We start from the raw sequence: 72,089 nt of genomic DNA, 5'->3' as shown, positions 1-72,089 counted from the left end.
TTCACACCAGGCTCAGATTCTTGGGCATGCAATATGTGCAGCTTCAAAGGGTCCTGTGCTTGGTTTAATGTTCTGCTGTTGCTGTCTTAAAATTCTTGATGCTTTTTAAACAAGGAGCTTGCATTTCCATTTTTTACTGGGCCTCAAAAATTATGTAGCCGTTCTTGTTACACACAACACAAACACACTACACATTTGCACATACACTGTCTTAGTTATCTTGGAAGGCCATAAAAAATTACCATAGACTGAGTGGCTTACACAACAAACACTTGTTTCTCATGGTTCTGGAGATGGGAAAGTCCAGGTTAAAGGTACCAGAATATTTGGTGTCTGGTGAAAGCCCTTTTCCTGGTTTGTATGTGGCTAACTTCTTACTGTATTGTCCCATGGTGGAAAGAGCAGTCATCTCTTTAGGTTTCTTTTTGTAAGGCACGAATCTCAATTATTAAGTGGAGTCCTTATGACCCAATTACTTTCCAAGTGCCTCAAATTATCATTGCATTTGGGGGTTAGACCTTAAATATATGGATTTTTTGAGAACACAAACATTCCATAGCACATATAAAAATGATATAGGCTATTGTGTTTATGACATGAAGCTCAACATTGATTAAATTAAATTGAGCTCAATCTGTGTTGCTCTAAACCCTATACTGTAGATTGACAAATGAATATTTCAAACAAATAAATGACTTTCAAACCCACATTCTTTTTTTTTAATATTTATTTTTATTTGTTTATTTACAGCATAACAGTGTTCATTGTTTTGGCATCACACCCAGTGCTCCATGCAGTACGTGCCCTCCCTATTACCCACCACCTGGTTCCTCAACCTCCCACCCCCCCACCTCCCTGCCGCCCCTTCATAACACTCTGGTTGTTTTTCAGAGTCCATAGTCTCTCATGGTTCATCTCCCCTTCCAGTTTCCCTCAACTCCCTCTCCTCTCCATCTCCCCATGTCCTCCATGTTATTTGTTATGCTCCACAAATAAGTGAGACCATATGATACTTGACTCTCTCTGCTTGACTTATTTCGCTCAGCATAATTTCTTCCAGTCCCGTCCATGTTGCTACAAAAGTTGGGTATTCGTCCTTTCTGATGGAGGGATAATACTCCATTGTGTATATGGACCACATCTTCCTTATCCATTCATCCGTTGAAGGGCATCTTGGTTCTTTCCACAGTTTGGCGACCGTAGCCATTGCTGCAATAAACATTGGGGTACAAATGGCCCTTCTTTTCACTACATCTGTACCTTTGGGGTAAATACCCAGCAGTGCAATTGCAGGGTCATACGGAAGCTCTATTTTTAATTTCTTCAGGAATCTCCACACTGTTCTCCAAAGTGGCTGCACCAACTTGCATTCCCACCAACAGTGGAAGAGGGTTCCCCTTTCTCCACATCCTCTCCAACACACGTTGTTTCCTGTCTTGCTAATTTTGGCCATTCTAACTGGTGTTAGGTGGTATCTCAATGTGGTTTTAATTTGAATCTCCCTGATGGCTAGTGATGATGAACATTTTTTCATGTGTCTGATAGCCATTTGTATGTCTTCATTGGAGTAGTGTCTGTTCATATCTTCTGCCCATTTTTTGATATGATTATCTGTTTTGTGTGTGTTGAGTTTGAGAAGTTCTTTATAGATCCTGGATATCAACCTTTTGTCTGTACTGTCATTTGCAAATATCTTCTCCCATTCCGTGGGTTGCCTCTTTGTTTTGTTGACTGTTTCCTTTGCTGTGCAGAAGCTTTTGATCTTGATGAAGTCCCAAAAGTTCATTTTTGCTTTTGTTTCCTTGGCCTTTGGAGACATATCTTGAAAGAAGTTGCTGTGGCTGATATCGAAGAGGTTACTGCCTATGTTCTCCTCTAGGATTCTGATAGATTCCTGTCTCACGTTGAGGTCTTTTATCCATTTTGAGTTTATCTTTGTGTACGGTGTAAGAGAATGGTCGAGTTTCATTCTTCTACATATCGCTGTCCAGTTTTCCCAGCACCATTTATTGAAGAGACTGTCTTTTTTCCATTGAATATTTTTTCCTGTTTTGTCAAAGATTATTTGACCATAGAGTTGAGGGTCCATATCTGGGATCTCCACTCTGTTCCACTGGTCTATGTGTCTGTTTTTATGCCAGTACCACGCTGTCTTGGTGATCACAGCTTTGTAGTAAAGCTTGAAATCGGGTAACGTGATGCCGCCAGTTTTGTTTTTGTTTTTCAACATTTCCTTAGCAATTCGGGGTCTCTTCTGGCTCCATACAAATTTTAGGATTATTTGCTCCAGCTCTTTGAAAAATGTCGGTGGAATTTTGATCGGAATGGCATTAAAAGTATAGATTGCTCTAGGCAGTATAGACATTTTAACAATGTTTATTCTTCCAATCCAAGAGCATGGAACAGTCTTCCATCTTTTTGTGTCTTCTTCAATTTTTTCATGAGGGTTCTGTAGTTCCTCGAGTACAGGTCCTTTACTTCTTTGGTTAGGTTTATGCCCAGTTATCTTATGGTTCTTGGTGCTATAGTAAATGGAATCGATTCTCTAATTTCCCTTTCTGTATTTTCATTGTTGGTGTATAAGAAAGCCACTGATTTCTGTACATTGACTTTGTATCCTGCCACGTTACTGAATTGCTGTATGAGTTCTAGTAGTTTGGGGGTGGAGTCTTTGGGGTTTTCCATATAAAGAATCATGTCATCTGTGAAGAGAGAGAGTTTGACTTCTTCCTTGCCAATTTGGATACCTTTTATTTCTCTTTGTTGTCTGATTGCCATTGCTAGAACTTCTAATACTATGTTGAACAAGAGTGGTGAGAGTGGGCATCCTTGTCGTGTTCCTGATCTCAACGGGAAGGCTACAAGCTTTTTCCCATTGAAGATGATATTTGCTGTGGGTCTTTCATAGATAGATTTTATGAAGTTCAGGAATGTTCCCTCTATCCCTATACTTTGAAGCGTTTTCATCAGGAACGGATGCTGCATTTTGTCAAATGCCTTTTCTGCATCAATTGAGAGGACCATGTGGTTCTTCTCTCTTCTCTTATTGATGTGTTCTATCACACTGATTGATTTGCGAATGTTGAACCAACCTTGCAACCCAGGGATGAATCCCACCTGGTCATGGTGGATAATCTTTTTAATGTGCTGCTGGATCCTGTTTGCTAGGATCTTGTTGAGAATCTTTGCATCCATATTCATCAGTGATATTGGTCTGAAATTCTCCTTTTTGGTAGGGTCTTTGCCTGGTTTGGGGATCAGGGTAATGCTGGCTTCATAAAAAGAGTCTGGAAGTTTTCCTTCTGCTTCAATTTTTTGGAACAGCTTCAGGAGAATTGGTGTTATTTCTTCTTTGAAAGTTTGGTAGAATTCCCCAGGGAATCCGTCAGGTCCTGGGCTCTTGTTTTTTGGGAGGTTTTTGATCACTGCTTCAATCTCGTTACTAGATATCGGTCTATTCAGGTTGTCAATTTCTTCCTGGTTCAATTTTGGGAGTTTGTAGCTTTCCAGGAATGCATCCATTTCATCTAGGTTGCTTAGCTTATTGGCATATAACTGTTGGTAATAATTTCTGATGATTGTTTCTATTTCCTTGGTGTTAGTTGTGATCTCTCCCTTTTCATTCATAATTTTATTAATTTGGGCTTTCTCTCTTTTCTTTTGGATTAGTGTGGCCAATGGTTTATCGATCTTATTGATTCTTTCAAAAAACCAGCTTCTAGTTTCATTGATACGTTCTCCTGTATCTCTCGTTTCTACCTCATTGATCTCTGCTCTAATCTTGATTATTTCCCTTCTTGCATGTGGAGTTGGTTTGATTTGTTGTTGATTCTCCAGTTCTTTAAGGTGTAGAGACAGCTGGTGTATTCTGGATTTTTCAATGTTTTTGAGGGAGGCTTGGATGGCTATGTATTTCCCCCTTAGAACCGCCTTTGCTGTATCCCATAGGTTTTGGACCGAGGTGTCTTCATTCTCATTGGTTTCCATGAATTGTTTAAGTTCGTCTTTGATCTCCTGGTTGATCCAAGCATTCTTAAGCAAGGTGGTCTTTAGCTTCAAGGTGTTTGAGTTCCTTCTGAACTTTTCCTTGTGATTGAGCTCCAGTTTCAAAGCATTGTGATCGGAGAATATGCAGGGAATAATGTCAGTCTTTTGGTATTGGTTGAGTCCTGCTTTGTGACCCAGTATGTGGTCTATTCTGGAGAAGGTTCCATGTGCACTTGAGAAGAATGAATATTCTGTTGTTTTAGGGTGGAATGTTCTGTATACGTCGATGAGGTCCATCTGGTCCAATGTTTCATTCAATGCTCTTATTTCTTTATTAATTTTCTGCTTCGATGATCTGTCTATTTCTGAGAGAGGCGTATTAAGATCTCCTTCTATTATTGTATTCATATCAATATGACTCTTTATCTTGATTAATAGTTTTCTTATGTAATTGGGTGCTCCCATATTGGGGGCATAGATATTCACAATTGTTAGATCGTCTTGGCAGATAGTCCCTTTAAGAATTATGTAGTGTCCTTCTGTATCTCTGACTACAGTCTTTAGTTTAAAATCTAATTTATCTGATATGAGAATCACTACTCCGGCCTTCTTTTGAGGCCCATTGACATGAAAGATGCTTTTGCATCCCTTCACTTTCAGTCTGGGTGTATCCTTAGGTTCAAAATGGGTCTCTTGTAGACAACATATGGATGGGTCCTGTCGTTTTATCCAATCTGCAACCCTGTGTCGTTTTATGGGCGCATTTAGGCCATTCACATTGAGAGTGATTATTGAGAGATAGGTTTTTATTGACATCGTGTTGCCTTTGAAGTCTTTCTGTCTGTAGATTGTTTCTATATTTCTGTTCAATGATATTCTTAGGATTTTTCCTCTCTTATAGGACCCCCCTTAATATTTCCTGCAGTTCAAACCCACATTCTTATTGTTGCTCAAAAAAAAAAAAAAAAAAAAGGAAAGTAAAGAAAGATGGCTGGCTGGTCAACTTGATTTGGTACAACTTACTCATAGGTAAGTGAACTGAGCCCAAATTCAGTTAACATTATAAGTGAACCCATTCAGCTTTTACATATGGTTTTAATGTCCATATCAAGGCACTGCTTAAAATACCTTTGATTTTTACTCTAAGTCAAATGATAAAAAACCTTCTCCTTTATTCTATGTTCTCATGATAATTCAGTCAATTCAAAATTTATTAAAAAAAAATTTCCTGTATTTTTAATGAGAGCTCCTTTTGCCTCTACAGAGAAGTACAAACAAAAATTATTTACTTTGCATTTGTATATTATATTCAGTTATACTGATATTGTTACATAAGTGCCAAGACTGAGATGTTGTCAAGCAAGTTTCTGTGTTTTTTGTTTTTCTATTGTCTCTACTACTGTTTTGGGGCACTTATTCGGCATCTAAAATATATGACCCCAGTTTTTCTCTTTACAATTTCCCTAAAAAGTTCTGTTGAGTTGAAGAGGCGGGTGCATACTCACACTTTAAGGAAATGAACCTCAAAGCATAATCCTGCTGTAACTTGTGTGATATAAGTACCCTGCAGAAAGAGTCTATACTGTTATGATAGTATCTGGCCACCATCTTCCTTCTACAGTTACAAGACAGATCAGGCATCTTTTTTTTTTTTTTTTTTTTTTTGTGACTCTAATACCTTATGGGTTTGGGCTATAATAGAAAGAAAAGAAAGAAAGGTAAAGCTAGTCTGGCTCTCAGCAATTCAAATTACTCTACTAATTTGATGGTGTGTGTTACCAAAAAGGATAAAAAGTTACTGTCCGCTGTTTTAAGCCCGACTCATAAAGTATAAAATTTCCCTGAAGCTTACCTAAGCCAAGCCCTTTTTTTCTGCATAATATTATTTTGTGCAGTCACTTCCCATTTTTTGTCCTGTTATCATAACAAAATAACCATAATGTTCTTTTGGGGGAACTTTCAGCATGCGATGCTGTATTTTATTAAAAGCAAGACAAACCCAAAAGCCCTGCAAAAATCCCAATGACCATCTCTTCTAAAAGATCATCTATTATTATTATTAATTATTATTTTACAAATTAGTTCTGCTTCCAGGCAAGATAGACTAATAAAACTGGACTTATCTATCTTCTATCCCCTTCTCTCTCTCACACACACACCCACAGAGAGAAAGAGAGAGGGACAGAAAGAGACAGAGACAGAATAAAAAAACAATGATTTATAAGACACTGGAGGTCCATCAATAAAAGAGAATGAGTTCTCCCCTCCCCACCAGGGTGGGAAAGAAATGAAGTAATTGCCCCAGGCTACTGTCCAGAAATTGTTCCTAGGCCAAAGAATAATGATAAGTAATTTAGGAGGACAATCTTTAAGATTCTCAAGCTAAGCTCATTGATTTGAGTAGCCATAGAGGTAAATTTAAAATTCTTAGGACAGAGTATTATGGAGAAAAGTGGAGAGAGAACCCAAGAGTCACAGAAGGCTTGAGCATATTTATAAGTACTTATTTGTGAGGAAACTACCCACACCCAGGGAAAGAACCCCCTGAACAGATTAAAGAGTTCTCAGCATTCACACAAAGCTGGGAATAGTGTCTGGACCACTGGAGAAACTCCCAGAGGGAACTTGCCTTAGTAGTGGAGAATATTTCATTCTAGACTAAATACTGCTCAGATCCAGCCTAATCTTAAAACGAAAAATTCAAAGTTATCAAGCATCCCAGAAGGAAGATCAAAATTGTTTGTAGAAATATAATATTTAGCACTGTACGAGGTGAAACTTAAAATTTCTAGCATCCAAAGATTCCCAGATGTACAGAAAATATGAATTATTATGTGAAAAAATACCCAAACTATCTCAGATCTGAGTTGAATGTTAGAATAAGCAGAAAAATATTAAAAAGTTATTAGAACTATATTCCATAAAGAAAAAAAATAAGCAGACCCATGGAAGATATAAAAATGACCCAATTAAACTTCTGGAAATGAAAAGGCTATTGTGTGAGATAAACAATATGCTAAATGGGAATAATGACATAGATATTGCAGAATTAGCAATTAGTAAGTACAGAGATATACCACTAGAAAATATCCAAAATGAAACACACAGAGAAAAAGTTTTAAAAAATGTAAAAAGAATCAGTAAGCTATGGGCCAACTTCAAGTGGTCTATTATACATTTAATTGGAGTCTCTGAAGGAGTGGGCACAAAAAATATTTGAGAAAAAATGGCCACAATGTTCAAATATTATAAATGCAGAAATGAAATCTATTTAATAAACCTCAAGCACAAGAAACGTGAAGAAAACTACACCAATATATACTGAGATTAATTTTTATGTGTCAACTGGACAGACCATGCTGTGCCCAGATATTTGGTCATACATTATTTTTGGTGGTCTTATACGGGTATTTTTGGGTGAGATTAACATTTTTTAGAAGATTTATTTATTTATTTATTTTAGAGAGAGAAAGAGCATGAGTGGGAGGGGCAGAAGAAGGGGAGAGAATCTCAAGCAGACTCTGAGCCAAGCATGGAACCCAGTGTGGGATTCAGTCTTACAATCCTGAGATCTCAACCTGAACTGAAACCAAGAGTTAGATGCTTAGCTGACTGGCACCCAGGTGCCCCAGGTGTGATTAATATTTAAATTATATTTGAAGAGAGCAAATTGTCCTCCCTAAGGTAGGTGGGTCTTATTTAATCAGTTGAAATTCTGAATAGAACAAAAAAACTGACTCTGCTCCCAAATAAGAGAGAATTCTTCCTTCCTGACTGCCTCTAACTAGAACATTTTTCCCTTTCTTTGAACTGAAACTGAAACATTGTCTCTTTCTAGGTCTCCACTGTCCTTTGGACAGAAAACATTGGCTCTCCTGGGTCTCTAGCTTGCTCAGTCATCCTGCAGATCTTGGGAATTATCATCCTCTATAATCACCTGAGCCAGTTTCTCATAATAAATACCAATGTATATATACCCTATTGGTTCTGTTTCTCTGAAAACCCTCTGTTTCTCTTGAGACCCTTACTAATAGACCATGATAAAATTTTTCAAAACCAATAAAGAGAAAATCATAAAAGCATCTAGAGATAAAAGACAGGTTACAGAGAGAGGAACAAAAGAAGAAAACATTATTTTTGGCAGAAATTCCAAACTATAAGACCATAAAGCAACATCTTTCAAATTCTTAAATCTAGATTTCTGTATCTCTTGAAAACATATTTCAAAATAAAGTCTTTTTTGGCCACACAAAGGTTGAAAGAATTAATTTCTACAAGATACATATTATAAGAGATATTAAAGGTAGTAATTCAGGCAGAAGAAAAATGATGCCATATGGAAATATGGACCAGCACAAAGCAATTAAGAGCACCAGAAATGGTAACTAAATGGATCATAAAAATAAAACTAGAATCATAAAAAAAAAATCAAACTTTGATATCTAATTGTATTCTCTTAGGAGTTATATCCGGAATGGAAAATGTCTTTTCCATCTTTTTAATTATCCTTACATATATAGTATGGCACTCACAGGGACATTTATCCTGATTTTCTTAATTTGGAAAGATTCCTGACTTCATAAATCTATATACTTCTTGTTTAGCTCTCACTGACTTAGTTCTGATAGCCACTTCTGTTTCTAAAATGGGTATTGACTTCTTCTCTGGAAAGAGAAACTTTCCAGTTTGCTGGGTGCAAAGCTCACATCTTTTTTTTGGCCCTTGGGATGTCCAAGTGTGACTTTCTCAATCCCATGGCTTCTAATGACATAATGTGGCTATTTGCTTTAGGGCATCCACATTTTGTGAGTCATCAGTTCTTCCAACAATAGGCAGTAGGGTCTTGGATTGGAGGATTACTACCTTCCCTGCCCCATACCATCTACATTTTCCATTTTCCCATCTGTAAAGCTAAGGAAATTAACCTCTTAATCTGCGAGGTCCAAGTTCTTCTAAAATTCTCCTATGAGAACCCTAACATTTATGAGATGGTTTCTGTTCGTCCCAGGTATTATCATTACTGTTCATCCTGCCTATTGTCATTCCGACATCCCCCTATGTGCTTATCTTTCTTACTGTCCTACACATGAAGTCTCAGAAAGAGAGATGCAAGACTTTGGCCACATATTCCTCCCACCTAAATGTGATGGTATTCTAGAATGGCCAGGACACTTCACCGGTATGACTCCCAGTCCTTCTGAACCCCAGAACAAGGCCAGATCAACTCTGTGTTCAATAGCATATTTTATACACATGTTGAGGTTCCTGATAAACATTATGAAGAATGCAGTAGTGGCAGTTCTTTTTTTTAAATATTTTATTTATTTATTTGACAGACAGAGATCCCAAGTAGGCAGAGAGGCAGGCAGAGAGAGAGAGAGAGGATGATGCAGGAGCCCTGCAGAGCAGAGAGCCCAATGCAGGATTCAATCCCAGGACCCTGAGATCATGACCTGAGCCAAAGGCAGAGGCTTAACCCACTGAGCCACCCAGGCGCCCAGTAGTGGCAGTTCTGAGCAAGATTTTTGTATAAGTAAACTCTGGAAATTAAATACCTGATTGCTGTAACTTTGAAAACAAACGTGCAGCAGAACAGAGTGCTTTTCCAAGCATTAATCATAATTTTCACATAACACTGGCAAACTGAGAGTTGGGGGTAATAATTAAATATTTGTACATATTGGAATCCTTAATTATAAATGCATGGCCTGAAGAATTCCCTCTCTTTCTATAAGAGAAAAAAAAAACATTTTAAGTGTTACAAATAAATTTAAAAATATAATTTACAAAATGATATTCCATGAAAGATGGTATTTGAGAAATATTAGCAACACTTTAATAACTTGTTAGTCACAGGTTTGCTTTGAGACAAAAAAACCATGTCTAATATTCAGGAACTGAGTTATTTCACAGTTACTGAAACAATTAATTTTGAGTATATAGGCTTTAACTTACCTTATTAATATAATGATTAATATTTAAAGCTATAGCTTATCTTGCTAATATAATGATTAATATTTACCATATTATAGTAACTGAAAAATGGATGCAAATTATTTGACAGCCCTCTCATGGAGAGTTAGGGTCTATTTTTCTCCCTTCAAATTATACTGGCCAGTAACTGCTTTGACCAATAGAGTAAGGCAGATGTGCCAGGCTTAGACAACAATCAACTTCCATCTTGGTCTCTGAGAGACATGAGATGCCATATAACTAATTCGACCCTCACACCTCCTGAGAGAGAGCCATGCATGGGGAAAGGACACAAAAGGAGAGAGAGGAAGATCCAGCTAATCCATGTGGTGTAATCTTTTTTTTTTTTTTAAGATTTTATTTATTTATTTGACAGAGAGGTCACAAGTAGGCAGGGAGGCAGGCAGAGAGAGAGGAGGAAGCAGGCTCTCCGCAGAGCAGAGTGTCCGACGTGGGGCTTGATCGCACGACCCCGGGATCATGACCAGAGCCGAAGGCAGAGGCTTTAACCCACTGAGCCACGCAGGCGCCCCTGTGGTGTAATTCTTAATACAGTTATCCTGAACCCTCCAGAGAGTAGCACAGCTACCAGCTGAGTACCATCAAAAACCCCAGTTAATGCCACATGAAACAGAAAAAATTACCCAGCTAAGCTCTCCCCGGGTTCCTAACACACAAAATTGAAGTATATAATAAAATGTTTTCTCTTTTAAGGCAAAAATTTTAAAAACAGAAAGGAAGAAAGGATAAGGAAAAAAAGCAGGGAGAGACTATCTTCAGCTCAAGATTATTTCATCATTTCTACACTATGGAGTAGAATTATCTAAAAAGACTATTTCCTGTGATACCATTGTCTAACAAGCCTGTCTTAGAAACATATGATGCTCCAGAGAGAGGTAGCTTTAACATACCATATTCTAATGGTCAGGACCCAGGCTCTATAATGTTACATTATAAAAGATTAATAGATTGGAAATTGCTTTTATGTGACAGAGATACAGGTAAATTGTGTCCAGCAGAAAAGATAATCACAAAGACTATGGTTTTATCGGACTGTAGACAAATCATTTTGTGTTTAACTAAACAATCTTATTTCAGCATACTTTTTCTTATGGATTCAATGTGTTAGTTTCTTCTTCTTTGGAAGTAGCATTACCATTTCTTTAAGTTAAATTCATTTTTGATAAGTAAACTGATTGAAACTTTAAGTACACGTTATCCTCTCAGTCTCTTAAAACTTGCCCTTCCAGTCTCTACCTCTTTGACCACCATGCAAAGTATGGATGCTATTATTGGGTTTTATTATTTTCCAAAACAAAAACATAAATTTCTGTTCAAAACAGATTTTGCATTCATTCATGTATAAATTCAAAGTATAAGGGGTTTCAAAATTTCTCAAACTCTAACACTCAGTGTAAAATGTAAAGCATACTTTAGAGATCTTTCTAGGTATTTGTCTATAGAACACTATTATAAATGGTGCCATGAAATGATTTATTCACTCACATTTTAATTTTTTTCTATGTAAATGAAGATATGTATACATCTTTTTTTTAAATATCTTCATAGGATGTTGTTAATATGTACTATATTAAGCTCTTCTTTTGCATAAACCTTTAGCTTGTGTCCAAGTTTTGTTTGTATAAATACTAGACATACTTGTGATACATCTTTATATATTAATGATCATCCAGGGATAATTCTTTAGAAGTAAAAATTCTGAATCCAAATTTTGATACGTATTAGGAAACTGTTATCCAGGTATATTTTACTAATTGATACATTCTCACCAGTAACATATGAAAATACTTATTTCTTCAACATTGTAGCTACTAAAATTAATGTAGTCATTACCAGTGAATAGATTTAATTATTTTGAATGACTCTGAATAGCAGTGATTTTGATTCTTCCTTTAAAAAATTTTATTGGGGACTGCTTGGGTGGCTCAGTCAGTTAAGACTCTGACTCTCGATCATAACTTCAGCGTCCTGAGATTGAGCCCTGCATTGGGCTTTGTGCTCAGCATGGAGTCAGCTTGGGAGTCCCTCTCTCCTTTTCCCTTTGCCTTTATCCCCTGCTTGCTCTCTCTCTCGATAAATAAGTATAAATAAATAAATAAATTATACTGTGATTTTAAAATGAGTATTAAAATTTAATTAATTAATTAAAACTACCAATTTTTGCATGATTCATATATATTGTAGCAGACTAATTTATTGAATCTTTAATTTTTTTCCAATAAGGAAATAGCTAAAATATTTTAAAAAGAACTTACTACTTTATTTACAGTGTTTACATCTTACATTATTTATCTTTGAGTATTTAAAGATAATATTAGGGGTGCCTGGGTGGCTCAGTGGGTTAAAACCTCTGCCTTTGGCTCAGGTCATGATCCCAGGGTCCTGCAATCAAGCCCCACATCAAGCTCTTTGCTCAGCAGGGAGCCTGCTAGCCTTCCTCTCTCTGCCTGCCTCTCTGCCTGCTTGTGATCTCTGTCAAATAAATAAATAATTTTTTAAAAAGATAATGATAATATTCAATGATACTAGTGTTAGTGGGTAAACTATCTTGTCCCTGCAAATATAAATATGAAATTTTTAAAAAATGTTTTAATTCTAGTATAGTTAACATACAGTGTTATATTAGTTTCAGTTGTGCAATATAGGGATTCAATAATTCTCTACATCACTCAGTGGTCATCATAAGTGTACTCTTAATCTGCTTCATCTAATTCACCCATCTTCCACTCACCTCCCCTCTTATAACCATCAGTTCTCTATAGGTAAGGTCTGTTTTTTGATTTGTCTCTTTTTTCTTTGTTTCATTATATTCACTTAATCACTGTATCATTAGTTTTTTATGTAGTGTTCAGTGATTATTTAGTTGAGTATAACACCCAGTGCTCATCATGACACATGCCCTCCTTAATACCCATCACCCTTTTACCAAATTTCCCCACTCCCCTCCCCTCTGAAATCCTTAGTTTGTTTCCTAGGGTCCATAGTCTTTCATGGCTCATCTCTCTCTCTCTGATTTCTCCCCTTCAGATTTCCCTCCCTTCCCCTATGGTCCTCCGTGCTGCTGCTTATGTTCTACATATGAGTAAAACCATGATAATTGTTTTTCTCTGCTTGACTTACTTCACTTAGCATAATCCCCTCCAGTTCCATCCATGTCAATGAAAATGATGGGTATTCATTTTTTGATGGCTGAATAATATTCTATTATATATATATATAATATATATATATATATTATATATATATATATATTATATATATATATATTTATATATATATATATTATATATATATATATATATATATATATATATACCATATCTTCCTTATCCATTCATCTGTTGAAGGACGTCTCAGCTCCTTCCACAGTCTGGCTATTATAGACATTGCTGCTGAACTTTGGGTGCATGTGTCCTTTCTTTTAACTACATCTATATCTTTGAGGTAAATACTTAGTAGTGCAATTGTTGGGTCATAGGGTAGCTCTATTTTTAACATTTTGAGGAACTTCCATACTTTTTCCAGCTTGCATTCCCACCAACGGTGCAAGAGGTTTCCTCTTTCTCTACATTCTCACCAAAATTTGTTGTTTCCTGTTTTGTTAATTTTTGCCATTCTAACTGATGTAAGGTGGTATCTCATTGTGGTTTTCATTTGTTTTTCCCTGATGGTTAGTGATGTGGAGCATTTTTTCATGTGTCTGTTGGCCATTTGTATGTCTCCTTTGTATAAGTGTCTGTTCACATATTCTGCCCATTTTTTGACAGTTTTTTGTTTGTTTGTTTGTTTTTTTTTTCTTTTTTAGTGTTGAGTTTGAGACATTCTTTATAGATCTTGGATATTAGCCTTTTATCTGTAATATCATTTACAAATATCTTCTTGCATGCTATGGATTGCCTTTTAGTTTTGTTGACTGTTTCCTTTGCTGTACAGAAGCTTTTTATCTTGATGAAATCCCAAAAGTTCATTTTGCATTTTTTTCCCTTGCTTTTGGAGATGTATCTTGAAAGAATTTGTTGTGGCTGATGTAGAAGAGGTTACTGCCTATGTTTTCCTCTAGGATTTTGATGGATCCCTGTCTCACATTGAAGTCTTTCAACCATTTTGCACTTAACTTTTTGTATGGTATAAGGGAATGGTCCAGTTTCATTCTTCTATATGTAGCTGTTATATTTTCCCAGAATCACTTATTGAAGAGACTGTCTTTTTTACATTGAATATTTTGCCTGATTTGTTTAAGATTAGTTGACCATAGAGATAAGGGTCCATTTCTGAAGTCTCTATTCTGTTCCATTGGTGTAAGTGTCTGTTTCTGTGCCACTGCCTTGCTGTCTTGGTGATCCCAGCTTTGTACTACAGCTTGAAATCAGACACTGTAATGATCCCAGCTTTGCTTTTCTTTCTCAACATTTCCTTGGCAATTTGGGGTCTTTTCTGGTTCCATACAAATTTTAGGGTTGTTTATTCCAGCTCCTTGAAAAGTGCCAATGGTGTTTTTAATAGGGATGACATTGAAAGTGTAAATTTTTCTGGGCAGGATAGACATTTTAATAATGTTTATTCTTCGAATCCATGAACATAGAGTGTTTCTTAAATTACACATATAAGCTAAATTATATGGCATTTCTTTCTTTGACTTATTTTACTTAGCATTATACCCTCTAGTTTTATCCATGTTGTTGTAAATGGTAAGATTTCATTTTTTATGGCTAAATATATTCCTCTGTGTATGTGTGTGTGTGTGTGTACAACCTCTTTATCCATTCATGAGTCGATGGACACTTGGGCTGCTTCCATAATTTGACTAGTGTAAATAATGATTCAATAAATATAGGGCTGCATATATCCATTTGAATTAGTGTTTTTTGTATTTTTAGGGTAAATACCCAGTATTTCTATTTTTAAGTTTTTGGGGAATCTCTGTACTCTTTTTCAGAGTGGCTGCACCCATTCTTCATACATACCAACAGTGCATGAGTGTTCCTTTTTCTCTAAATCCCTGCCAACATTTGTCATTTCTTGGTTTCGATTTTAGTAATTCTGATAGGTTTGAACTGATATCTCATAGTTGTTTTGATTTGCATTTCTGTGGTGATGAATGATGTTGAACATCTTTTTATGTGTCTGTTGGCCATCTGTTTGCCTTCCTTGGAGAACTGTCTATTTATGTCTTCTGCCAATTTTTAATTAGATTATTTGTTATTTATGATGCTTTATAAGTTCTTTATAAGTTTTGGGTACTAATCCTTTGTCAGATACTCATTGCAATATCTTCTCCCATTCAGTAGTTTTGTTGATGGTTTCTTTTGCTGTCCAAAAGCCTTTTATTTTGATGTAGTCCCAAATGTTTATTTTTGCTTTTGTTTCCCTTCCCTTGGGAGACATATATAGAAAAAAAATTGTTATGTCCAGTGTCAGAGAAAGTATTGTCTATGTTGTCTTTCAGGATTTTTATGGTTTCAATACTCCTATTTAGATTCTTAATCCATTTTTAGTTTATTCGTGTATATGGTATAAGAAAGTGGTCCAGCTTCATTCTTTATATGTTGCTGTCCAGTTTTCCCAGCATAAATTTTTCAAGAGACTGTCTTTTTCCCATGCATATTCTGGCCTCTTTTAGTGAAGATTACTTGACTATAGAATCTATGGTTTATTTCTGAGCTCTCTATTCTCTTCTATTCATCTCTATGTCTGTTCTTGATTTCTGGGATTGTGATACCTCCAGTTTTGTTATTTTTTTCAAGACTACTTTGGCTATTCAGGGTCTCTTGTGGTTTCATACAAATGTTAAGGTTATTTCTTTCTAGTTCTGTGACAAATGTTTGTTGGTGTTTTGATATGGATTACAATAAATCTGTAGATTGCTTTGGGTAGTATGGACATTTTAATAATATTTGTTCTTCCAATGCATGAGTGTGGGCTGTCTCTCCATTTTCTTTGTGTCATCTTCAATTTCTTTTATCATTGTTTTATGGATTTCAGAGTAACAACTCTTCCACCTCCTTGGTTAAGTTTATCCCTAGTTACATTGTTCTTCTTGGTGCAATCGTAAATGAGATTGTTTTCTTAATTTCTCTTTCTGCTAAATTATTAGTGTATAGAAATGAAACAAATTTCTGTATATTGTTTTTTATCTTGCTACCCTATCTAATTCGTTTATCAGTTCTAGTACTTTCTTGGTGGGGGCTTTAGATTTTCTTTATATAGTATCATGCCATCTGCAAATAGTTAAAGTTTCACATCTTTCTTACTGATTTGGATGCCATTGATTGATTATCTGATTGCTGTGACTATGATTAGAAGTACTGTGTTGAATAACTGTGTTGAATAACTGTGTGTCTTGTTGCTGACCTTAGGGGAAAAGCTCTTAGTTGTTGAATATGATGTTAGTTGTTGTTTTTTCTTATAAGGCCTTATTAAGTTAGATATGTTTCCTCTAATATTTTGTTGAGGATTTTTGCATCTATGCTCAAATAGTTCACTTTTTAGGTAGTGTCTTTATCTGATTCTAGTATCAGGGTAATGCTGAACTACTAGGGTGAATTTGGAAGATTTCTTCTTCTATTTTTTGAAATGGTTTGAGAAGACTAGGTATTAACACTTTAAATATTTGGTAAAATTCATCTGTGAAGTCATCTGTCCTGGACTTTTGTTTTTGGGGAACTGTTTGATTATTATTCAATTTTGTTGCTGGTAATTCATCTGTTCAAATTTTCTATTTCTTCCTGGTTAAATATTGGAGGTTATATGTTTCTAGGAATTTTCTATTTCTTCTAAGTTCAATCTGTTGGCATACAATCTTTCATAGTGTTCTCTTTGTATAATTCTTTGTATTTTTTTTTAATTTTTTCAGCATAACAGTATTCATTGTTTTTGCACAACACCCAGTGCTCCATGCAAAACGTGCCCTCCCTATTACCCACCACCTGTTCCCCCAACCTCCCACCCCCGACCTTTCAAAACCCTCAGGTTGTTTTTCAGAGTCCATAGTCTCTTATGGTTCGCCTCCCCTTCCAATTTTTTATTTATAAACATATAATGTATTTTTATCCCCAGGGTTACAGGTCTGTGAATCTCCAGGTTTACACACTTCACAGCACTCACGATAGCACATACCCTCCCCAATGTCCATAACCCCCTCCCCCTCTCCCAACCCCACCTCCCCCCTGCAACCCCCAGTTTGTTTTGTGAGATTAAGAGTCATTTATGGTTTGTCTCCCTCCCAATCCCATCTTGTTTCATTTATTCTTCTCCTATCGCACTAACCCCCCATGTTGCTTCTCCATGTCCTCATATCAGGGAGATCATATGATAGTTGTCTTTCTCCAATTGACTTATTTCACTAAGCATAATGCCCTCTAGTTCCATCCACGTCGTCGCAAATGCAAGATTTCATTTCTTTTGATGGCTGCATAGTATTCCATTGTGTATATATACCACTTCTTCTTTATCCATTCATCTGTTGATGGACATCTAGGTTCTTTCCATAGTTTGGCTATTGTAGACATTGCTGCTATAAACATTCGGGTACACGTGACCCTTCGGATCACTATGTTTCTATCTTTAGGGTAAATACCCAATAGTGCTGGGTCATAGGGTAGTTCTATTTTCAACATTTTGAGGAACCTCCATGCTGTTTTCCAGAGTGGTTGCACCAGCTTGCATTCCCACCAACAGTGTAGGAGGGTTCCCCTTTCTCCGTATCCTCGCCAGCATCTGTCATTTCCTGACTTGTTAATTTTAGCCATTCTGACTGGTGTGAGGTGGTATCTCATTGTGGTTTTGATTTGTATTTCCCTGATGCCAAGTGACGTGGAGCACCTTTTCATGTGTCTGTTGGCCATCTGGATGTCTTCTTTGCAGAAATATCTGTTCATGTCCTCTGCCCATTTCTTGATTGAATTGTTTGTTCTTTGGGTGTTGAGTTTGCTAAGTTCCTTATAGATTTTGGATACTATCCCTTTATCTGATATGTCGTTTGCAAATATCTTCTCCCATTCTGTCACTTGTCTTTTGGTTTTGTTAACTGTTTCCTTTGCTGTGCAAAAGCTTTTTTTTTTTTTTTTTTAAGATTTATTTTTTTGACAGATAGATATTACAAGTAGGCAGAGAGGCAGGCAGAGAGAGAGAGAGGAGGAAGCAGGATCCCAGCCAAGCAGAGAGCCCGATGCGGGGCTTGATCCCAGGACCCTGGGATCATGACTGAGCCGAATGCAGAGGCTTTAACCTGCTGAGGCACCCAGGTGCCCCTGCAAAAGCTTTTGATCTTGATGAAATCCCAAGAGTTCATTTTTGCCCTTGCTTCCCTTGCCTTTGCCGTTGTTCCTAGGAAGATGTTGCTACGGCTGAGGTCGAAGAGGTTGCTCCCTGCATTCTCCTCAAGGATTTTGATGGATTCCTTTCTCACATTGAGGTCCTTCATCCATTTTGAGTCTATTTTCGTGTGTGGTGTAAGGAAGTGGTCCAATTTCATTTTTCTGCATGTGGCTGTCCAATTTTCCCAGCACCATTTATTGAAGAGGCTGTCTTTTTTCCATTGGACATTCTTTCCTGCTTTGTTGAAGATTAGTTGACCATAGAGTTGAGGGTCTATTTCTGGGCTCTCTATTCTGTTCCATTGATCTATGTGTCTGTTTTTGTGCCAGTACCATGCTGTCTTGATGATGACAGCTTTGTAATAGAGCTTGAAATCCGGAATTGTGATGCCACCAACTTTGGCTTTCTTTTTCAATATTCTTTTGGCTATTCGAGGTCTTTTCTGGTTCCATATAAATTTTAGGATTATTTGTTCCATTTCTTTGAAAAAAAATGGATGGTATTTTGATAGGGATTGCATTAAATGTGTAGATTGCTTTAGGTAGCATAGACATTTTCACAATATTTATTCTTCCAATCCAGGAGCATGGAACATTTTTCCATTTCTTTGTGTCTTCCTCAATTTCTTTCATGAGTACTTTAATTTTCTGCATATAGATTCTTAGCCTCCTTGGTTAGGTTTATTCCTAGGTATCTTACAGTCTTGGGTGCAATTGTAAATGGGACTGACTCCTTAATTTCTCTTTCTTCTGTCTTGTTGTCGGTGTACAGAAATGCAACTGATTTCTGTGCATTGATTTTATATCCTGATACTTTACTGAATTCCTGTACAAGTTCTAGCAGTTTTGGAGTGGAGTCTTTTGGGTTTTCCACATATAGTATCATATCATCTGCGAAGAGTGATAGTTTGACTTCTTCTTTGCCAATTTGGATACCTTTCATTTCTTTTTGCTGTCTGATTGCTGAGGCTAGGACTTCTAGTACTATGATGAATAGCAGTGGTGATAATGGACATCCCTGCCATGTTCCTGATCTTAGCGGAAAAGCTCTCGGTTTTTCTCCATTGAGAATGATATTTGCGGTGGGTTTTTCATAGATGGCTTTGATAATATTGAGGTATGTGCCCTCTATCCCTACACTTTGAAGAGTTTTGATCAGGAAGGGATGCTGCACTTTGTCAAATGCTTTTCCAGCATCTATTGAGAGTATCATATGGTTCTTGTTCTTTCTTTTATTCATGTGTTCTATCACATTGATTGATTTGTGGATGTTGAACCAACCCTGCAGCCCTGGAATAAATCCCAATTGATCGTGGTGAATAATCCTTTTAATGTACTGTTGAATCCTATTGGCTAGTATTTTGGTGAGAATTTTTGCATCTGTGTTCATCAAGGATATTGGTCTGTAGTTCTCTTTTTTGGTGGGATCCTTGTCTGGTTTTGGAATCAAGGTGATGCTGGCCTCATAAAATGAGTTTGGAAGTTTTCCTTCCATTTCTATTTTTTTGGAACAGTTTCAGGAGAATAGGAATTAGTTCTTCTTTAAAGGTTTGGTAGAATTGCCCTGGGAAGCCGTCTGGCCCTGGGCTTTTGTTTGTTTGGAGATTTTTGATGACTGTTTCAATCTCCTTACTGGTTATGGGCCTGTTCAGGTTTTCTATTTCTTCCTGGTTCAGTTGTGGTAGTTTATATGTTTCTAGGAATGCATCCATTTCTTCCAGATTGTCAAATTTGTTGGCGTAGAGTTGTTCATAGTATGTTCTTATAATTGTCTGTATTTCTTTGGTGTTAGTTGTGATCTCTCCTCTTTCATTCATGATTTTATTTATTTGGGTCCTTTCTCTTTTCTTTTTGATGAGTCTGGCCAGGGGTTTATCAATCTTATCGATTCTTTCAAAGAACCAGCTCCTAGTTTCATTGATTTTTTCTATTTTTTTTTTTTTTTTGGTTTCTATTTCATTGTTTTCTGCTCTGATCTTTATGATTTCTCTTCTCCTGCTGGGTTTAGAGTTTCTTTCTTGTTCTTTCTCCAGCTCCTTTACGTGTAGGGTTAGGTTTTGTTCTTGAGACCTTTCTTGTTTCTTGAGAAAGGCTTGTACCACTATATAGTTTCCTCTCAGGACTGCCTTTGCTGTGTCCCACAGATTTTGAACCATTGTGTTTTCATTATCATTTGTTTCCATAAATTTTTTCAATTCTTCTTTAATTTCCTGGTTGACCCATTCATTCTTTAGAAGGATGCTGTTTAGTCTCCATGTATTTGGGTTCTTTCCAGCTTTCCTCTTGTGATTGAGTTCTAGCTTCAGAGCATTGTGGTCTGAAAATATGCAGGGAATGATCCTAATCTTTTGATACCAGTTGAGACCTGATTTGTGACCCAGGAGTGACCTATTCTGGAGAAGGTTCCATGTGCACTAGAGAAGAATGTGTATTCTGTTGCTTTGGGATGAAATGTTCTGAATATATCTGTGATGTCCATCTGGTCCAGTGTGTCATTTAAGGCCTTTATTTCCTTGTTGATCTTTTGCTTGGATGATCTGTCCATTTCAGTGAGTGGAGTGTTCAAGTCCCCTACTATTATTGTATTATTATTGATGTGTTTCTTTCATTTTGTTATTAATTGGTTTATATAGTTGGCTGCTCCCACGTTAGGGGCATAGATATTTAAAATTGTTAGATCTTCTTGTTGGACAGACCCTTTGAGTAGGATATAGTGTCCTTCCTCATCTCTTATGATAGTCTTTGGCTTAAAATCTAATTGATCTGATATAAGGATCGCCACCCCAGCTTTCTTCTGATACCCATTAGCATGGTGAATTGTTTTCCACCCCCTCACTTTAAATCTGGAGGTGTCTTCGCGTCTAAAATGAGTTTCCTAGGCAACATACTGATGGGTTTTGTTTTTTTATCCATTCTGATACCCTGTGTCTTTTGATTGGGGCCTTTAGCCCATTAACATTCAGGGTAACTATTGAGAGATATGAATTTAGTGCCATTATTAGCCTGTAAGATAACTGTTACTGTATATTGTTTCTGTATCTTTCTGATCTACTACTTTTAGGCTCTCTCTTTGCTTAGAGGACCCCTTTCAATATTTCCTGTAGAGCTGGTTTGGTGTTTGCAAATTCTTTCAGTTTTTGTTTGTCCTGGAAGGTTTTTATCTCTCCTTCTATTTTCAATGATAGCCTAGCTGGATAGAGTATTCTTGGCTGCATGTTTTTCTCATTTAGTGCTCTGAATATATCATGACAGCTCTTTCTGGCCTGCCAGGTCTCTGTGGATAAGTCTGCTGCCAATCTAATATTCTTACCATTGTATGTTATAGACTTCTTTTCCCGGGCTGCTTTCAGGATTTTCTCTTTGTCACTAAGACTTGTAAATTTTACTATTAGGTGATGGGGTGTGGACCTATTCTTGTTGACTTTGAGGGGGGTTCTCTGCATCTTCTGGGTTTTGATGCTTGTTTCCTTTGCCATATTAGGGAAATTCCCTCCAATAATTCTCTCCAATAGACCTTCTGCTCCCCTCTCTGTTTCTTCTTCTTCTGGAATCCCAATTATTCTAATGTTGTTTCGTCTTATGGTGTCACTTATCTCTCGAATTCTCCCCTCGTGGTCCAGTAGCTGTTTGTCTCTCTTTTGCTCAGCTTCCTTATTCTCTATCATTTGGTCTTCTATATCACTAATTCTTTCTTCTGCCTCATTGATCCTAGCCGTGAGAGCCTCCATTTTTTATTGCACCTCATTAATAGCTTTTTTGATTTCTACTTGTTAGATTTTAGTTCTTTAATTTCTCCAGAAAGGGCTTTTATATCTCCAGAGAGGGTTTCTCTATTATCTTCCATGCCTTTTTCGAGCCCGGCTAGAACGTTCAAAATCGTCATTCTGAACTCTTGATCTGACATATTACCAATGTCTGTGTTGATTAGGTCCCTAGCCTTCGGTACTGTCTCTTGTTCTTTTGTTTGTGGTGATTTTTTCCGCCTTGTCATTTTGTCCAGCTAAGAGGATATGAAGGATCAAATAAAATACTAAAAGGGTGGCAAAGACCCCAGAAAAATGCGCTGTAACCAAATCAGAAGAGACCCCAAATTGTGGGGGGAAGAAAGGGGATAAAAAGAGGTTCAGAAAAAAAAGAAAAAAATTTAAAAAATAAAACAAATAAAGAAAAAATATAAAAAAGAAAGAAAAAATATATATATTTAGATAAACTAGTCATAAAACATTAAAAAAGAAAAGGGTAAAAGTTTTAAAAAATTTAGCAGAAGAAGAAAAAAGAAAAAAAGAAAAAAAATTGAAAAAAGAAAAAAAAATTGAATTAGCCACAAGACTAAAGAATCATGGGGAGAAAGCCATGAGTTCCGTGCTTTGCTTTCTCCTCCTCTGGAATTGCGCTGCCGTCTTAGGAATTGAACCTGCTTTCCTTGATAGATGAACTTCGTCCTGGCTGGATATTTTGTTGATCTTCTGGGGGGAGGGGCCTGTTGTAGTGACTCTCAAGTGTCTTTGCCCGAGGCGGGATTGCACAGCCCTTACTGGGGGCCGGACTAAGTAATCGGCTCGGGTTCGCTTTTGGGAGCTTCTGTTCCCTGAACGCTTTCCATAGAGTTCCAGAGGACGGGAATGAAAATGGCGGCCACCTAGTCTCCGGCCTGGAGGAGCCAAGAGCCCGGGGCCCCACTCCTCAGTGCACCCCCAGAGGACAGCACCCAATCACTCCCGTATCCCCAGCCTCTAGCCATGCTCTGAGCTCAGCCAGCCCGTGACCAGTTCAAGGTAACCCCGAGCTGAGAGTTCAGTCCTTGGCTCTGTCTCTGTAGCCGGCTTCTCTGTTCTAATACCTGTGAGCTCTATGACACTCAGGCACCCCTGATCCTTCTGTGACCCTGTGGGACCTGGGGCCACGCTGACCTCGCGTGGGCTTCACCCCGGTTTAGCCTCTGGATCAATGTCCCTCAGTGGAACAGACTTTTAAAAGTCCTGATTTTGTGCTCCATTCCTCCGCCGCTTGCTGGGAGCCGGCCCCTCCCCCCGCGGTCTATCTTCCCATCGTTTTGGATTCACTTCTCCGCCAGTCCTACTTTTCAGAAAGTGGTTGATTTTCTGTTTCTAGAATTGCTGTTCTTGTTCTCTTTGATCTCCCGTTGGATTTGTAGGTGTTTGCACTGTTTAGATAAGCTATCGAGCTGATCTCCTGCTACCTGATGTAGTCTCAGCCTGCTACTTCTCCGCCATCTTGACTCCTCCCAGTTCTTTGTATTTTTGTGGTGTTATTTCTCTTCATTTCTGACATTGTTTGAGTCTTTGTTGTTGTTTTTGAGTCTAGCTAAAGGTTTTTCAATTTTGTTGATCTTCTCAACAGTTTTTATTGATCTGATTTATGGATTGTGTGTGTGTGTGTGTGTGTGTGTGTGTGTCTGTGTCTGTGTCTGTGTGTGTTTCATTTATTTCTGCTCTAATCTTTATTATTTCCTTCCTTCGACTGGTTGTGGGTTTTGTTTTTCTTAGCTTCTTTCAGTGCAAGTTTAAGTTGTTTATTTGATATTTTACTTGCTTCTTGAGGTAGAGCTGTATTGCTATAAACTTCAGTCTTAAAACAGGTATCGTTTCATCCCAAGATTTGGGGACCATTGTGTTTTCATTTTTATTTGTCTCCATGATTTTTTTTATTTCCTCTTCAATTTCTTGGTTGACTCTTTCATCGTTTGGTTGAATCTTATTTAACCTCCAGGTATTTGTGTTCTTTCCAGACTTTCTTGTGGTTGATTTCTACTTTCATAATGTTGAGGTCAGGAAAGAGGCATAGTATGACTTCAGTCTTTTTACATTTCTTGAGACTTGTTTTGTGGCCTAAGATGGTCTACTCTGAAGAATGTTCCATGTGCATGTCAAAAGAATGTTTGTCCTTCTGTTTTAGGGTGGAATGCTCCGTATTACCTGCTAGATCCATCTGGTCTTATGTGTCATTCAAAGTCATTGTTTCCTTGTTGATTTTCTATTTGGATGATTTATGCATTCATATAATATGAGTGTTACCCCAGTTATCATTGCATTACTATTGATTTTGTTTTTAATATGTGCTTTATGTTTTGGGTGCTCCCATGTTAATACATAAATATTTACAATTGTTATACCTCATTTTTTTTCTTTATGATTGTTAGTGTCCTTCTTTGTCTCTTATTACAGCCTTTGTTCTAAAGTCCATTTCGTCCAATATAAGTATTGCTGCCCCAGCTTTCTGTTCACTTCCATTTGTATGATGAATTCTCCATCCCTTAACTTTTAATATGCATGTGTCTTTAGGTCTGATATATGTCTCTTGTAAGCAGCATATAGGTGGGTCTTTCTTTTTTTATCCATTCTGTCACCCCATGTCTTTTGATTAGAGCATTTAGTCCATTTATATTCAAAGTAATTATTGATAGGTATGTTCTTATTGCCATTTTCTTGTTTTATGGTTGTTTTTATAGTTCTTCTCTGTTCCTATATTCTCTTGTTCTCTATTCTCACAGTTTGCTAGTTTCCTTTAGTGATATCCATGGATTTATTTTATTTCTTGCATATCTATTACCAGGTTGTTGTTGTTGTTGTTGTTGTTTTGTTTTGGTTAGCATTAGGCTTGTATCTGATACAGATCAGTCTATATTAAGTTGATAGTGACTTAAGTTTGAACTCATTCTAAAAGCACTGAATTTTTAATCCTCTCCTTCTTACATATTAAGTATATAGTGTCATACTTTGTAACATTTTATTTTGTGAATCCCTTCACTTATTTTTATAGATATACTTAATTTTACTACTTTTTGGCTTCTTACTTTCCTTACTCCTGCTTACAGTATTTCTTTTCCACTCAAGTCCCATTTAACATTTCTTGTAGAGTTGGTTTAGTAATCATAAATTCCCTTAACTTCTGTTTTCCTGGAAAACTCTTTATCTCTCCTTCTGTTCTGAATGATAGCCTTGATAGATAAAGTATTCTTGGTGTTTTTTTTTTTTTTTTTTTGTTTGTCTTTTGCTTTTTTTTTTCTTTTTCTTTTTTTTCCCTTTAAGCATTTTGAATATATCATGCCATTCTCTTCTGGTCTTCAAACTTTGTGCTGAAAAATTAGCTAATTATCTTATGGGATTTCCCTTCTGTGTAACTTAAAATTCTTTCTTATCACTGCATATTGCCATTTTAATTACTACATGTTTCAGTGTAGACCTCCTTGGGTTGATTGTATTGGGTGTTCTCCTACCTCCTGGATCTGGTTTTCTGTTTTCTTCCACATATTTGGGAAGTTTTTAACTTTTTTTTTTTTAAGATAAATTCTCTGTCCCCTTTCTCTCTCCTTTTGAGATCCTTGTAATGAGAATGTTATTATGCTTGATGATGTTACTGAGTTCCCTTGTTCTGTTTTCATTTTTTAATTTTTTTTCTCTCCTGTTCAGGTTGGTTACTCTGTCCTCTTGGTGGCTGATCCATTCCTTTGCTTTCTCTAACCCAGTATTTATTCTCCCTTGTGCATTTTTAGTTATAGTTATTGAGTTCTTCATCTCTGAGTGGTTCTTTTTTATATTTTCTATCTTTTTTTTCTCAAATCTACTGAAAATCTTTATGACCATTACTTTAATTTTGCTATTAGTCATATTACTTATCTCCATTTTGTTTCACTCCCTTTGTGATTTTGCCCTGTTCTTTCATTTAGGACATATTCCTCTGCCTTCTCATTTGATCTGTCTGTTTCTGTGTGTTGAGAATGTCATCTACATTTCAGCTCTTGAAAGTAGTAGCTTTATGCAGAGAAGGCTCCACAGTGCCCTGAAATGCAATGTCTCTTGTTTACAAGAAACCAGTGCTTCAAGGGTGTTTCCTATGTGTATTGCATGTACCCTATGGTTGTGGCTGAACTAATTTTTGCCTTCAGTCATCTTCAGTGGCTTTCTTTGCCCCAGGGACAGAGTTTGATCCCTATGTTGTTAATAGACTAGTTCCAGGCCATGTTGGGCAGAGATGAGTAACACTAAATGCAGGATGATTTCTCTATGTTGTCCCCTGAGAAGATTTGGTTTGTGGGCAGGGCCTATAGTCAGAGCAGATGTCTGACTTCAGACCACTGTTGAGACTGTAGTTGGATTGCTGTGCATCTTTTTCTTTCCTCAGGGTAGGAGTCATTTTGAAGTGGTGCTGCCCCTGCTGGGTCTGCTTGCATACTTCAAGTCTTGTAACACCACTTTGTGTGGGCTCTGGCCAGATGCAAATTGAACTAGCTGGTCTGCAGTTGAATGTGTGGTGAGTCATCGGGTTTTAGCAAGATTTGTGCAGGTCTGTTGAGGGAGGGAACATTAGAGGGGTCAGGGAAAATTCCTGCCAAGATGCAGGTTGGAGGAAGTAGATCCATAGAAGCACACAGGGTGGGGTGTGTTGTTAGCAAGCTAGGTGGAGAGTGTTGCACTTTGTTGGTTACTGCAAGTGTACATGTATCTATGCTGGAGGGCAGAGAATGGATGGTACTTGCCAGATTTTTTGTTCTTGGAGAAGTCTGTCAAAGATCCCTGTTCCTCCAGCACATGCTTTGAGATTAGTACATACATCTTACTGTATATCCCAGGTATTTTTCAATTTCTTCTTCTATGCTGTATCTTAGTGGGACTGTTTATTGTGCTGTCCCCTGGCTCTTACCAGAGCTAAGCCTGCTGATTTTTTAAGTTCCATGTGTTAAGCCTCATTGATTATTAGTCCCTTCTGGTTTTTAAAGCCAAATGATATGGGGATGTGTCTTCTCCATCATGGTTCCCTGTGCCTGGGGTGCCTGGCATATAGATCTGCTACTCTCCCCTCTCTGCACCCACACATTTCTCCTTCTTCTCACAGACGATTCCATGGTTCCCTTAGGTCTGGATTTGTTCTCTGACCTTCCTACCCTCTTCAGTACGGCCTCTTCTGCACATTTAGCTGTGGAAAGTCTGTTCTGTTAGTCTTTTGGTGGTTTTCTGACTTACGTACACAGATGTGGCTATTAACTATATCTATGGCCAACATGAGTTTAAGATCAGATATGATTTTTTTTTAAAATCTTGCTGAGTTCAACCATATTTGGCATTTTATGTTTTATTTATAGGTGATTATATCAGATCAATATTACCAAGCTTAGTTAATGAAATTAATATTATTACTCTATGAATAATATTAATTCAGTAGCCAGATATAATGTCACATATATCCCATGTACATGAATTAATGCTTTAATGAATGAGGACTTGCATTGTAAACTGTATTCAGATTTTTATATAAGAACATGTAGATGGATGTATTTCCTATATCAACTATTTTAAGGACTTGTGTGTCATACTCAGAAATTTTCCTGAAATTCAGGAATTAGAGGGTATTAATAATCTTCATTGTAGGCTAAGTCCAGGTTTGGTATGAGTAAAAATGTATAATAATTCATTAATTCATTTATTTATTCATCCCAATGTGTACTTTATACTGTAGCCAAGAATATATTTTATTGTGGACAGTGTTTAATACTTTTGGAATTCTTTATTGGTGTCTTGTTCAAATGCAGTTGTCCCATTCCAACAGGATCAGCTTCACAGCATGGGTCAAATAAGCTTTCAGATGCGTAATATAACGGTATATTTGAAAGTCATTGTATTAAAAAACAAAACAAAACAAAATGTGTTCAAATAAAGCAAAAGCAATTCCTTGTATACCTCTAGGATTTATGAGAATCAGCTTTAGGCTATATTATTGCTTTATGTATGTACTTTGGTAAGTTTATAAATATAATTGTACTGTGAAAAGCTGTGTAGTCAAATCATCAAATAGATTAAGTCAGAATTAAATTCTTAGTAATACACAAGAGTGGTGGCATTTGGGGAATAGTGAAGGAGACAGATGTAAAAAATAAAAAACAACTTAGGACACAGTTCTAATAAATCTGTTTGGAGAGAAAGCTATATACACCTGCACACACTTGACACATATTCAGAAAAAATATATATATTTGGATCTAGAACATCTAATTTTTATAGGATGAATTGAAAGACATATAGATTTGTAAGTATATTGTTTTGCCTTTTTTTTTCCATTGAAAAAGAAGCCTAAATATTTTTACAGTTCTATCATTTTAAATCACAAGACTGGCTTACCACCATTATAATTACCCCATTTTCATGTTATTCCACTTTACTTTTTATCCCCAAGACTCGCTCCACCTCTGAATGTAACAGCTTAGACCAACACTTTGGAAACTTCCCACAGAAATAGTATCGTTGATTCTCATCCTCCCGGAATAATATGACAGGTTTATCCCTTACAACATCCACTATTATTTTTCAGTTCTCATTATACCTTTAATTCTCTCTTAGCCATTTATTTCTAGTTCTTTACAATTTCATTTCCCAGTTACAAACTATCATCTTCCTTTTATTATGATTTTTCCCCTCATCATCTTCTATTATCTCTTATTTTAGTACTTGGCTTTCCCTCTTTGATCTCTTTTAGTTTGAACTTCAGGTAATTCGACCCTTTTTGTTATTTCTTTGACTTATCATAGATCTATTATCTATTCTTTTTTTCCATCTTTCATCTTTTTCTATATATTGAAATTCATACAATTGTATGGTTTAGCTGCAGTGGGCAGGGTGATGAGCTGTGGAGAGCTGTCAGAAGGTGAACAAACAGGCTTTTATGATAAAAGGTAGAAGTAGAGCACACATGAGGAAAAAAAAAAGCATCTATTATAGGATTTAGGGAATTGAATGTGCATGACATGATTCCAAAAAGAGAAAAAAAAATACATTGAGTAGGTAATGACATCATGACATTGTGTTTCCCAAGAGGAAAGCACTATTTATCTCATCAAAGCTTAGGGAACTTAAATGCTAAATCATATAAAGCATGTGTTTCAAAATAGTTTATAGAAGGTTAAATCAGAAAGTCAACATTTGAAGTCTGTATGCATAAGCCAAAAGAACTAGTTATTGGAAATAACCTGGGAGGCAGAATTTACCACTTGTTTAACCTTTTTCTCCTGACTTTTATATTTTTCCTCTATAAAATGGAATTAATAGACCTTATTGCAATAGTTATAGATCCTCGATTCATGGATTCTTGTCATACCTCATATGTGGCAAGATCTGATAGAAAGGTCAAAAACTTACTATTCATATGTTCTTGAATTTAGGGGGATTCAGATGCAAATCTGGTACTCCTCATGGCTATTCTCAACTGCTTCAATTTTTCTGTGTTAAAAAAAAGACTATACATACTTATGCATTTAATCAAAACTCTTGGAACATAAGATAACAAAATTTTTTTTTTAAGATTTTATTTATTTATTTGACAGAGAGAGAGATCACAAGCAGGCAGAGAGGCAGGCAGAGAGAGTGAGAGGGAAGCAGGCTCCTTGCCGCGCAGAGAGCCAGATGCGGGACTCGATCCCAGGACCCCGAGATCATGACCTGAGCCGAAGGCAGCGGCTTAAACCACTGAGCCACCCAGGCGCCTGAGATAACAAATTATTTTGGAAAAAAATAACTCCTATTAAGAATCTAAATATAGGGGCACCTGGGTGGCTCAGTAGGTTAAAGTCTCTGCCTTCGGCTCGGATCATGGTCCCAGGGTCCTGGGATCGAGCCCCGCATCAAGCTCTCTATTCTGCAGGGAGCCTGCTTCCTCCCCTCTCTCTCTGCCTGCCTCTCTGCCTACTTGTGATCTCTCTCTCTGTCAAATAAATAAATAAAATATTTTTTAAAAAAAGAATCTAAATATATACTTTCCTTCACTCAGTAATGCTGCTCATAGAAATATGTACAAAGAAAAACCCGAAATATGAGGGAATGTTAACACAAACATGTTCAATTCCATGTTTTCTTAAAATAAAATAAGAGCATTTTTTAAAATGATGTAACTTTTCAGTAGTAAGTAAATTGTTAAATAATATAAACACATATGATTGCCATGAAGCATGTTTAAGCAGAATTTTACCATAAAAAAAGTTGACTGTATTTTTAAGTAGAAATCAAGTTTTAACATTATGCAAATAATAGGTCTTAACTATTAAAATGCAAATAATAAATCTTAACTATTAAAATGCTTAGAAAAAAATGGAAAAATATAAATAGAAGTTATTTGTTTTGGAAATCTAGATTGAGTATTTCTCTTTTGTGTTCCGTAAGTTTTCTATTATAAAATTATTAATTTTTAATGCAGTGAAGAGTAGCATACTCTATTAATAAATTTAGTACTAACTTTTTAGGAAATTCCCTGTATTCTTTCTTTGTGACAGAATTTGAATTCTGAGGACTAAATGATATGCCATAAGGGATGTTTGGGAGCTATAAATATGAAATCCAAACTAAACCAAACCAAATCTCAAAAAAGTCATACTTCACATATTTAAGGAATTATATTTATTGCCCTGACTTTATTTTGTAGTATTTTATTGCTTATTGCATATTATAAAGAACAATGAAGTAGTTGACTTTTAGTTATCTGGAATTTTATTTCCTCATTGTGTGCCTTCTCTGGAGCCTGAAATTAGCAGCTAGTTCTTAGATTTTTCCCTTTTATTTCTCATGATATTTTGCTAGCCCCACTTCTCAGCCAAGCAAATTGTTTATTTACTGAAGCATTTTTGTAGGTAGGAGGTTGTCTTTCTCAGACCTCTTTCCTACTGTTGCCTACCCAGGTTAAATGATTCTGGATGTTTCTTGTTTGTGATGTCTTTTCCTAAAAAACAAATCATTAAATGCAGTGATGGGGAGAAAGCCAGTTGGAAGATGAGAAGGGAAGGAGAAAGATTGCATTACTATTATTCTAAATGACATGGTAACACAGAAAATGAAATTTCAGGGATTTGTTGTTGTCGTTATTGTTGTTCTTAATTACTTGATACTAACCAAAGTTACTGTTACCTTGACAACTCTCTAAGCTACTGAGCATCTATGTAGATAGGGAACAAAGCAATTACTTCACCCTCCTGCACTCTGCCATGGATGGGGTTAGGGAAAATTAAGTCATGTTAAGAATAGCTCACATTCTCCATGCTTTTTTTTTAAAGATTTTATTTATTTATTTGATAGATAGAGATCACAAGTAGGCAGAGAGGCAGGCAGAGAGAGAGAGAGGAAGGGAAGCAGGCTCCCCGCTGAGCAGAAAGCCCGATGTGGGGCTCGATCCCAGGACCCTGGGATCATGACCTGAGCCGAAGGCAGAGGCTTAACCCACTGAGCCACCAGGTGCCCCTCTCCATGCTTTTTATAAATGGTTTTAGAATGATACAATTTTTTTTGTCACATCATTTTCCTCAAGTCATTTTTTTTTTCTTTTTCGTAAAGGACACAGCAAGTCAAAAGAAGCAACCACATCTGAAGCAGGAGAGCTCTTTTCAAAAGAACAAAATGGAATGCACAAATTAATTGAGACATTAGAAGTATTTCCATCTCTTCATTGTATTAAAAAATCCCTTGGGAGAGTTTCCTCATCACATTTTTGTTTTTATCTGACTTCCAGGAATAGTCTTCTAGATAGTAGAACCAGCCAGTATTTTCTTACCAGCCTACTATAAATTTGAATATTCTCCAGAGTTGAGAGATGTTGGTCGAGACACTACACCTTCTGAGCTGACATCTACTCATGGGTGCAATTAAGGTGCTATCACATCTTGTGGAGAACCTTACTGCTCTGTGTGGTCTGAGGAACATAAGGACTATGTAGGAGCTTATTGAGAAAAGCTGTGAGGTCACAGACCAGCTTCAACCCAACTCAAGTTGTCTCATATTCCCCATGCCTTCTGAATCCTAAACAGCATTGTAACCAGTTTCTCTGGGTGATTTGAGATGAACAATATAATCTAAGATGCATTGGTGGAGTCCTAATACCCTGTCTTAGCTCATGGCAGATACTCAAAATCTATCCATTCCTATTCTCCTTGAATTTAACACTACTTTACTCTTACATCAAAACAGGCCCATTTTAAGACTACATTCAAAACCTAGATGAACATCTTTAACACCTTTTGTCACTGTGGATTTCCCACAAGGTTCATGTTCCATTCTTCTGTGCAGTTGGACACTTTAATCTAGCATCAAACCTAAAATATGCTCTGTTGGTAAAGTTATATGAATCATTATCTAATCCAAATGCTCAGCTTTTGGAGGTATTTATAACACATTATATACTAATCTAAACACTGGAAGCTAAAGATAACACATTTATGCTAAAATCACAATTAAATATTTGAAAAGTAAGTTGAAAAATGATGTTTTTGGATGAATTCCAAATTTTTGCAGTCTGGAATGTTCGAGGGCTTTGGAGTCACATTTCAATTTTGTCTTTTACCTTCTCTAGCAAGTTACTTGCTACACTTTAAAGAAAAAAAGCAACAGAAATATTATGAATTAGCTAATCTACTGTCAGTGAGAGTAGTTGTATTTGTCTCTCTGTTATTAGGTTTAGATGGACAGATGTCTGCATGCACACACACAAATATACTATAAGTTCTTCAACACATAAAAAATGATAATTGATCATTCTCCACCTCTCATTATAAAATTTAGAAAAATGTTTGAATTGTTGAATAAATAAATGCAGAAGATCATCATTTCCATGTATATATAGTAGTTCAAATAAATGACTGACAAAGTGTTCCCAAGTAGAGATCCTCATGGAGTAGCTTTAATGAAAACTGAAAATGCCTCTAATTAGCAAACATGCATTAAAATTTTATTTTCTTAAGCAGTTTAAATATGATTTCTGCCAAGCTTGTTTCATCACAGTGATAGCAGGATCCTTTCTCACCTGGTTAGTGCTGGTGACAATCTATCATCTCCCTCTTCTACCAGTTCACTGTGCACAACAGTGTCATTCACCATGAAAGGTGTTGGTAGATATTGGAATCCCCACACAAAAAAGATAAGCCTATATCAGAGTTGTACTGACCTGAGCAATCATTTTCCCCCCTCTTTTTTAAAGTGTTCTATGAAATTAAAAAGTTTCAAGTGCAAACTTTTTTTTTTAAGATTTTATTTATTTATTTGACAGAGAGAGAGAGAGAGAAATCACAAGCAGGCAGAGAGGCAGGCAGAGAGAGAGGGGGAAGCAGGCTCCCCACTGAGCAGAGAGCCCAATACGGAGTTCGATCCCAGGACCCTGAGATCATGACCTGAGCTAAAGGCAGAGGCTTAACCCACTGAGCCACCCAGGTACCCCTCAAGTGCAAACTTTAAGACAAGAAAAATTTTCTCACATTCCAAATTAATACAGCACAAAGTGACAAACTCGTAAGTTAGAAAACTTGGCAATCATTTTCTTCACCAAGGAATTACAAATATAATTATATAGTATAGACCCTTGAGCATTTCTTTCTTTGGAAAAAACTGAATAGAATCATCTGGTACAGATTCTAGCTCTAGCCCCCTGAGTCTTATGGACTTGACTGGTTTATTTAGCCTGTATTCCAGGGAGCAGGGACTCTGTCCTGTTCATTGCATCTCAGTGGCTAGAAGGGTAACAATCCTAAATATTTGTTGAATAAACAAATCTATAAAACCTGCACTGTCCATTTCTCTACAGAGAGAGCTGAGAGAAAAACTTCCCAGCTGGAGTGGCCTGTTTCACTGCTAGCACTAACTGATGATAGGTCTCCTGAAAGGTTTCCCTTAGCTCTGGGGGTCAGTAGGGTAGAGCCTGGGGAAGCTCCATGTCTGCAGGTAATCTCTTAGAGACTTCTTCCATTCTTCAGTGGTTACACTAATTAAGTTACTATCCTTTTCCATGTGTGCCATGGCCTGAAAAACAATGGAAAACCCTTCTTTAGAGCAAGAGTGATAAACACAAAATGTCTACAGGGGCCAAAAAGGCAATTTGAGTGAATTGAGCCTGGTGTAAGTACCTGCTAGCTGAAAGTTCTAGCTCTGGTTTAGAAAGCAAATGCAATGAACATGAAAGTGTCATATCTAACTGAAATTGATCATGCAAACTTAAATACTGAAAGCATCGGAAATGACTATAGAGTATAGGACGTGAACATCTTCATGGAATTAGTGTGTATTTGTGATTTGAGTTGCACAAATAAAGTCTTAATTAAATGAATTAATTAAATTAATTAAATTAATTAATTAAATGAAGTCTTAGAAACTTCAAGAATTAGAGTTCATTTCTCTCACTTGATTTTCAAGCTTGCAGATGTAAATGTTCACTCAGGCTTGTGTCATAATTTTTATTTTGTAGCTTCATATGTGTTTTTATTTCATGGTAACATAAACATAAACATAAAGATTAATAGGATATAATCTATGTCTTAAAAAACATTCTAATACGAGGAGACCTTATAGTACACCTTTAGAGAATAATTAACTTTTATTGAGCACTAACTGTGTACTAGGAATTGTTCCAGACAATTTTGCATTTATTATCTCATTTGATCTCTGGAAATACATGTTTAGTTCCTACATGCTAATCTAATCTGCTAATTTTCTGAAATCTGCTGTTGGATGCTAAACTTTGAAGACAGTAAATTCCAAGATGCTGAATAATATTGTTACATTTTCATGGTAGTTTCTTACTATGTGCAAAAATCATAATCAAAAATCAATTATGCAAATCACCTTTCCCCTCCCAGTCTCTCTCTCATTTCAAACCCACAGGTGCTTACATACCTACATACCCATGATCTGTGCCTATCTAAAGGTTTATTGTGTTTTGGATATGGCATGCTTTCATGTTTCCAGTATGTCAGAGAATCTCAGGATATACATATGTGTGTGCACATGCATATTTATACACATCAATTCTAATTCATTAAGAGATATCTATGAACAAGGGATTCTTTGTAGACAGTCTCCACTATTCATAATAGTCCTGTAAGATAAGAATAATAATTTCCATTTCAAAAGAAGGTTAAGAAGGAAAAGGCAACTTCTCCAACGTCACATAGAGTGCTAAATTTAGATTCATACTTACACGCAACTTTTAAAACCTGGGTTTTTGGCCATTGCTCCTTTTTCACTTAAAGTAATTTAGTCCAGCAGTTCATCTGATACTCAAAACCCATCTGTAACTCCCCCCGAAAATGGCATACAGAACACTTTATGCCTTCAAAATGGAGGTGACTATATTCATATTTCCTTCAGAGACACATTGTACTGCTCTGAGTTTTGAAAATTAAAATATTCTAAAGTTGAAATCTTTAAGAGGTATACCTTTTTTTTTTCAGTGAAGATGTTCAAATTCTATCCCTTGAACCATGAACTTATTCACTTTTCTCTTTCCTAGCAGTCCTCTTGTCTTCTCTGAACTTTGCTTTTTCAGAATATCTGTCTTCATTCTTCATCTGGTCTTCATAGGGCAGGCTTTCAATTCTCAGTGTTTTTCCTATTACTCTACATGTTTGAAGTTAATGTATTGAGTATGATGTGTTCAGACAGTTCTTCCATTGTCTTTTTTTAAATAATGAATTCTATATCCCACACTCTATGAAGCCATTGGTGATAGGAATGATCATATGACAAAATCATGATCAACTATATTACCCCATCTCTATGACAATAGTGAATGGAACAAAGGTTTTCATATGACTACAGCATAGCAAGTCAGAATTCTTCTCAGGGATTGATATATGGGTATTGGGTCAAAAGAACTTAATCTTTCAGATGAACAGCTAACCTAAGCCTCCTGTTGGTTGCCTCCTCGACAGTGGTAAAGGCCTTTATGAAATAGGAGAGGATGAGACCAGTATGCAAAACTGAAGCAGTGATAGCAGAGATGAGAGACTGAAAACCAAGAGATCTGTTGGCTCTGGGAACCTATTTTCCATTCCTGAAGTCTAGGTTTTATCAGTTGTTTCTTCGGGTCTGTATGTTACCCGAGAATTCTGCTCAGCTCTATAAGCCAAAAGATCCCTTTTCTGCATAAAGAATTGCTGTAATTAACAAAGGGAAAGAATCCTGATAGATGGATCCCATAATAAGATATAGAGTTTGGAACTGAAAATACTGGAAAAGCAAGTGAGCCATCTCCCTTTCTTCACATAGTTTTATCCTGTGATATATCCTGAAAATCTCTTAATTTTCTTAGCTGCCATGTCAATACTACTAACTTACTGGGCATTTAATAGATAAAATATCTACGAATTTTATATTTAATCTGACATACTAATGTTTAGATATTTTTAGAGCTTGATTCTATATCTAACATATTCTTTCTCCAGCTTTAGGTAATTTGAAAATTTGGGAAAATTAAACTTCCTTTCTATATATATATAACTTGCTGACCTTGGGCAAATCTTTCAATTTCAGTGATATAAAATTTGAAGAGTATCTATCCAGTTAGTCATTGTGAAGATAAAATTCACGTCAAGGGATTGTGCTCAAATGTGGCAGCTACTTTTAAAAAGAAAGAAAAGAGACAACAATAGAAAACTGTGCTCCAAGATTTAATTCATTAATTAGGATCTTTGATATGGTTGTTTAGGCACTTATGGATCTATTTCCCTGTACATTTATTCAGGTTATGTTTCTGTCATGACTGTGACAAATGCCTTTCTAAATCTGGATAAATATAATCCACCTCTTTAAAATTCTTGTCCAAAGGAGAATGAAGCCAGTCTGACCTGAGTCATTCTTTGTTAACTTATCCTAGTTTCGGCTGATATCTACTTCCATTTTTAAATGTTCACAAACTATTCTCTTTTATTTTTCTTCCCTTCCTTCCTTTCCTATATTCCCCCTTCCCCCCACCTTCTTCCTGCCTCCTATTTTTCAATCTGAATATAGTGTACTTTATTGATGGTGTATGACAAAGTAGGGATTCCTAAGCCCCTCCCCTTCCTCAGGGGGTCTGGAGTGGAAACTATTGAGGATGGAAGATTCTCAGTGTGTTGGGGGATTGAGTTAGGGCAAGGAGTCCCCACCAGGTGAGGGCCACTTTCTTCTTTTTCATGCTTTCACTGAGGCTGGTAGTGCAGGGGGCTCTTACTCTTTGGAGGCCACATGGACCATTATTAGGTCCATCACCCTGTTGTTTTAATCAAATTTGTTGTCATACCAGGAAATGAACTTGAAAAAGTGGTTGTTAAGAGGACAGTGTCAGCCCCAGCATCTACAATAGAAGAGTGTCACTCTTAAAGTTGCAGGATACAGCTTGTCCATCAGTGAAGGATCTTTTGGGGATCCTCCAATGTATGCTTCACCAGCTTTTTGATGTCATATTTCCATCTTTCTTTAGATGGCAGATCAGATCTGTAAAGTGACACTTTGGGACTGGGACGCAGGAGACCATGCTAGAGGAGCTTCCCATTCTGCTCAGTGGTGACCTTGCCTATAGCTTTGGTAGCACCAGTAGAAGCAGGGATGATGTTCTAGGAAGCCCTCCTGCCATAATATCATAGCTTCCCAGAAGGCCATATAGCATCAACCAATTTGATGTTGGCAGGGTCCCATTCTTGGAGGCTGTAGATGGGCCTTCCAATGATGACAACCTTCACATTCTCAGTCATGACAATGCCATTGAAATTGCCATGGGTGGAATGATACTGAAACATGTAAAAGATGAGGTCAATGAAGGAGTCATGAATGGTGACAACATCTCCCTTACCACAGTTAAAAGCAGCTCTGGTGATCAGGTGCCCAAATCCATTCATGCTGACATTTACCATAGTGTCTCAGGGATTTGGGGGAATGCTACACAAGAAGATGTGGCTGCCTGTCGGAGAGGAACAGAGTCCTATTTCTTTAATAATTGTCAAATTGCGCTTAAGATTCACTTTGAGGCTAGCAGTCTTATGCCTTTGTGTATCTAATTACTGTCCTTCAAAAAAAAAAAAAAAGTTACCACTATTTATCTACAGCCTTGTAGCACCAAACTCATTTCTCTATGATGGTTCAAGACCACTAAAAAAAATTGCAGTAATGTCACATACAAGTTTTTAGTAGCCTGAAACATAGTCTTATTTAACTCAGAAGGTGCTTTATTATAATTAATCCAAGTACCCATAGTGGGAAATCTTTACTGATACTGTTCATTATGCTCTTGTTTTTGTTTTTTTTTTTAAGTCTGAAGATATTTTTTTTAAGTCTGAAGAAGATTTTTTTTAAGTCTGAAGATATTTCTCAACACATAAAAATGTGTTGAGAAATGGGAGCACCTGGGTGGCTCAGTGGGTTAAGCTTCTGCCTTCAGCTCAGGTCAAGATCTCAGGGTCCTGGGATCAAGCCCCACATTGGGCTCTCTGCTCAGTGGGGAGCCTGCTTCCCCCTCTCTCTGCCTGCTTCTCTGCCTAGTTGTGATTTCTCTCTCTCTCTCCCTCTCAAATAAATAAATAAATCTTTAAGAAAAAATCATGGTATGCACACATATATAAATTGTAATATAAATATGTATATACAATTTTATCAGTTGGTAAAAGATATCATTTAGTGTCAAAATCTCATTTACTTTATTATCCGTGCTCTGAAAATTTGTGTACATGCATCTGTTATTATAAATGTTTTTCCCTGTTTATATCCAATTGGTTTCATAAGTGAATCACTGAGCACCACCTACACTTGCTCTTAGATCAGACATGCAGTCCTCCATAATAGCAATCAGCACCACAGGTTTATCTGTGAATTTTTTTTTATTTTCTATCCACATCCAATTTAATCATCTGTTTGTGTCAGATAGAATTTAGACAAATATATCCATTCCTGCACTTGTAAAAATCACTTTAACTTCACTTGTTGAGGCTCTACCTTAAAGACATCTCTATTCATACAAAGGAATATTGGTCAATTATTATACTGAATTCATTAGCATTTCTAAATTTACTAGTGCTCCTTAAATACTGTTTTCTTTCAAATTTTGTCAGGGTTTTTTTTTTTAGAATTTTTCTTTCATGTAACTTTAATTCAGCAGGACTTATTAAATGGGGGTGGGGGGGATATTGTCAATCTCTTTCATCTCAGTAGTAGAAGCATTTAATTGTACAGGACACTTAGTTTATTATGCTAAATAAGCATTAGATAATTGGGAAAAATAGAATTATAACCCAAGAAATGCATTTAATAAATTTGTCATAAGGAAGTATTATGATGACTTTCTCATGCACATGAGACAGTTTCCCCTCCTCCCCCTTGTGCTTTCAGATGTTATGCAGTTATAGAGAGCTGCTATTATACCTGTATTGTGTTCTTTGTGTTTTGTAACCTCTTTCAGCTTTCTGCTTGCTTCACTCTCCCCACAGCTTCTAGATGGGTGCAGGTATAATGCCCCTCATTGACATTGTTTATGGTTTTGGAATATGACTACCTTCTTCAAAGTTTTGATGCCATTCAACAAAAGTATCAAATACAGAATACAAAGTATCTTCATGTAGTACTTATCTACAAATTGATTTAAAAGAAAAGAAAAGGAAGAAATGTTACGAATGCATATTTCTCCCCTTCTAAAAATCTGGATCTAGTTTTCTGAGTGAGAGTGAATGACGGGTCAATACTGGGAAAGAAATTACCTAATTTTTCTTCCCAAGAATCCTTTCTAAATTTAGATTGAATTCCTTTACTCTTATCTTTGGTATTTATTTATTTATTTTCGTGTATTGTCTGGCTTTCTTTCACTTTGCACAAATATTCTTTTAGTCACAATTTCTTGTTATTACACCCTGATTTCCCTTTGAGAAAGTGTTATCACTTTCCCAATTTCTCAGTCTATTTGGATGAACATTGAACATAGAAATGGCTTCCTTCCGGCTATAGAGATTGGTATGTAGCATTTGACCCAAGCTGGTCCATTTAAAATTAGCACTGAGAGCTTCTGGGGTGGGGGAGGGGGACAGTAAAAACAAAAACAGAAAAGAGATATTCTTCCTCAAATAGTCACTGAAAAAATATAGGCAGTGTTGGAGTCCTTGACGTCTATTTTGCCCGCAAGCAACAGTCTAAGAGGGAAGTTCCCATTGGCCAAAGCATAGCCAAGAGGAAAAAGAAAAAGTCTTAGTCTTCATAAAAACTTTAGAGCATCTGGATTCAGCTACTCCTGAGGCCATTGATTCCTAAGAATTTTTAGCTATATAATATGCTAAAGTCGTGTTTGGGTTTAAACATGTGGATATGGGAAATTTCTTCTCTGGTACAAGTGAAGAGTCCTACATAATCATTTTTCTCCAAAAACATTTATTTTCATTTTCCTGGACTCCAAAAAGCATACAATTTATCTGCTATTATTTGTTCCTCTTTAAAGAAAGTATACTTTTAGATCTATTTGTCTCTATTGTCTCTTCTCAGTAACATCATTCTCACATCACATGCATTTTGTTTTGAAATTTTACCACTATATGCCCTGTGCCCAGAGAAGTGATTGTCACAGTAGTAAGTTCTCTTCCACATTTCTGTATTTCCTATATTGAAACCTTCCACTCATAGAGCCTTTAGCTTGCTGTGTACCTTCTATAAGTTCATCTTCTTTGAACTGAGTTACATAACCTTTCATAGGTGTTTTGAAAGCTAGTTATTTTGATAAAGCCCTGTAGATTAAGAAGGAAAATAAAATCAATGTCTTTATGAGTGAGAGGGAGTTGAGAAGCTCAGTGTCCTAAATATCAAGAATTGGCTTCCTCACCTGCTCAGACGTTAGCATCAGTATTTAATTTGTAGTTTATTCAAAATAAAATTCTAGCAAAATAAAAATTCCATAATGTTTGTATTTTAAAATTTTTTATCTTATTTATCCAGTTATTTATCAATTATTGAAAGTATAAAAGGATCTCTATTTAAAAAAAAAACTCTTATGAGTCAGAAATTTCAGGTACTTCTATTCACATTTCCCTTGGGACATGTTCTTTCCCTCCACCTCCTCCTCCTTTGTTTGACTTGATGAGGTCTTTCCTCCAAAGAGCTATCCTCAAATTTGTGCTGCAACACATTTCTTTTACAAACTGATGGTAAAAACAGCAGTATTTTTCATATTCATTTCTTTTAGTTGTCTGTAATTTGAGTCTCAACGAGCTGTTATCATATATACACAGCTTGGACCCCTGAGATGTTCTGAAACAAAGATAATTTGTACACATTGTGATTGTTAATAGAGAATTTTGTTACAAACTGATTCTTTACAACACAGGGAAGGTAATTACAATTGGAGACACAAAATAAAACCTGCTTCAGCTAAGAAATTGTTCATAGACACATGTTACTTTTATGGGTCTCAGCAGGAAGGGGCAGACCGTGTCAATAACTTACATTTAACCAAATGATATCAACCTTTAGGGAAACCTGTTTATCTGCCTATTCAAATTACATTTTAAACATTTTCCTCTAAGTGAAGATGTATCATTTTTAATATTTTGAGGCAGTTGGTTGAAGGCAATTATAAAGTTGGCTAAAGGGTGAGGAGATACTAAGAATTAACACTTTAAAAGGATAATCTCTGCATATATAAACCATGATATCAAACCAGTCTGGAAAAAATATACTTGGGAAGAATAGTAATAATGATAATAATAAAACACAGTTGAGAATAACAGGGAGGAGAATTGAGTGAAAGAGTGGTAAAGGTTTTTTTGTTTGTTTGTTTTGTTTTGTTTTTAATTGTGGGAAATGTAGTCTCTTGTGAGAAGAACCAATTGGGATAGGAATCCAGAGAGAAGAAAAACATGGAAACATTATCTTTCTATCAACCTGTGTAAGAGACACTGTGGTGAGCCACACTGATACCTTTTCAGGACTGAAGGAATTATGCCTCCAGCTGCTGGGAGTATTAGTTGCTGACTGCTTTTTCTGTGAACCCTTTCCAGAAATTGGTCTGGAGAGAGCTCCCTCCTGGTAAGAACAGCCTGTATTTAATGACTGGTTGATCTTGGAGGTTGGAGGCCCAGATTCTTTGATGCAATGTAGGGTAACTGTGCAATGCAGGAGGGTTATTCTAGCTTCCCTGTGGGGAGGGGTGCAGTGTTTGCTGAGAATGTATCAACTTTTCTCTCTTCCCAACTCTGTTTCCCTCCTGTCCCTTTCCTCCATGGCTTCTGTTCCAGAGAGTGCCTCCAAATGAACTTGCCACATGTTAACCTTCACCTCAGAGTCTACTTCCCAGGAAACCCAAACTGGTATAACCTGTAAATTATTTCTCTTGTTGCTAATGTTTATAGAGCAGATTTATATGTTAGGTACCATGTATGCATTTTACACCGACTATTTAATTTTATCCTCACAGTTTGTAAGGGAGATACCATTATCAGTCACAATTTTCACCTAAGAAAACAGAGATGAAGTAAAGTTCAATAATTTGTTTTGGTTTCACATGTGAAACAGGGTTGACTTCCAGAGCTAGAATCCAACATATTCTCTCTGGAGAGAGAGACACTTCCCAGCAAGGAAGTGAAGAGAAAGCTTCAGGAGTATTGGGTCTAGAGTAGAATTAAATGTCAACATTCCTGAGGAAATTTTGAGTCCAAGTTAAGTAGGTATTTGTAACTCACTATGAATTAGAATAATAAAGGATTTTTTTTCTTCCTTCTTTTCAGTTCTATTGAGATATCACTGACACAACACTGTATAGGTTTAAGGTGTACAAAGTAATGACCCAACTTTCATGTATTGTGAAGTGATTACCACAGTAAGTTTAGTTAATATCCGTCATCTCATACATGTACAAAAAAAAGAAGAAAAAAATCCTTTTGATGAAAATTTTTAAGATATATTCTCTTAGCAACTTTCAAATATACCATACAGCAGTGTTAATATAACCATCAGGTTGCATATTACATCACCAGTATTTATATATCTTATACCTGGAAATCTGTACCTTTAGACTACATTCATCTAATTCAGCCACATCCACCTCTTGCCACTGGTAACCACAAATCTGATTTCTCCTTACTTTTTGAGCTTTCTTTTTTTTTTTGTTTTGTTTTGTTTTGTTTTGTTTCTTTATTGTTTTGTTTTGTTTTGGTTTTTGGTTTTAGATTCCACATATAAGTGAGATCATACAGTATTTGTTTCTGTGTCTCTGACTTATTCAACTTGTCATAATACTCTCTAGGTCCATCTATATAGAGGCAAATGGAAAGATTCATTCTTTTTTATAGATGAATAATATTCCTGTGTGTGTGTGTGTGTGTGTGTGTGTGTGTATGTGTGTGTCTGTGTGTATGTGTGTATGTGTCTGTGTGTGTGTCTGGGTACCCGTTATTGTTATTCATCTATCCAAGTAGACACTTGGGTTGTTTCCATATCTTGACTGTTGTAAATAATGTTGTAGTTAGTGTGCATATGTTTTTTTGAATTAGTGTATCATTTTCTTTGGGTAATTCCCAGTAGAGGAATTGCTGGATCATATAATATTTCTCTTTTTAATTTTTAATTATTTTTAAATTTTTGAGAAAGCTACATACTGTTTTCCAGAATGGTTGTGTCAGGTTGAAGCCAGACTTGAGTAGTAGAAGGAATGTACCCAAGGAGAGTCCTAAGTTCTTGAAGGAGAATGATATAGACATGAGCTGGAGGCAAGGCCAGTGATAAATGACCTACATCTTAAAAGCGTAGGGGCACAACATCCTGATGTTGTGGCTTTAATCCTTGGTGCTGACAGATCAAGAGCCACAGGTAGAGCATGCACTCTCCTCTTCTGCCTCTACCCCCAGGGTAACCTCTGGACTCATTATGATGCATTTGCATTTAGATACAACATCCCTCTCCTGTTCCCCACTCCCTCCAAATAAAAGGCTGCCATGCTGGTTCTTGTACAAACTTGTAGGGTCAAAACTACCCCTTCCAGCTTGTGGGAGGAGTTCCCCAAATGACTGGAGGCAGCCTCCGTTAGTGACTGCCATACTGTGCATTACAGCTCCTCCCAACCCAGAGAGATGCAACAAATATCCAGTCCAAAAATAACCTAGGGCTGTCCCACCTCCCAGAATCTGTCCACTCTGCCACCTTGAGAATGTACTTTCACTTTAATAAACCACTTTGTGCTTGTTACTTTCCTTCTGACTGCCTTTATTTGATTGCAGATCCCCACCTAAATCTTCTTGTGGGGAATTCAAGGACCAAGACTCTCTTTTCACATAAGGGAGACTGTCCACCCAGAAACAGCTGGAACATTTTACATTCCCACCAAGAGTGCACGAGGGTTTCCTTTTCTCCTCCTCATCACCAACACTTGTTATTTCTTGTTGTTGTTGTTGTTGTTTTGATACTAGTTATTGTGACTAGTGTCAAGTGATATCTCGTTGTGGTTTTGATTTGTGTTTCCTTGATAATTAGGGAGGTTGAACATCTTTTCACATGTGTCTATTGGCCATCTGTACCTCTTATTTAGCAAAGGTTCTCTGCCCATTTTTAATCATATATATATATTTTTTTTTCTGCACTGACTTGTGTGAGTTCTTTATATGTTTTGGATAATAACTTATATGAGATATATCATTTGTAAATATCTTCTTCCATCAGTTGCCTTTTTTGTTTTATTGATGGTTTTCTTTGCTGTGCTTTTTATTTTGGTGTAGTCCTGATAGTTTCTTTTTGCTTTTGTTTCCCTTGCCTGAGAAGACATATCCATAAATATGTTGTTAAGACTGATCTTTAAAGGTAAAGCCTATGGTTTCTTTTGGGGAGTTTTATAGTTTCAGGTATTATATTTAGGTCTCTACCCATTTTTAGTTTATTTTTGTACCTATATGTAAGAAAGTCATCCAGTTTCATTCATTTCATGAAGCTGTCCAATTTTCCAAAGCACCATTTATTAAGGAGACCATATTTTCCCCATTATATATTGTTGTCTTTTTTCTCATAGATTAATTGACATATAAACATGGGCTTAATTCTAGGTTCTCTGTCCTATTCAAGGAATCTTTGTGTCCTTTTTTTTTCCCCATTTTTCTGTTAGTACCATACTGTTTCATTACCATAGTTTTATTACTATAAGTTTGAAATCTGGAATTGTGATACTTCCAGCTTTGTTCTTCTTTCTCCAGAGTGCTTTGCTATTTGAGGTCTTTTGTAGTTCCATACAAACACACACAGTCTTCCAAAACTGAATCAGGGAAACAATAGAAACTAGAAAAAATAGAAAATTTGAACAGACCAATTACTAATAACAAAACTGAATCAGTAATCAAAAAACTTCTGACAAACAAAAGTTCAAGACCAGGTAGATTCATAGGTGAATTCTACCAAACATTTAAAAGAAGAGTTAATACCTACTCTTCTCAAACTAGTTCAAAAAGTAGAAGAGAAAGGAAGGCTTCCAAATTCACTCTCCAAGGCCAGCATTACCTCAGTACTCAAACCAGACAACAATAAAGGAAAATTACAGGCCAATATTCCTAATGAACTTAGATGTAAAAATCCTAAACAAAATATTAGCAAAACACATTCAATGGTACATTAAAAGGATCATTTACCATAATCGAGTGGTGTTAATTCCAGGAATGCACAAATAATTCAATATTCATAAATCAGTGTGATATACCACATTAACAAGAGGAAGGTTTAAAGACCATATGATCATCTCAATAGATGGAAGAAAAAGTTTTGACAAAATACAACATTTATGACAAAAACTTTCAATAAAGTGGGTCTAGAGGGAATAATACTTCAATGTAATAATGGCCATATATGAAAACCCATAGCTAACATCATAATGTTGAAAAACTGAAAACTTTTCCTCTAAGATGGGAATAAGACAAGGATTTCTACTTTTACCATTTGTAGTCAGTGTACTACTGGAAATCCTAAGCTGTAGCAGTCAGACAAGAAAAAGAAATAAAAGGCATCTAAATTGATAAGGAAGCAGTAAAACTTTCACTACTTGCAAATGACATAATATATACAAAATATCTTAAAGACTCCACCAAAAAAATGATTAGAACTAATAAAATAAATTCACTACAGTAGCAGGATACAAAATAAACATGCAGAAATCCATTGCATTTCTATATATGAATAACAAAATAGCAGAAAGAGGAATTTAAGAAAACAATGTCATTTACAATGGCATCAAAAAGAGTAAAATACTTAAGAATAAATTTAAGGAGGTAAAAGACACTGAAAACAATAAAGCATTGATTGAAAGAACTTGAAGACAACACAGAAAAATGGAAGGATAAGCCCTAATCTTGGATTGAGAGAATTAATTTTGTTAAAAGGTCCATACTTCTCAAAATAATCAGCAAATTCAATGTATTCCTTGAATACATTTTGATGACAGCCATTCTAACAGCTATAAAGTGATATTTCCTTGTGATCTTGATTTGCATTTCTTTAATGATCTTGATTTGCATTTTTACATGTTGGCCATTTGAAATTTTCAGCGATAACGTTGAACAATAATAAATAAAAATAGCTGATTATACCCCTAAATTTGGAGCTTTAAAGTTCACTCATTACTCAGTTTGGAAATGTAGTTCTTTTCTGAGAGTGCTGCAGATAACTTTTTATGGATATATTAATTTCTTAGATAAAATATAGAATTTTGTTACAAATTATTAAGTAAGTTTGAAGTAACACTTTGTCTAAGAAAATTTAAAAATTGTACCACTCTGATTAATTCAGTGTTGGCATGTATGAGGGGAGAAAGGAATCCCTTTAGAAAATAAATATGTTTACCCTTTTAAATATAGTATGTAATCACGATTAGTAAGAGATGGAAATATAGAATCATAGAAAATAAGGTTTTGTTATGTTTCTTAATATTTGATTTTTAAGCCTGTGATTATATTAGCAGTTTTATATTTTTAAACTTATAGTTAGTTTTCATTTTTATGAGCACTTCATATATATTTTAATGTTTGCATAATGTCCTACTGGGCAGATGTATAGTTTTAGCTTGAATGAGAAATGGGACTCTAAAGCTAGCAGTCACTTAGGGAATGTCCGCTGGCCCTGCAGACCCAGTCTACTCAACAATATTTGATTTGATCACCATATCAAAATGACAAGAATTAAATAGAAACTGGAGAATACCTTAATTAATTTACAATGAAAAAAGTACATGGGAGGGCAAAGTGTGACGAGTAAGTGTGGTTTCTGAGCCATGGGAATTAGCTGTGTGATGGTATATGTGATGGTAGTGGTGGTTCATGGCCCTTTTCTTTAAGAATATGCCGGTACAACAGACCAAATTTGAGTATATGTCAATCAAGGACACTGTTAGTATCATTCCCTTTTTTAAAACACTTTAGTGGTTTTCCATTACTGTTAGATTAAAATGATTTTGGTAATGTTATTCCTAATCGTCTCTTGTGTCACATTTCCTACTATTTCCACCTCTGGAAAGGTGGAAATAGTCCCATCCAAGTGTCCTACTTTGGGACACTTGTCTCATTGTAGTTGAATAATTACATGCACAATCTTCTATGGAGCAATTGTATATGTAAAGCAAAAATTAATGTGGTAAAATCATATGCAGTGAGTTACTTGAGGTCAAGGACCATATCTCTCTTATTTACTGCTGTGACTTCTGTACTGAGCTCTGGAGTTGGCACATATTAAACATGTATTGAAATCACAAATTCCTTTCTCTGCCTTTTTCTTTCTCTGCTTGCATTTTTAACCAGAACATTTTTTTCCCTTTCCTTGTTAAGATAAACACACATACACACAGGCACACATGCACACACACACACACACACACACACACACACATACACACGTCTGTGTGTGTGTTGTATGTGTTTCTATGAAAACTCCAAATTCAGGTTCAAATTAACTTTTTGTCTCAGAGTCAACAGTCTGTTTAAATTGACTTTATATATTTCTGCTTTGATTTGAAAAGAGACTCTGTTTCTAAGATTTCAGGATGTCTTAGTTTCCTCTAGTTACATAAGTAGTTGGCCATTTCTAAAATCTTTGGACAATTAGGCTTGTTTTTTTTTTTTTTTAATTTTCTACTATACATAATGCTGTAATGAGCTTATACCTATGAAAGGTTTTTTTTTTTTTTTTTTTTTTTTTTTTTTTTTTTTTTATTTTCTAGCTGATTTGTTTCCTAAGATAGATCAAAGAAATGCTTGTACGAGATGACTAAGCTCTTCCTGGGATAAAATTTAAAAATAAATTAAAGTTGTGTGATAATGGATCTCTAATTTTTTCTTAAATTTTGACTTTTCTGAATTCTCAATTTATGATGAAGACTCATGCACAAGTGATAAACATTACCAAACTAGCAAATGAATGTGACTCGGTTTGGTTTCTTTCAGTCTTTCAGGAAATGACAAAATGTTCAACCTTTTGAGAGAACTTAACTTTATGTTCCTGTATTCAGTGCTGACACTGCTAAGGATGAATCATTAAATGTGAGAGGAAGGCTAAAACGAAAAATGTTTAACCAACTGTCCTTTCCCAGTGCTACATTTAGAAAAACTATTTTTTGAATATACAGAATATATTTCAATGGCTAGGATACAATAGGACCAAAAAAAAGATATTTGTCAGTTGTTGGAATTTATTTATGAAAGCATTTTGCGTACTTACAGAATCAAATTCTAGAGTCTGGAATAAAATGTACAGGGGGTAGGAAAGAAAGTTTCTTTATTAGCTAATAGGTTGAGAAATTTCTTGTAAAGTGAAAGAATAGAGCTCATTACATACCTCAACAAGAGGAATTGAATTCAACATGTAAGGAAGAAATTACTTCATCCCTCTTGTAAATTCATGAGCTTCAGTTGCATGAAGTAATAACCTTAATCACAAAGAATTAAAAGGGGCATTGAACTAGTCAGATTTGTTCCTAGAGTTCCACTTTGAAGAAAAATAAAGGACCCAAAGATCAGCTGATTAATACATATATGGTTCATATTGTTAACTAATAGCTTAAACCTGAGGTGTGGGTCTACATTGCTAAATGCATATTTATGTATTTTGTACTTGACTATGAGGAATTACACTGGGATGATTTTTTTTTTTTGAAGAAATACTCCTGAGTGTCTAAAATGTGTCAAGTGTTGGGATAAACACTTTGGATAAAATGGTAAACCAAAATAGATATTATATTATCTCTGTCCTCATAGCGTAAGAATATAGTGAAGGACCTAGATATGGAAAACAAATTTTTGTTTAAAAAAAAATGGGCTAATTACAGCTCAGATAAACACTGTATGGAAAGTGACATAATGCTTTAAGAGCATGTGTACCATTTGACCTAGTTAGGAAGGTAAGAGAAAATGTTCCTAACAAAGGAGTGGTTGGACAGTGAGATGAAGAATAGTTACAATTATTAATTTAAGAAAGAAGGGAAGGATTTCTGAAGAGATAGAGTTTAAAGTTTGTTTTCATATTGTCCTCTATATGACAAATATATTTGATTGGAAGCATGAAAAAAATTTTTAATTGAAGTACAATTGACATATTAATATCAGGTATACAACACAATCATTCTTTATTTGTATATATTGCAAAATGATCACCACAGTAAGTCTAGTAAGAACCTGTTACCATATAGTTGTAAGTTTTTGTCTTCTGATGAAACTTTTTAAGATTTACTCTTAGAAACTTTCTTTTTTTTTTTCCATTTTATTTATTTTTTCAGCGTAACAGTATTCATTCTTTTTGCACAACACCCAGTGCTTCATGCAAAATGTGCCCTCCCCATTACCCACCACCTGTTCCCCCAACCTCCCACCCCTGACCCTTCAAAACACTCAGGTTGCCCCAACCTCCCACCCCTGACCCTTCAAAACCCTCAGGTTGTTTTTCAGAGTCCATAGTCTCTTATGGTTCACCTCCCCTCCCCAATGTCCATAGCCCGCTCCCCCTCTCCCAATCCCACCTCCCCCCAGCAACCCCCAGTTTGTTTTGTGAGATTAAGAGTCATTTATGGTTTATCTCTTAGAAACTTTCAAATGTGCAGTTAAGTATTGTTAACAATAGACACCATACTGTATATTCCACCCCCTCAACTTACTCTATAACTGAAAATTTGTACCTTGACTGTCCTCTTTTACCCATTTTACTTATGCCCCAACCCTCGTCTCTGGCAACCGCTAATCTAATTTTGTATCTATAAGATTGTTTTCTTTTTTTCTTCTCTAACTTATCTCACTTAGCATAATCCCCTTAGGGTCCATCCATATTGTCACAAATGGCAAAGTTTCATTCCTTTTTATGACTGAAAAATATTCTTGTGTGTGTATGTGTGTGTACCACAATGTCTTTATCCATTCATCCATTAGTAGACACTTAGGTTGTTTCTATATCTTGTCTTTTGTAAATAATAGAACTATTTCATTATTAGTTTAAGAAAGAATAATTTCTGAAAACATGAACTTTAAAATTTATTCTTTGATATGCCCTCTATATGAAAAATACATATGACTGGAAACATGATAACTTTTTTTTTTTTTTTTAACATTTGAAGATCATATTCACACACCTCTGTCACTGTTTTATTTATTTTTTTTTCCATTTTATTTATTTTTTCAGCGTAACAGTATTCATTCTTTTTGCACAACACCCAGTGCTCCATGCAAAACGTGCCCTCCCCATTACCCACCACCTGTTCCCCCAACCTCCCACCCCTGACACTTCAAAACCCTCAGGTTGTTTTTCAGAGTCATTGGGGAGGGGAGGCGAACCATAACAGACTATGGACCATGATAACTTTTAAAGTAGTAAAAAATACTCCCATTTAAAGTTTCAGTTCATCATTCTTTCAAAAAATTGTCTAGTTGTAAGAAATCATCTTGATTGTGGGAATGTGGTAATAAACAAGAAAGACAAAGTCTCTTACCTTGTGGAGCTTAACTCTGGTAACCCAAGTAACCAATAAGTATATAACTTTATTAATAAGTGCTGTATAGAAAATAAACCTAGGTAAGCTCTCAGATCTAGAGAATGTGACAGGAAGAGATTTTTTTTCTAAGTATGTGTATGTGTTTGGGGTGTGTGTACAGTAATACCCTGGTCAAGGTATGCAGAAATAACTGACATTAAAGGAGAGAACTGAAAATTGAGAAATATTTGTGAAAAAAATATTACCAAAGGGGGGTTCATATGGAAGATTAATAAGGGTTGAATGATAATTATAATGATCTTGGACCAGACATTTCATTCTCAAAAGCGAGAGTGCTTAGAACATGGTGAACATAGGAGAGAATGTTAGACAGTGAGGATCTTGGTGTCACAGGCAGATGTAGATTGCTCAAGGCCTTGTTGGCTATAGTACAAAGTTTGGGTTATATTTATATTATATCATTTGAAGGGTTTTAGGCAAGAAAAAAAAGATTAAAAATTCATTGGCTCTAATAGTAATTTGGCTATGAACTGCTAGTGGTATCAACAACAGTGGTAGTGAGAGAGAGATGGAGAAGTGGTGAGATTAGAGATATATCATGGATAGAAACTTACTGATGAATTAGACTTTTTAAAGGAGGAAAAATAGAATAATTCAGTAGAACTAGATTTTTAGCTTGATCCACAGAGTTGATCACGGTGCCATTACCAAGGTGACACTATCCCTAATGACATTCTCATATGCCTTCTGCCTTAACACTTGCTCAACCCATCTATCTATCCTTTTATTCCAATTGACTGCTGACTTTGTGCCTTGCTAGAAGCACTGTCCTTCAGGGACACAAAGATGAAAAAGACACACTGGGTCCCTGCCTTATTGAAACTTCCATTTTAAATAGGAACAGACAGGCTGGTAAGCAGATGAAGGAAAGAAATAAAGCAGCTCCTGTGGTAATAAATCAATGTACCTAAGTTAACTGGGATGGTCAAGGAAAGACTTTTTGAAATGGTATCAAAACCAGTATCTGTACAACTTTCTGACTCCTATATGGAGTTAGGAATATAAAGAACCTGGGGAAACCCTTTAAATCAGCCTTGAGTCTATTGTTGTTGTTGTTTTAAATTATATATATATTTTTATTATTTACCAAATGAAATGTTGTAACTTTGGTTAAGACTAGGAGCTTTTACTGAAGATTTTTGAGAAGAAAATCACCACCACCATCTTCCCCCACCCCTCCACTGCAGAAGATTAATTCATTTTGATATCTCTTTCAAAGTTTTTTTTTTCAAACTAATTTTTATGCTCTTATTGGTTATAAAAATAATCCAATCTACAGTTAATTACATTGTAAAAATACAGAGTATAAAATTTCTAATTCATTATTTCCTCTGAAATATACATGATCAACAGCTTTTACATGCCTTTGTTCATATTTATTTATTTATTTATATTTGCTCTGTTAACAAAATTGCACAATGCTAACTGTATTCCTATGGAGCTTGTAGGATTTTGCTTTGATTTGTTTTTGTTTTTCACCTTATAATAATGTTTTAGCTAGCTTTCCTTACTAATACAGATGGGAATTTTTATTGTTTTTGTTATTCATATAATAATCCACTTATGTGTTTGTCATTTTTAACAGTTTCTCTAAGAATATTTAGTTTTTTCATTTTTTCACCATTTTCATCCACTATGGATGGTGAATGAAAAATTCTGGACAGTTGTAGTGTGTTTTAAAGAAGAAAGCAGAGGGGTGCTTGGGTGGCTCAGTGGGTTAAGCCTCTGCCTTTGGCTCAGGTCATGATCTCAGGGTTGGCTCAGGTCATGATCTCAGGGTCCTGGGATCGAGCCCCACATGGGGCTCTCTGCTCAGCAGGGAGCCTGCTTCCCCCTCTCTCTCTGCCTCTCTGCCTACTTGTGATCTCTCTCTGTCAAATAAAGAAATAAAATCTTTAAAAAAAAAAGAAGAAAGAAGAAATGTGAGGTGAAAAGTATGTGCATATTTTAAATTTACTAGATATTTCCATGCTGGCATTCCAAAAGTTTGTACCATTCTTGTTCACTTAAAGGGACAAAGCTGAAGATAACCCATTTAGTTTTCTCTGATAAGTTTACATATCAATATATCCTTTTCATGTTCAGTTCTTTGATAACCAGTGATGTTTATATTGATACTGTCTCCCTTCCAAAAAATTGATTCCTCATTTTTAACTTATAAATAGTAATGTTCTCATGGCAGTTTGTCTTACCATTCTAAATTTCTTTCTGAATTTTATGTATTTTGCTGTCCAAACATGCCTCATATGTATGAAACCCCAAATCAAAACAGCTTCAAAATTTAAAGGCGATATTAACATTTTCAACAGTGGATACAATTTGGAATATGATAAAAGCTCTTTATGTGCTAGGCTGATGCTGGAAAAAGACAACAATAAAAGTAACATTGTAGTACTCTTCTAGTGACAGTGAATTTCAGCTGTTTCCATTTGAAGCCATAACACAGAGATATTTTAAAAAGCAGAGCACTAAACTGTATACAAGTGTCAACAAGAAATACAATTGGCTATTTTTGGGTAGTGGCACTTATATCTGTGTGGAATTTATAGAGGTTTTCCTTTGAATATATGATGAGTTTTTCTGAGTGTTACATGAATACTTAGAATATATCTGTATGCTTTTGGTTTCATCTATTCTACTAATTGCATTGTTCTTATCCTTTATGCCTTCTACTTTAAACTGGGGCAACATATCTAAGGAAGAATAAACAAATGCACAAGCAACACATGACATTTTCCTGACACACTAATATCCATATAAAACACTGGAAACATCTGTGCATGTTTGATTTTGGTAAGTTCCATGGTTATGTATACTTAATATACTTGAGTAATTTTTCTTTCATACACACATATACTTAATAGCTTCATGAATGTCTGCAGTTGTGTTTCTATCAAACCTTTTATCTTTGGATTTCTCTTTTTTTTTTTCTTTGTCTTTTTGTGCTTTTCTTAATTTGGCATTATTTAGATATTTACTACTCTTAGGTCTTTACTTTGGATGTAGCTTGTATCAACTTAAAATGATCCTCGCTTTCCATTTTACTTACATTCTAATTTATTTATTGAATTTTTGTTTTACATTATCCTCCAATGAACATTTAACAATCCTTTTATTTTTTGCTAGCTTTATTTTCCTTTAGAACTCCTGTATAAGTAGTAGGGCAGATAGAGTGTGCTTTAATAAATTCTAAGAGATTCTACTTTATAATGGTTGAAATCACATTTACTCTTAGAAATCTGCTTATTTCATGTATTTTTTCCTATATTGTTTTGTTCTTTTTGTTTTACATCGTTTCCATTCTCTTTAATTTTTGGAATTTCTTAATAGTATTCAGAGGTTCCAGTTGTAAAACCTGTTTTTAATTGTGCTAGTGGCAACTCCTACATTGTACTTAATATATGGTTACTATATTCATCCAACTCCAAATGGAAAACAAAATGGTGACTTTTGACTTTTCCATATGTAAAGATGGGAAATTTCTCACTTTTTCATTATGGTTTCTAATCTATTCTGTCTACAAGTTTAGAATTATGCAATAGACTCTTTTCTTCCAAATATAAATTATCACTATTTTTTAAAAATACACCATCTTTCTTTTTTTTTTTTTTTTTTTTTTTTTTTTCCCTTTTTATTTATTTTTTTTTCAGCGTAACAGTATTCATTCTTTTTGCACAACACCCAGTGCTCCATGCAAAACGTGCCCTCCCCATCACCCACCACCTGTTCCCCCAACCTCCCACCCCTGACCCTTCAAAACCATCTTTCTTTTTTATTGCAAAATTTCTCCTAGGAATAGAAACATCTTCTTCCCTCTGTGCTTCCCCACTCCCTGCCCCTTTTTTTAAATTAACATATAATGTATTATTTGCGTCAGGGGTACAGGTCTGTGAATCATCAGTCTTACACACTTCACAGCACTCACCATAGCACATACCCTCCCCAATGTCCATAACCTGGCCACCCTATCACTCCCCTCCCCCTGAATTTGAGAGACAGGTTGTGGAGTTAGGGAGGGGAAAAAAAATGAAACAAGGTGGGACTGGGGAGGAAGACAAACCATAAGAGACTCTTAATTTCAGGAAAAACTATTTTTAAATGATTATTGAAATTATTTACATCTTTTGCCATATGTAAATTTATTGACAGCTTACTGGCATTCATAACACCCTTGACAAACTCATGCCTTAGTTCATGATTTCAGTTCTTCTCAGAACACTTGAGTAATATATTTATGAAAAGAACTTAAGTGACATATACTTGAAAACTTTATATCAAGTTTTTCTTATATATTCAGTTATTAATGATTATAGAATAGCATAAAATTTTAGGTGTGATAAGATTTTTCTCCAAAGCTATTTAGATACTTTTTTTGTTGCTGCTATTGTAGAGAAAATTGTAAAGGTCTTTCAGTGGCCAGGAATGTCTCACTTTTCCCAATGGCCAAAACTCAATCAATTGGAGAAGTAAATTAACAACAGTAATATTGGATTGTAACCCATAGAATAAAATAAATATTCATGTTTTTGTGAATAAAAATAAATAAAATATAAATAAATAATTGAATAAATAATTGATGAGGGACACCTCTCATATCCAAAATCCAAAAAAAAAAAAAAAATGTAGAAGGAATGAGGGAAATAAAAATTCTTGTGAGATCTTTACAGTAATAATTGTCAGGATAGATCTACCAAAGGATGTTTCAACTAGAAGGTATAGGGTGAGAAGAAACAGGATTTTTATGCAAACTCAAAGGGTCTCTCTCAGGATATTTATTAATTAAAACAGAAAAAGAGAATAGTTTTATAGTAGAGAAACCTTACTGACAGCACCTTAATGAAGTGATTGAGGTTGATATCACTAGTAAAATGACATTTTACTTATGTGGTCCTTATGTGGCCCCTGATATGTACTGAGGAGGATATATCACTTTTGTGTCATCATTCCAAAAATGCATGAGTTCAATCTAATGAGAAATTGTCAAGCAGATCTTCATATTGAGATACATTCCCCCAAATAACTGAGCAGTAATCTCAAAGTCTTCAAATATAATAAAAGACAAGGGATGACTGATGAAATGTCACAGATTAGAGACTAAAAAGACAACTATATTTAATTCAGGAACCCAAAAATAGATCCCAAAATGGTGTAAATGGAAATACTGATGAAATCAGAGTGAAGTATGTGGTTGAGTTTTTAAAATAGCAGAACATAAAAAGAAAACCACCTTACAAATACCTTATACATAAGCCAACAAAGAGAAGAAACTGGAATTAAAAGATATTTAGAAATGAGTACCAAGTAAGGTAAAATATTTTAAATATCTAGGATGAGAACAAAATAATTAGAGGAAAATTTATAGCCATAAATGTCTTTGTTAGAAATGAATATTTGATTGAAAATAAATGAATTAAACTTTGAAATCAAGAAATTAGGGAGAGGGAAACAACAAAATAAATTCAAAGTAATTACAAAGATAGCCTTTGTGAAGGTTAAATAGAAATAATTAAAACAGTAAAGCATAAAGTGATAACGCAATTGTTTAGATCGATACAACTGAGTTTTTTTCAGCACTGACAAATTAGATGAAATTTTGGCAAGTCTATAAAGAAAGAAATTATTGATAAGCAGCTATAAGAAAAAAATAAGATGCCCAAAATATCATACACTGCCCAGTTTAGTAAATTTAATAATCCAGACAAAACTGATGACTTTCTAGGAAGTACTAACTCCAGAATAAATAGAACCATTTTTCATTTGATAAGACTTATCAGGCCAATGATTTGATAAGATACACATAAAAATAGTAAGAGTCCTACCAGAAGTTTTAAGAAGTACAAACTCATCTCTCCTTTTCCCGACCATCATGGTATATGGGTTGACTGGTCCTTGCCATATTTTCTCACAAGACTTTCAGGATTGATTCCTGGCCAAGAAACAAAAGCAGAATTGTCCCATTCCCCAGGGGATTTGTATGCAAATTGGTAATAAAATCAGGTACAACTCCAGGAAGAAGATTGGAGAAGTTAAGCTGGGTCTTTGAGGGATCACACATGAGTTGATGCACATATTTTCGCTGCATGAAGGTTACATGCTCATATCTGGTCACTCTGTAAAAATTACTACCACCTGAACATTAGATATGTGTTATTGCAGAAGTTATTTTCCTCTGTTAACTATGCTTCTGCAGGGGAGCCTAGGTGGTTCAGTGGGTTAAAGCCTCTGCCTTCGGCTCAGGTCATGATCCCAGGGTCCTGGGATCAAGCCCCACATCGGGCTCCCTGCTCAGAGGGGAGCCTGCTTCCCCCTCTATCTCTGCCTGCCTCTCTGCCTACTTGTGATTTCTGACTGTCAAATAAATAAATAAAATCTTAAAAAAAAAAAAACTATGCTTCTGCACCATTGTTTGGTATAGTAATTAATATGTGAGGCCTTTTATTTGGAAAAAAAAATAAAAAGCACAAACTCATTTATGAGCAAATTCAACACTATTTCATGTATAAAAAGCACATAATACATAAGGAAAAAATTCTCTTATCTAAGTGAGATAACACCAAATTTTTTTATTAAAAATAAAGGAATAATGTGCTATGTTTTATCATGGAAATATCCTATATCACAAAGATGCCAATTTTCCCAATCAAAATTTGCAATGCCCTTCTACTCATGATCTGTAAGGAATTTTTATGAAATTACTAAGACTATTTAGAAACCAATCTGGAAGATCAAATGCATGAAGATGGCAAAGAAAAAACTAAAGAAAGAAGAAAAATCCAATCACACACAACAGATGAGGATTGAGAACAACATCAGATTTCTCAACAAGACTGGAAAATAGAATACAATAATGCAATCTTTTAAAATACTGGAATAAATTAATTGTGACTTCTAATTGTACATAGAATTTTATCTTTTGTGTGTCAGGAAATATGACATCTGAAGAAATGAGTAAACAAGAAAATATTAGATCAAGGAAATGGTAGTTCTAACTTCAGGAAACTAAAAAGAAAACTTCAAAGGTGATGATGAAGTCAGAACACAGACAGCAAATATATATCTGGCCTGCAGGACAGAAAACTGAGGAGGGATAAATAATGTATTTCAACAAATACATTACAAATTATGACAGAGAATTGTTGGTAATTGAGTAATTGTGCCAGTTTTCTAACATTTGTTCCTCTAGATCTTTCTCTGCCCTAGTTTTTGCCTCAAGATACTGGGCTAAAACCATTTGTGGGATCCCTTGGCCTTTTTCTTGGTGCTAAGCCAAGCTAAGGAGTTTCAAGGAAGAACAAGGAAGCCATGAATAGCTTTGCTTCTCAACTGAAGAGCATTCTATCCAAGAGCTGCATTCTTTACACGTGCTTAGTAATTTCAGTAACCACTCCTTCTTTGTCGCCTTAAGCCTAAAAGCAGTTAATAGCTCTACTATTGGTGACTTAAGGTTACACATTGTAAACATTCTCTTTACTAACATTTCCTTGAAATATCCTAATTTGATACCTATTACCTTCTGAGACCCTGATTAGGACAGTTGTAGGTGATTACACATAAGTGATGACATAATAAAGGATAAAATTCAGGGGATCAAATGCTTAACTGAGAATAGTCCCAAAATGAGGGAAGTGAAAATGAAAAGATACCATTAACTAATAATTAATTCAAGAAAACTTTCCATAAATGATGTAATTTCTGAGACTTTTAGAACTCATATCCATTCTATCTGTTTGCACAATGGATGAAAATGAAGAAATTCTTGATAGATTGATAGAAATATAGGCATAAATTTTTATATAGCTTACTATAAAAATTACTAATTAGATATGGCAGTGCTGACTCCAGAACTGGTTTATAGGTTTATACATATTCTATACATAGATCTATACATATACTATTCATATGTAATGAATAAATACAATAGTTCAGAAGTAGGCTCAGTGGACCTGAGGATTTATTTTATAGCCAAAGTGGCATTTCAGTACAATGAGGAAATAAATTGTGAAATAGCTATCCCTTCTGGGGAGGGGATCAAAGGGAAAAAATATTCTATAAACTACAAAAAATTTGAACAAAAATTACTTAAATGTAAGAAAGACAAATTAGAGAAAAGTATAGTACAAGTAAACAATAAGATGGTACTCCAAAGTCCTAGATTTTATTTTTTAAAATTTTTTAATTAACATAAAACGTATATCAAAATAATAAGATGGTAGACTTAGGTATGTGTGAATGTGTATCAATGATTAATTACATGTAGGTGAATTAAATACTCCAATAGAAGACAAAGTTGGTTATATTGAATTTTTAAAAACCTATATATAGCTTTTTAAAAAATCTTAAATATGAGTAAATAAAAATTGAAGTAAAAGGAGTTGACAGATATGATAAAAATGTCAAACAATATAGTACAGGTATAAATATATAAAATTAAAGAAAGTAGATTTAATATACCTAATGTTGTATGCACCTGAAAACAGCTGCAACATACATATGGACAAAGTTTTCAGAACCAAAATCTATAATCATAGAGTTAAATTTCTATAGACTTTCATGGTAATGTGGATGGATTTTCAGGAATAGAAAACATTAAAAATAATCTAAATCTAAATGTACTGATGTGAATAGATTCTAAATCAGATTGAAAAGTAAAAATAGTAAGTTACAGAGCAATGAATCTGACAGGTTTCTTTATTAAAGAAAGTAAGCTGTAAGTATAAGATTGTGCATCTATATGTTTTGTTTTGTAAAAGAAAGGTGTAGAGAGTGTGCTCGCTTCGGCAGCACATATACTAAAAAAGAAAGGTGTAGAGAAATGTACAATAAAAATTTACGGTTGCAGTTCTGTGGAAGGAATTAAGAAGAAAGAATTTAGGAGTTCTGGGGGTGCCTGGGTGGCTCAGTGGGATAAAGCCTCTGCCTCTGGCTCAGGCCGTGATCCCAGGGTCTTGGGATCAAGCCCAGTGTGGGACTCTCTGCCTCTTTGCCTACTTGTGATCTCTGTCAAGTAAATAAATAAAATCTTAAAAAAACAAAAAAGAGAGAGAATTTAGGTGTTATTTTTTTTTTCCTGTTGCTGGAATTTGTTACCGTTTTTTTTTTTTTTTTTTTCATAAAGAGTCTATTCCTGCACTACTTGAATAATTAAAAGAGAAAACAATAAAAAGCCTGGTATAAACGTGGTTAATGGTTTTTATTATAATATCCATATTTTTCAGCTATAATTCTTTAATGTATATTGAAGGGGTTTGTATTTGCACAAATACTAGCCATCCAGGAAACCAAGAAATTCAGTGATGATAAATGAGATTCCCACTTGTCACAACTACAAGGAAAAATCTTAGTGAAATTACGCAAGAAATGCCAGGAAAGACATTTGAGTGTTAGACACAATACTGAAAGAGAATATAGACAAAAATCAACATTTCCATGGCCCTTATTTACTGTGTATATTTTTCAGTTGCCCCTAATTATTTTTCTCTCTCTCAGGAAGACATTAAAAATGGAAGTAGTTTCTTGCCACAAAGAAACTACTTTAAAAAGCTATGCTAGAATGCTAAATATGGGTTTTGATGAGAGCCTAAAGAATTCTCAAAGCCAAGGCACATTTATCTGAGCATACAGTGTATGTATTTTAATTATATTCAGTGAAATTTCTAAACATCTGACATCTGTTTACCAGTAAACATTTAATTAAGTATTTGAACATAACAATGCTAAATGAAATGTTTTAAAGAAGCCATTAGAAGCCTGTAGTTCTAACTGCAGACCTAAGAAACTCATAGGAGAGCCGTAGAATCTGCTACTACAGACAGGGACAATGGAGCCCATTTGCTCTGTGTTGTTTTATTCCCTTGTTTCTTTGACTGTTGTCTGTTTTTTTCTTACCAGCTCTCCCTCACTGATGATGCATTATTCATCAGGCCTTATGTATGAGAATGTTAGCATCTCGTAATCAGAGCAGTGGGCCCGAAGTCGTTCATTCAGAGACCGTTGTCCCTATACATATTTGGAAGTCATTTGTTTTCCCAGTACAAGTAAAGCGTGAGTCTCATTCCATTTTGCCTCGCTCCTGGAAGTTACAAGACTGACTTTTGTCTGGGGATGAAATAGGAATTAAGCATTGCAGCTTCAGCAGATTCCATGTAAACACTGAAGACTTAGAAACCTTTTATCCTGTGCCATGCTGTTTTTAGGAGAGGATATGTGAGAGCAGGCACATGGGAAAGAGTTCTCTGAAGCGCTGGGAATTACCACAGGGCTGTGATGACCTCTCCTGACAGTTGGTAGACGGGGGTGTGTCACCTCTCCTATGTTCACTGTATTCCATTCTAGCACCCTGTGGGCCTGGAGCCCTAGTTTCCTGGTTCAAACAGGGCCACTTGAGACTTTCCACTGTGGTACTCCTGAGAGCCCAGGCCACCAAAGCGGCCATCATTATGCTGACTTTTCCAGATTCCACTCTCCTCATTGACTATCAGAATTCTTGTTCCCCTAACATAAACCTACATGACTACAATTTATCTGTGGATGGGGGAAATCAAATTGTGATGTTTGTAGCTGATAAATGACTTAACTGGGTCTCCCTTTCAAGCAACACAAGTATTTGGAAAGTAATTTTTTATGTCCTTGGACAGCATGAAGTATTGCATGCAAGCACCCAGCATGCTGTGCCAGGCAGATACTAAAGTGACTATCGTTACTGTTGTCCTGTTATCATAAAGAGCACAGGAACAGCTGGCAGAGCATCTCATTCTGAGATCCAGCTCCTTCATCTGTAATGCTTACTAGCTCTCTTATTTGTATTTGTTCTCTAAATGTCAGCTCAATGTCTAGTTATATTCCGACCTGAAATCCTCAACACCAGCAAAGTGTAATCTTCTCAGTGTGTTTATCCTAATACTAGAAGGACTGAAACACTTTCCTCTAATAATAATGAAAGTGATGGCTAATATTCATTCATATACCCTATGCCAAACACCGTACTAAGCCCTTTATATGGATTACCCTATTGGATCAATACAATTCCATGAGGAAGTTTTTATTCCATTTTTAAAGATAAGGAATCCACAGGTCAGAGAAGTTAAGTAATTTTTCCAAAGTTCATGTAGCTAGTAAATAACAAAATTAGAATCTGACCCAAACGCTTAACATATTCTGCTTCTATCATTCCTGGAGTGGTCTCCTCCTCCCACACCTTACAGGCCCTACCTAGCCTGTTGCTAATCTTTGTCTGGCAGAGGTTATCTCTTCCACCCCTGTAATGGGAAATCAGTACCTTTGCAACTTATCTCCCTTTACAACAACGCTTCTTCCTCATTTTCCTTTTGAAAAAGCATTAATCACCATCAGAGTGCTTTACAGGAGCACAACAAAAGCATTTATTCAACAAATGATCCTCTAGTAAGTGTCAGGCACTATTCTAGGTAATGCAGATATTGCAAAACAAAGTATTTGGCTTAATGGTGCTTGTAGGCCAGAATGGGAATACAGGATAAAAGCAAATTCATGATCAAGATAATTTTTTTTAGTCATACATGCTTTGAAGAAAATAAAACAGAATGATAAAAGCAATGGCTTACGAAAGGCAACTCTACTTTAAATTATAGCAAAAGACTGGTGCAACGCTGGTGACCGGCAGTAGGGGCCTTATTGAATGGACTATGCTCTATCCACATAATAGGGTACAAATCAGCGGCAAAAAGTAAAAAGGGGGAATCTCTAAGTACTGATATGGAATGATTGCCAGAATGGTTTCTTATTTAATATGCTACATTTTGTGTAAGAAAGGGGAGATATATATATGTGTCTCTATATAACTATTTTACGTGTATACACACAAATAAGTATACTAAAATTTATATTTTGCTTATATTTTTAAAAATAAAAGTGTTTGAATAAAGAGAAAACTGATGGGGGCATCCTGGGTGGCTCAGTTGGTTAAGTGTCTGCTTTTGGCTCAGGTCATGATCTCAGGGTCCTGGAATCAAGCCCCATGGTGGGCTCCCTGCTTAGCAGGGGTCTGCTTCTCCCTCTGCCCTTCCTCCCTGCTTGAGTTTTCTCTCTCTCCCTCTACCTCTCTCAAATAAATAAATAAAATCTTAAAAAAAGAGAAAACTGATTTAAAAAAATTACCCATAGGAGAGGAGTGAAAAGACCAGAATGAAAAAGAGTGGAAGTGAGATTTCTGTGAACGTGCTTGCCTTGGTACATAATAGTGACAAACCATGCTTTTCATAATTCAAAGAATATTACTGATTTTAGAAATAGTGGGGAAGATTGGAAACAAGATTCAGTGAGATGCTTTTTAAAATTATTAAGTAGATGCCATCAATACTGTTTTCTTACTGGTTTTTGAATCCATCATATGTATTCCTTTGCATTTAACATGTTCTTTGTTGACTGATCTCTCTCTTCCATAGCTCAGTCTCTCTATTAGACATCTGATGGTATATTCTAAGTCATCTGCCCAAAGTAGCACTTTCACATTTTTATGGCATTTATTACCATTTGTCAAGCCATGATATACAGTGAACGTATGGCTAGAACATCGTGGAAGGCAGTTAAGATTCAGTAATATCTGTATTCTTCCCTTCTTTCCAGGTAAAGAGCTATACAGTAGTTTCCAGGCTTCCTTGCAACTAGTTTATGTGGCCAGACATGCGGGTAGACTAAGTTCTAGCCAGCTGAATATGGGTGGAAGTGATGCAGGGTTGGCCCATACAATTAATCTTCCCAGTCCTCCATCCTTTCTCTGTCTATCCCTATACCATTGACTAGGGAAAACTCCAAAGACTTAGATTAGGGTAGAATTTTAAGAGTGAAGGATTGTGAACCTGAATGCCTGCTAGAGAAGGGTCCCTGCTTTTCCTGTGATGGAAGGATGGTATAAAATTGTATTTTGTTAAGTTCCTGTACTGTCAAAGCCTAAACAGATAAATGGAACATGCTTAAAGTACTTAGAGAAGGAAATGAACAAACAAACAAAAACAAACAAAAAAACAGGGAATTAGTTGACATCCATGATGGAAGAGATGAGAGTTAAATAAGAGACTGAGGGATAAACCAGAGGTTAGCATTAGCAAGAAATTATTATCATCCTAACCCAAAGAGACAAAGGGAGGTGTGGTCATAGAGCTTAGGGCCTGGTGGAAGCCAGGAACATGAAAAGCTTACTCTCTGGGAGGAAGAGCCACAGAGAAGATACAGCCACTTTGTCTTGGATAGGTTACTAAGGGACAGAAAATCCTGGACTCTCCCTTTCTAGCCCTCCAACCTCCTGGCAGTGCCCCCATTACTCAACTGATCTGGAAGTGGGTTGACAAAGAACCTGTGAAGAGCAACTTGCAGGAAGGGATCAGCTCACTTGCAATCAGAGCAAAGTAAGAACAGAGGTAAAGCCTAGCTTTTGGGTTTCTTTAGGTCATGGTAACTATGCTAGCTATTATTTCCAGTGTATTAAGAAGCCGCTTGAGGATTTTGAGCAGAATAATGCAATGATCTGAAATATGATAAATATTACTCTGGCAGCATTAGGGAGAATATACTACAAACTGGCTAGGAAAAGAAGTAGGGAATAGTAGGCTATTTCAGAAATATAGGTAAAAGATGAAGCGTGCTTAAATAGAGTGGAATAGGGGAGGAAATGAGAAGCAACTGAATTTTTGGAAGCTTAAGCCAATAAAGTTTTAGAAAGGTTGGATATGAGATATAAGGGAAAGCGAAAAGCCAATGGCGGCTTCCAGAGTTTTGGTTCTGAATAATTAGGTGAATGAAAGTGAAGTTACCACACTGGAAAACACTTAGGTTTAGAGTTTGAAGGAAGCAATGAGGAATTAGTAGATGTTTGAGATGACTACAGCAAGAGTTTTCAATGGATGCCTTACACACACTACATTTCTAATAGTGGGCAGCGGCTACTTGGAAGTATTGAAAGGTCTCATTTCATTGGCAGTATCTTCTTGCATCACTGCCATCCTTTCAGATAAAACATGCAACAAGAAGACCCTGTATATAGTGGCTAGAGATCTAGTTTTCATAATGTCCCATTGCACAGTATCGCTATGTGACAGTAACACCAAACTACATATGAGTTCCTTTTCTGAACATATTAGCATTTCTGCTTTTCTCCATGAAGAAATCTGAAATCAGATCTTAGCCTTAGAATGGGAGGGAAGGATCTTTGGAAAGAAGAATAAAAATCAGGTTTTAGATCAAAATGGAACTGAGTTATAAAATTGAATACTCAAAAGTAATGGCTTGCATTTATTCCTGAAGAATTGATACTAATCAATATATGTTGTTATTTCAATCTTATTTAAATACTAAAATTAAGATGATATATAGTTATAAGATTCACCAATAAAATATTAAATTGCTATTACAGTGATGATGAATTATATCATATTTTGAAAAAGTATTCTCCCATCTTTTACTTTGGATTGCCCTTAAAATAGCTTCTCATGTTAGTATGGCTGTAATTAGTAATAAGAAGTGGTGTTTAGTCTTTTGCCACTGTAGTGTCCTTTCTGAGAGTGTTCAACTTAGTCAGTGTTGAAATATAATCCTGATGAGATCGAAGTAAGTTACAATGTCAAGGTACTCTTCCTTCCATGATCTGGACACATATCTAGATAATGACAGTATGACGTGGTGATTATAACTGGTCCACTTGGATTTAAACAACTTCTTGGGTTTGAGCCACTCCCCGGTGATGTGATCTTGAGTATATTATTTGTTTTTCAAGTCTTCTTTCAGGGGGTGGGGGGAAGGCATGTTCTAGTAGGCATTGCATTTTAGCAATTGGATTATAAACTTCTTAGACTTCTCTGTGTATTTTCCCAAAGCAAAATGGAAATTTGATAGCTCAAAATAAAAGTCTATAAAAACCAAATCTTCAAATACGTGCAATGCTATATAATGGAAATGATCATTATTTACCCCTGGGACAAAAAATTAAATAGGTATGAGTCATTTTTTTGCTATAACTTTGGGTTGAGGAGGTCCTATAAACTACATTCACATATTTTACACATCACTCTCCCTGGTGTGAATTATTGATAACCTTTTTGGTGGATTCTTCTTTGATCAATTGAAGTTTACAAGTGAAGCAAATATTCACAAAACGTGATAGCTATTGTGGAGGTGGAACCTGTATAGATCGAGTTAGAATGGGGAAACACCTGTTTCTTTAGTAACAAAAGACATGTGAGACATTGACTTCATTAATTTTACTGCCTTTGTAAACTTAATTAACTAACATCTGCATCCTGCTATCTATTCCCCAAGGTTCTGACATTTTCCACTTCTTCAAATACCTTCATTTTTATTGATTGAGCATTTCCCAACCAGCTATTCTGCCAAAGTTACTGCTAAGTGATATGTCAGGCATAAAACTATATTTCTTGAGACCTTAGGTGGTCAGAATATCAGTGCAAGTTGTGACCACTAATCATGGAGTATGGAAGAAAAACTGGGTACATCATATTGGTTTTTAAAATTTCTGTCCAATTCCACAGATGTCAGCAAAAAATTCAAGATCACTTTTGTGTCTGTAGTGCATATATAACAAATTTTCAGATCAATTCAGTTTCAGTTTTAAAAATAACCAGTGATTCATTATGCAGATCTTAGATGTAGGTTTATATTTCCAGGCATATTCTTTTGTTCCTTTGGTGCCCCTTCGACATCCACCCGGGGTTTGATCTTCCTCAGTAATGGCAGATTTATGGCTATGATTATAAAAAATGGGTAAATCTATGTGCTTCTCTTTCATTTGAATGTGAGGGCCTAGATGTGGATTTTGATGGAGGTGGGCAAAATTATTGTACCTCCTAAAGGCCTCAGGTGAGTGAGTTTCTAGGCAAAAGATACTGTGTCGAAGAGCCCTCTGAACTAGCCCATTTCTCTTAAAGTTATTTCAAAGGACATCTCTGGCAACCAACTGATTACTCAGCCTGCATTATCAATGGCCTGCGTGGGTGCCACAATTTAAATTGGCTCCCTGGCTTCTTAGGTTGATAGTTAATATTTTTGAGGGATACATCTCAGTGCCAATGGAATACTGTTTGGAAATGGAAAATTACAGACATATAGGTAAAAAATTATTCATTTTTATAGAAGGAAATGTGTTCTTTTAATATGCTGTGATTATTTTTAGATGTTGAGATGAGAGCATGACTCACCACCTTCCATTTCATCCACCACTTGTGCCGGCCCCCACTCATCTTTCCTGACACACTGTGCTGATGAAGGGAATGACAGCCTGTTCTCCACAATGTGGCCATCCCCACATGTTGCAGCCGCTTTGGGAAAATAGAGGGTGCTCTGTTTCTTGGATACATATACCCAGACTTAAAATCAATATTCTGTGGGTCAGTCCACCCTGTGACCTAAAGTATATTCCATCACATAGGACATCAATGGTTTCACTTCTTCCTAGTAGTTAACAATAAGGTTTCAGAATATTAGACAAGTTTCAAACCTAGCTTCTCTTAAAAAAAGTTGTTGCCACTAAATGAAGCTTATAACTGTTTTGAACATCTTTTCTATGAGGGAATGAATAATATCAACTCAAGAGAGTTATTTGAAACACTAAATGAGATCATAATTATTAAGAATTTAACACCGTGGCTTACACTGAATATACAAGCCATTGCTGTCCTGATAGTAAAGATCATCATTATAATTGTAGTGATTCTAAATATGGTCCTTCCCAATTTCTCAACTGCAAAATTAAAATATGCCTATAGCATCCTCTAGAATAATAGGAAGCTAAATTTCTACATCTTCATATGAACATAGTGTACTTTGAGGGGAGGAACTTAAGAAAGTCCAATTTATTATTGATATTGATATTTAAATTTGGGGGACTTTTTGATTTGTGGTATCAGAAAAGCAATTTTCTTTGTCATTTGATTTTTCTTATGCTCAAGAGACAATTATTTATTTGTAGTCAGTTTTATCAAGCCTTAGGCATGATTCATGTTCTGTCCCATCCCTAGCCAAGATTCCTGCCCACCAGCTCCCCCACACTCCCCTTTCTGTCTCATTGCTAGTCCATTGCTCATATTTTCAGAATTACCCTTTGCCAGTTTTTTCTATTATTCTTCTGCTTACCTTGCTCCTTCCAAAAGTAGTCTGTCCTTAACCCTCCTAATTTTCAGAATTGCCTTTAGCCAGTTTTTCTATTATTCCTCTTCTTACCTTGCTCCTTCCAAAAGCAGTCTGTCCTTAGGCTAATTTTACTGACTGACCAGAAGAACTTTAATCAATGTAAAACATTCTTAATTAAAAAAAAATGGAAATAACAGAAGTGTTCAAACTACTGTGTACATCATTATTCTTTTCATGTGATGTCCCTCCCCGAAGTCTCTGATTTTCATTGCTCATATGACTGGTGGGTAGACACATGTTAGAATTTTTTTGTCAAGCCAGCTAGGGGACAAATGACTGTAGTAGGATTATAACAAATTATTATTATTTTAGTAGAATTTAAGCCATGATGCAGAAATCAAGCTTCTTCCTTAGGCGTCATATTTCTTGATATAAACTTAAAGGTCAGAGGATTATAGAGAACATTTTAGGATAAAAATGTGCCCATAGTGATTTGTCTGGTGATCCCTTATTTTCTCACCTCCTTTTCTCTCTTGGCAAAGAGAAAGAGAGAGAAAAGAAGGTTCTCAAAACTAGCAACATATTGAAAATAAAATTGGCAAACTGCCCTCCTCCTAAAGGAGGATGACAATATCCGTTGACTGTTAGTTATTCAGATATGAATTTTTTGTATATTCAAGTCCATTTTAGAAGGAAGGATGGAAAATGTAGAGCTAAGAAGAAACAATGTAAAGAAAATGACTACTTTGGTTCTTGTTCAGTGTGGATATCTATGTGGTGAATTGAGGAAGACAGTGGCCTGAATACAGGTTTCCTACTGCTGCTACTAGTGTCTGGGAACTAAGAATCCCTAAACAATACCTTTATTTTTTTAAAAAAAGATTTTATTTATTTATTTGACAGAGAGAGAGATCACAAGTAGGCAGAGAGGCAGCCAGAGGGGGAGGGGAAGGAGGCTCCCTGCTGAGCAGAGAAACCAATGGGGAGTTTTAATCCCAGGACCCTGAGATCATGACCTGAGCTGAAGACAGAGGCTTAACCCACTGAGCCACCCAGGTGCCCTGCTAAACAAAGTGAGTCTATTTTACTTCATATCAGGGCCAGATTAAGATATCCTAAACTTCTAGAAGTCTTAAATGATAAAAAAAAAAAAGTCCCCACTGTCCTAGACTTATCACATAGAACACAAATTAAGCATAATATATCCCCTAAACATCCCCCCTTGAAAATCATCAGTTTGTTCTCCATATTTAAGAATCTGTGTATCTTAGTGGGTGCCCTACATATAAGCTTTGTGTGAAAAATGTGCATTGCCTTAATCTTCAACAGATATGAAGTGACAGGTTGTAATAGTTATGAAAGCATACAGCTTCAGGCTAGATCTCTGCTCTTTATTGAGAAACCCGGAGCAATTTCTCTAAGCTTCAATTTTTAAATAAGTGGCATGTGAACAGTAATACATACAAAAAAATATGCAGCACAGAGTTTATGAGTATTGACTGAGATAATGCTCAATACATTTTAATGTTATTATCAAACTTACATGAGTCCTAACCTCTTAGGACCCCGTGAACAATTGGACAAGATACCTGAGCCACCTATATCTCTCCTGTAAAAAAGAAAACGGATATCAGCAAAATAGGAGTAATGAAGAGTAGTATTGTAGAGGGGTAGAAAGAAATCAAGTTATTAAAAAAGAAAAGAAGAAGCAAAACACAAGTCTGGCACATAGTAGACATGCAGTAAATCTTAGTTCTCCCTTTTTTAAAGATGTTATTTATTTAACAGACAGAAAGCACAAGCATGAAGAGCAGCAGGCAGAGGGGGAAGCAAGCTCTCTGCTGAGCAAGGAGCTCTATCCCAGGACCCTGGGATCACGATCTGAGCCAAAGGCAGATACTTAATCAATGAGCCATTCAGCTCTCTGGTGCTAATCTTGGTTCTCTTTTACCAGTATACATTACCATCATCAGTGCTAATCAATGGATTTTATTTGTCTGTTTATTATTTATTTAATTTCTGGGAATGTAGTACGAATTATGTGAGTGTTGCTGAGGATGAAAGGATGAGGGGAAGTTTACAGGAATTGGGAAGTTATTTTTCTCCTTTTATTCCAAGTCACACTGATGATTTAGGGCTACTTTACTGATGAGAATTTGGAATGAACCATCATGGGCTTTTTCTCACATTGAGATTTTATAGGATTTTTAATTGAGAAATTATTTCATAATAGGATAGAACGTAGGATTTGGAATTGGTTAGCAAAATATGAGGCTCTATAAAGGTCTATTTTTTTTTAAGTTGAAATTAAAGAGTAATACCATCAGTTAGTGGCACCACCATAAAGACTGTAGGAAATCTGAAAATTCAGTCAATATAAGGGTTTGTTGGCACAAAAGAATTGTATTAATTCTTACTTTCTTGATGGTTGTTTTGTTTCACATTGATTACTACTGACTTCACTGGGTTATTTATAGAAACTGATTAAAATCAGCAAAGCCTGGTAGCCGGATGAATGTTAAAAAATGATCAACTAATTATCTAGTACTCAGAAGAGGACACTTGCAATAAAATCTAGCCAGGTTTTGATTGAAGGCCCACATGCTTATCATGGTTGTACTAAATCAATTATAGAGTTAAATCTGAGATATTTTAATCTATAAATGTTCTGTGTAATTAATTTCTATAGGAAACTTATACCTGTGAGGTACTATTACAAACACTATGTTTATGAATATGTTCACAGAGCTTATTTTTAATTGTTTTGTTCTATTTCCTACTTACAGAATAGACATAAACAAAAGAGTTCATTTCTCCAAACCCATTTGAACTTTTATTTTTTCTTATTTTTTAAAGATTTTATTTCTTTATTTGTCAGAAAGAGAGAACATGAGCAGGGGAAGTGGCAGGCAGAGGGAAAAGCAGGCTTCCCGCTGAGCAGAGCCCAGTGTGGGGCTCCTTTCCAGAACCCTGGGACCATGACCTGAGCTGAAGACAGATGCTTAACTGACTGACCCACCCAGGCATCCCCCATTTGAAATTTTCAACCAAAAATATTTGTTAATTGGTGGAAGAAAAGGCATCAGAATTTCCCAATTCAAATTATAATTGCTAAGAGATTAAAAAAATGGACAAAATAATGAAATAATCATTTTTAAATGCAGGATAAAATAATGGAGGATGGTTAAAACTGAGCGATAGAAAACAAAACATGAGCCAAACAAATTTCCTGATTATTAATTTGAGAATATATTTGACAATAGTGCATGGAAGAGAAACTTATGTGGGGCCCAGAGGTGTCCTGAAGTTAAGGAGACAAAAATGAGAGTCTAAGCAGACAAAGGCAGAGTACAGGACAGATTATCAGAAAGAGTATGTGGAAATAACACTCCTGAGATCTGAAAGTGCCTCCCTTAAGTATTCAGCTGCACATGTATGTGAGAAAACTCCTCAGGACTATGGAAACTATTATGCAAAAGGATTAGGGATAACAATCTCTAGCATTCACATAAGACCAGGAATAATGCCTGTTTGCATTATGCAGATTGAAAAATCTCATGATTTACAGGCAATTGGGAAGTATCTAAGAAAATCTTGCCTCAACAATGAAAAATAATTATTTCTAAAATGCCCATTTAGGAATGATTATTTCTAAATTTCTTAAAGCAAGAGTATTTCCAAGTACCTTAATTGAATCACAGGACAAAATTGAATATTTATAGGAATACAGTAATACTCAGAACCCACTAAAGTAAAATTTGTAATGTCTGGCATTCAATCAAAGATTACTAGATAGGTTTAAAAAAAAGTGTATATATATATATACATATATATATATACATATATATATAATAATAATATATATTAATATATATTAATATTAATAATATATTAATATATATAATATATATTATATTATATATTATAATAATA

The sequence above is a fragment of the Meles meles genome, chromosome 8 (assembly GCF_922984935.1).
Source record: "Meles meles chromosome 8, mMelMel3.1 paternal haplotype, whole genome shotgun sequence".
NCBI classification, from domain to species: domain Eukaryota; kingdom Metazoa; phylum Chordata; class Mammalia; order Carnivora; family Mustelidae; genus Meles; species Meles meles.
Note: the sequence above shows the minus strand (reverse complement) of the source record.